Below are 72,089 nucleotides of genomic sequence, written 5' to 3'. Positions count from 1 at the left end.
GATGTTGGTGCATCTGTCCTCCCAGGGGATTTGTAGGATCTTGCGGAGACATCGTTGGTGATATTTCTTCAGCAACTTGAGGTGTCGACTGTACATGGTCCATGTCTCTGAGCCTTACAGGAGGGCAGGTATTACTACAGCCCTGTAGACCATGAGCCTGGTGACAGTTTTGAGGGCCTGGTCTTCAAACACTCTTTTCCTCAAGCGGCCGAAGGCTGCACTTGCGCATGGAGGCCGTGTTGAATCTCGTCGCCGATGCCTGCTCTTGTTGATAGGAGGCTCCCGAGATATGGGAAGTGGTCCATGGTGTCCAGGGCCGCGCCGTGGATCTTGATGACTGGGGGGCAGTGCTGTGCGGTGAGGACAGGCTGGTGGAGGACCTTTGTCTTACGGATGTTTCGCGTAAGGCTCATGCTTTCATACGCCTCAGTAAATACGTCGACTATGTCCTGGAGTTCAGCCTCTGTATGTGCGCGGACGCAGGCCTTGGTGAGGCCTCACCTGGAATATTGTGTACAGTTTTGGTTTCCTAATCTGAGGAAGGACATTCTTGCTATTGAGGGAGTGCAGCGAAGGTTCACAAGACTGATTCCCGGGAGGGCAGGACTGACATGTAAAGAAAGACTGGATCAACTAGACTTTTCTTCACTGGAGTTTAGAAGAATGAGAAGGGATCGCAGAGAAACATATACAGGTCTGATGGGATTGGACAGGTTAGAGGCAGGAAGTATGTTCCCGATGTTGGGGAAGTCCAGAACCAGGGGTCACAGTCTAAGGACAAGGGGTAAGCCATTTAGGACCGAGATGAGGAGAAACTTCTTCACTCAGAGAATTCTGAACCTGTGGAATTTTCTACCACAGAAAGTTGCTGAGGCCAATTCATTAGATATATTCAAAAGGGAGTTAAATGTGGCCATTACGGCTAAAGGTATCAAAGGTATGGAGAGAAAGCAGGAAAGGGGTACTGAGGTGAATGATCAGTCATGATCATATTGAATGGTGGTGCAGGCTCGAAGGGCCGAATGGCCTTCTCCTGCACCTGTTTTCTATGTTCTTATGTTTCTATGTTTCTATGCAAAGCACAGAAAAAAATGGTTGAAGTATCGACTCTGCCTCAGTTAGCATTTCTTTCATTGTGCAAAAGAAGGTGACGGGTTAATTAATGATGCAATCCCGTGAAAGCAACACAAAAGTTGAACAAAAAAACATACGGTGACTGGCAGGTGAGCGCTGCTTCTGACACCCGGTGGGAATGGGCGGGGATTTTAAAGCCCCTTTTATTTTGAAACCTTCATATAGTCAAACATTTCCGATGTGCTGTATCGACCTCGTGGCGCAACGGTAGCGCGTCTGACCCCAGATCACGTCGAGGTCACTGTTCTTCAGGGTAATTCGGGAATTAATATTTTCTTTGCTGTTTGGCAATAACCAGATCCTTGCTCCAAGGTCTGTCTCACTGTTTCCCCGGTGTCAGACAGAGATACGCCTGCTGCCCTCATTTATTTCATGTGACAGGACACAAAAGGTCAAAATAAACCTGCAGTTGGCCACATATAGCCCTAAATAGTCAGGATGGCCGAGCGGTCCAAGGTTCTGTGTTTAGGTCGCAGTCTACTCTGGAGGTGTGGGTTCACATCACACTTCTGACACTTCCTGTTTTTAATCATTAAGTGAAACTCATTGTTTGACACCACGACCAACGCCTTAAAAGTGGGATTTTGCAGTCCACCTGCTCGCTTAACACTTCCGTCTGACCTGGTGCTGAAAGTGGAGATGTTTCCGAAGTGTAGCGGTTAACACGTTCGCCTCACACGCGAAAGCTCACCAGGCGGGATTATTTTCTGTAGCTTTCTCCTCATACATGCTCAGGGGCGAGTTTGTTCTCCTGTGAAATGTCGTAAGATCATAAGCATGTAAGGATTAGGGGCCGGAGTAGGCCATTCGGCCCCTCGAGCCTGGTCCACCATTCAAGAAGATCCTGGCAGTTCTTCGACAGCAAGTTTAAACATCTGGGGCGGAGCCAACAGGCGCCTGGCTGCAATCAACGACAAAAAGGTGCATTTTGCAGAATCCCAGCTAACTCAGTCAGTAGATCATGAGATTCTAAATCTCAGGGTCAGAGATGCGAGCCCCACGTTTGGTGATTATTTTTCATAGAATTATATAATCAGAAGTTTACAGCATGGAAGGAGGCCATTTCGGCCCATCGTGACCGTGCCGGCCAATAACAGGCTCTCCAGCCTAATCCCACTTTCCAGCTCTCGGTCCATAACCCTGCAGGTTACGGCACTTCAGGTGCACATCCAAGCACTTTTTAAATGTGGTGAGCGTTTCTGCCTCTCCCACCCTTTCAGGCAGTGAGTTCCAGACCCCCACAACCCTCTGTGTGAAGAAATTTTCCCTCAAATCCCCCCTACACCTTCTACCAATGACTTAAAATTTATGCCCCATGGTTGTTGACCCCTCTGCTAAGGGAAATGGGCCCATTCTATCCACTATATCAAGGCCCCTCATAATTTTATACACCTCAATGATGCCTCCCATCAGCCCACTTTGTTCCAAGAAAAACAACCCCAGCCTATCCAATCTGTCCTCATAGCTAAGATTCTCCACTCCCGATAACATCCTCGAAATCTCCTCTGTAAGTCTCCAGTGCAATCACAGTCTTCTTCCTGTAAAGTGGTGACGAGAACTGCACGCAGTACTCCAGCTGTGGCCTAACCAGTGTTTTATATTCAAGCATAATCCACCTGCTCTCTTATTCTAGGCCTCGGCTAATAAAGGCCAGCATTCTGTATGTCTTCTTAACCAGCTAATCCACCTTGCCTGCTACCTTAAGGGATCTGTGGACATGCACTCCCAGGTTGCTTTGTTCGTCTACAATTCTCAATGTCCGACCATTTAATGTTTAATCTCTTTCTATTGTGTCTGTAAGCACTCAAGTAATGACTCCATGAGGCAAGGTATTGTACTTGAACTGTGGTGACCTTAGTCCATTTATTGCAGTTCCTGAGTGAGGGTACAGGATGGTGAGCTCCGTTTTATACCTGGTTACCTGTCGTGTACAGGTGACCCCGAGGTCTCCACCAGTTGCACTCTCTGGTGGTACAGGCATAGTGTATACAGTGTGAAGGTACATCCAGTAGTCTTATGTAACTGTACATTGAGTGTACAGGGAGTATACTTATATTATATACACACAACATCACTCTCCCCTTAATCTTGTGCCACTGGCTTTTGCATTGTGTGCTCTGGCCCGAGACCCAAAGCCCTTGCACCTTGTCTATGCTTTGGCTTGGTTCTCTCCCTGTGGACCCCCAAGTCCTTATTACCACGACATTGGGAAATGTTCAGCAGTGGATGGTTGGAGGTTGCAGTGGGGGTTGAGTGGGTTCTGGGTGTGATCCATGTGTGTCCATGGCTACATACATCCATTCAGCCCCCCCATACATAGACCATGTGTGTGGCTCAACACCTGCAAGTGCAGACCTGTACAGACAGAAAGAACAAAAAAACATCGGATTAGTTACATCACTGTTTGGGTTCTACAGTAGTGGAACAAGTACATTTTACAGGTAAGGTACATACGTGGTGTCACAGACTTGCCCCTGGGTTGTGTCGGTGCAGGTGGGTGAGGACACTAGTTCCAGAGTAACCAGACTGTGTCCAGATTGTCTGATGGCGGCGCTGTGTCCCCTGCCAGCTGGGTGGGCTCAGATCGCTCACCTGGCTGAGTCTCAGAGCCTTTGCCGTTGCCTCGTGATGGGCAGAGCCACAGGAGTGTGTGGCCTCCCTGCCCTCCTTTGAAGGCCGCAGTGTCTCCCTGCTGCTCTTCAGTGATAGTGGGAGCCTGGTCATCCCAGGTCCCGTTGGGAGGGCAGGAGGGTGATATCCGCTCGCTCCCAGTACTGGCCCTGGTGGCCAGAGAGGGGGCAGGGTACAGGTCGTGGTGCCTTTGCCGTCCGCTGATCACTGGCCCTGCAGCTCCCTGCGGTATCACATTGGTCCCGGAGGGGCAGGCTACATGATCGCTGGACCTGGGTGCTGACGGGAGGTTGCCCTTGGTTTTGCCGGCATGCTTGTAAATCCCAGCATCGCACGTCATCACTTCGTTGACTCTCACAATACTTTGGTTCTGACCGCAATCGCCTGACTTATCATGATTAGTTACATTTACAAACTTGAAATTGTCAGTTACATCTTTTACATATGTATCACCATCATCGCTGCATAAAGAGTGGAACTGTCCCTTTAATTGTGATGGGTTGCCGGTCTCCTTTAAGAGGGTCTTGCAATCTTTACCCCAATCCTGTTCGCCGCTCGGCATCATGTGTTGCTCCCTTGTGGTCTGGCTGCCGCCATCTTGACTTCAGGCCCTTCACCTCGTGGTTCGGACGCAATCTTCTTTCTCTCCATGAGGTAGGCTGCGGTGATCCTTTTCTCCCCAGGTTCTGCCACGGAAGCCGGGAAGTTACCTTCTGCGTGAATTTTCTTCCTCTGGAGTCCTGCCACTGGAGCCTGGAAGGTGAGGTCGAGTCGTTTGGGCTGGATCATCTCGCCGTTGGGTTGAGCGGTCTGTGTCACCGCCTCACAGTCGAGTTGGGCGGTTGGTTTTTCAGGGTTGTGCTGGATCCAACTTCGGGGTCATGGGGGATGTCGATCGCTGGATGTTGGAGCTTTTCCCAGCTCCAAGTGATCTTTTTCATCCATCTTCTTCCTAATAGCTTTGGACCATCACCAGCAATGATCCACAAAGGTAACCTGTGCATCTCGCCGCCATGGGACACCTGGACATCCACGCTGCCAACGACTGGGATGTATCGTTTGTGTAGGTGAGCAGTTTCACTTCGATCGGGATCATTTTAGGTCGTTCGATTGGATTGTCCCAGAGTTTCTCAAAGGCCGCCTGATTCATCAGTGACTGGCTAGCCCCTATGTCCACCTCCATCGTGACTGGAACATCGTTGATTTCAACTTCCATTTTCAACGGGGAACTCTCGGTGGTGCAGGTAAACACTCCGTACACCTCATCGTCGCTGGACTCCGGATGATCGGCCAACTCTTCATCGACTCGGTGAGTACGATTTCTCTTGCATATTCGCTGGAGGTGGCCCTTCATGTTACAGCCTTTGCAAGTATAGTCTTTATAGCGGCACTGGTAGGCCCTGTGATTTCCTCCACAGCGCCAGCATGGGGTTGGCCGGTTGGCCACATGTGGCGGACTCAGAATTGTGGGACTCGGTGTTCTGTTCTCTCTTCCCTGAGAGAGACTGCTAGCAGCAGCCCTGCCTCTAAAAGGCACCAGTCGGTTCACAGTACTTGCCGGGTTAGAGTCCTGGGGGTGAGACATCCACTTGGAATCGCAGGCCGAGATCATGAACGCCTGGCTCACGTTAATTGCCTTCTGCAGGGTGACCGTGGTGTCCGCAGAGCGCAGCCTGTGGAGAAGGCCCTCGTGACCGATTCCAATAACAAAGATGTCCCTTAGTACTTCGGTGAGGTGATCGCTAAAATCACATGGTGCAGCCAATCGTCTCAGGTCTGCAGCATATTTTGCGATTTCTTGGCCTTCGGATCCACCGGTGGGGAGAGAACCGGTGTCTGGCTGTGAGGATGCTCTCTATAGGTTTGAGCTGTTCCTGTATCAGCGTTACGAGCTCCACATATGTTATTGTCTTCTCTGGGACTAGCAGGTCCCTGACAAGGCCATAGACGGTGGGCCCACAACTACTGAGCAGGATAGCTCTGCACTTATCAGCCAGCGAGGTCGGGTCGTCTCCCCCCACGTCATTCGCAATAAAGAAGTGTTCGAGCCTTTCCACAAAGGTCTCCCAATCTTCCTCATCGGCGAATTGTTCAAACGTGCCAAGGTTAGCCATTGTCACATGGAAATTCGTATTCTCGTCATCAGTTATTGTGTCTGTAAGCACTCTAGTAATGACTCCACGAGGTAAGGTATTGTACTTGAACTGTGGTGACCTTCGTCCACTTATTGCAGCTCCTGAGTGAGGGTACAGTACTGTGAGCTCCCTTTTATACCTGGTTACCTGTTGTGTACAGGTGACCCCGAGGTCTCCACCAGTTGCACCCTCTGGTGGTACAAGCATAGTGCATACAATGTGAAGATACATCCAGTGGTCTTATGTAACTGTACATTGAGTGTATAGGATGTATACTTATTTTATACATACACAATAAAGATCATCGGTTAATTAATGGTGTTTTCCCGTGAAAGCAGGATAAAATTTATCAATGATTTAATTTCTGCATTTAGAAAGACATGGGTTAATCATGGATAGTCAGCATGGGTTTGTTCAGGGAAGGTCTTGTCTGACTCACTTGATTGAATTTTTTGAGGAGGTAACCAAGTGGATCGATGAGGGCAGTGCGTATGATGTAGTGTATAAGGATTTTAGCAAAGCTTTCGCCAAGTTCCCACATGGAAGACTGGTCACGAAAGTAAAAGCCCATGGGACCAGGGCAAAGTGGCAAGTTGGATCCAAAATTGGCTCAGAGGCAGGAAGCAAAGGGTAATGTTTGATGGGAGTGTTTGGGACTGGAAGGATGGTTCCAGTGGGGTTCCACAGGGCTCAGTGCTCGGTCCCTTGCTTTTAGTGGCAACATCAATGATCTAAACTTAAATATAGGAGGTATGATTAAAACGTTTTCAGGTGATTCTAATTTAATCCAGAGAAGTGTGAGGCTGTGCATTTGGGGAGGGCAAACAAGGAAAGAAACACACATTAAATGGTCGGACATTGAGAAGTGTGGAAGAACAAAGGGACCTTGGAGTGCATGTCCACAGATCCCTGAAGGTAGCAGGCCAGTTGGATAAGGTGGGTAAGAAGGCGCACGGAATGCTTACCTTTATTGGCTGAGGCATGGGATAGAAGAGCAGGTTGGTTATGCTTGAAATGTATAAAACACTGGTTCGGCCACAGCTGGAGTATTGCATGTAGTTCTGGTCACCGTATTACAGGAATTATGTGATTGTACGAGAGGGTACAGAGGAGATTTACGAGGATGTTGCCAGGCGTGGAGAATCTTAGCTATGAGGACAGATTGGATCGGCTGGGTTTGTTTTCATTGGAACAGAGGAGGCTGAGGGGAGACAACATTGAGATGTATAAAATTATGAGGGGCCTAGATATAGTGGATAGCAGAAGGGTCAACAACCAGGGGGCATATATTTAAAGTAATTGGTAGAAGGTTTAAAGAGGATTTGAAGGTAAAATTCTTCATGCAGAGGTTTGTGACGGTCAGGAACTCGCTGCCTGAAAGAATGGCGGAGGCAGATACCACATGTAAAAAGTATTTGGATGTGCACCTGAAGTGCCGTAACCTGCAGGGTTATGGACCCAGAGCTGGAAAGTGGGATGAAGCTGGATCGCCTCTTGTTGGCCGGGGCGGAAGTGATGGGCCAAAATGGCCTCCTTCTGTGCTGCAAACTTCTCTCATTCTATAATTCTATGAAAAATGTAAATATCCAATGTTGGTGTCGAAACCACGACCCTGAGATTAAAAATCTTATGTTTCACTGACTGAGCTCGCCAGGCTTCTGCCAAACATACCGTTCTCTCACTGATTGCAGACAGTCGCCTGTTGGCTCTGCCCCAGATGTTTAAACTTGCTGTCGAGGAACTGCCAGGATCTTCTTGAATGGTGGACCAGGCTCGAGGGGCCGAATGGCATACTCCGGCCCCTAATTCTCACATGCTTATCATCTTATGAACTTTTCACAGGAGAACAAACTCGCCCCTGAGCATGTATGAGGAGAAAGCTACAGAAAATATTCCCGCCTGGTGAGCTTTCACGTGTGAGGCGAACGTGTTAACCGCTACACTGCGGAAACATCTCCACTTTCAGCACCAGGTCAGACGGAAATGTTGAGCGAGCAGGTGAACTGCTGAATCCCATTTTTAAGGAGTTGGTCGTGGTGTCAAACAATGAGTTTCGCTTAATGATTAAAAATAATAAATGTCAGAAGTTGGATTCAAACCCACACCTCCAGATAAAACTGCGATCTAATCACAGCACCTCAGACCACTCGGCGGTGTGTGTGACCACCTGCAAGTTGATTTTGAACTTTTGTGTCCTGTCACATGAATTAAATGAGGACAGCAGGCGTATCTCTGCCTGACACCGGGGAAACAGTGAGACAGACCTTGGAGCAAGGGTCTGGTTATTGCCAAACAGCAAAGAAAATATTAATTCTGTAAGAACAGTGACCCCGACGTGATTTGAACACGCAACCTTCTGATCTGGAGTCAGACGCGCTACCGTTGCGCCATGAGGCCTACGCAATGTGTTTGAGATGTTCCTCTATATGAAGCTTTAACAATACAAGGAGCTTTAAAATCCCCGCCCATTCCCACCAGGTGTCAGAAGCAACGCTCACCTGCCAGTCACCGTATGTTTTTTTCTTAAACTTTTGTGTTGCGTTCATGGAAAAGCATCATTAATTAACACCTCACCTTCTTTTGCACAATGAAAGAAATGCTAACTGAGGGACAGTCGATACTTCAATCATTTGTCCTGTGCTTTGGGGAGCGGGCAGGGAAGTGGACCTGAGTCCATGATCACATCGGCCATGATCGTATTAAATGGCGGAGCAGGCTCGAGGGGCGTATGACCGACTCCTGCTCCTATTTGTTTAGTTTTTCTGTTCTTCAGCATGTTAACCCATTTTACACGCTGTATTGCCGATGTCACCAGGAATCTGGGGCAACTTTTGTCAAATTTAACAGCACCGGTTATTCCTTCCGTGCAGAGAAATTAGAATCAGCAGCGAAGATAAAATCCCATGGTGATCATTTTCAGATTCAACGCAGTAGGATTTCAAATAAAGTGAAAGAATTTTACAGTGAAAAGATTTGGAAGTTTTACTTGTATTTGTATCTTTAACTAAACTTTGTGGCATCACGCCTCTGCTGAATAAGAAAGGAGGGTTTGACGTTGACCAGACTGCACTGCCCCTGGTATTTGTGAGCTCATCCTTTATATTCAGTGGTTTCTCGCCCTTTGATGGGCTGCAGTGTAGCGGATATCACGTTGGCCTCACACGCGAAATGTCCCCGGTGGATCCGTTTTCTCTCACTGAAAGTTATCTATTTATTGGTTAAATAAAGAGCAATTCAGGAATAAGGGAGCCTTTCTACCAGGAGAATAAATAGAAAATAAAAACAGCAAATGCTGGAAATCTCAGCAGGTCAGGCAGCATTTTCCAGGAGACTAACTCTCCTCCGATTGTTCCCTTATAGCAAGTTTAAACATAATGTTTCTACCCAGAATCAAACCGGGTACTTTTCACGTATAAAGCAAATGTGATAACCACTGCACGACAGAAACCTCTGGCACAACAGCCCCAACAGAGGGGAGCTGACCAGTGAGCTCCCTCTGCGCTGATCGGGAATGTGTTGGCTCACCTTAAACAACTTCTGTCCCACACTGAAAGTTCTCAATCCTTCTCCTCCGCTGCCCTTTACAGAAATGTCACGGATCACCCAGCCACCGTGTTCACTTCCACATCCTCACAGTGGGGCCACAGAGGCTCCTACCGTCTCCCCGCGATCAGCGAACTCGCCCAGTTTACTAAATTAAACCCCGAACACGTGCCCGGCAAAGGGCAGGAGAAGCCAGATAGTCTGTAAGATCGGTCTATCGCAGAAAGTATTGGTATTCATGGTGATTACAGCAATTATTAATCGTCTCACAGACCTCAATTATTTTTATGCGATGAATTGATCGAGAATTGAAACCAGGTTAGTGCGCCGGATCTTAACCCCTCGACCACCAGGGAACAGTTATGATACATGTAGATATATTTATATATATTTATATATGAACCTGAATATCAACGGCTAGCTACCTAGACCTCATGGCGCAACGGTAGTGCGTCTATCTTTGAGTGAGAGAAGTTGTTCCACAGTGATACCCATTTCATCTTTTGTTCCCTTTAAAACGCTAGAAACTGAGACAGGGGGAATAAATAGAGAAATAAAAGCACAGGGATATAGACAAGAGGAAGAGAGAAGGGGAAAGATACTGTCCCCACCCAGAACTAATGCAGAAACCCCTCTGCTGCGCTCGGGGTGGCCACCCACAGCCTGGATACACTAACGGGAGAACACCAGCGGCAGGTCGGGGCCATAAAAGGAACGGCGAGCGGCCCTGGGAGCAGCTTGGAGGTCCCGGGAGACTACTCCAGGGAGCAGCGCGAGCTGGTGCAGGAGGGCGGCGGCAGCGAAGAGTGATGTCATCAAGGTCCAGGTCAGTGATTGGAGCGTGGGCAGATACAGCAGGAGCGGCGAGATCGGGGCGAAGGAGCGGCGAGAGACTGTAGAGGGATGTGATCAGGGCCCAGCAGAGGCATGAGTTCGGGGCCAGGGGCCCAGGGTTAGCACGGGCCAGCCCACACTGCGATATGTGTGTGCACTGGGTCCGTGCAGCAGAGCTGGTCTCCAGTCGCCTTGGTTAACCCTTGCCACTGGACCAAGACCTCGCTCTGTCAAGCCCGTGTGATGGCTGGGGTGCAACGGCCACCACACGTTAAAAAAATCCACGCACAGGCATCTTCCACCCTTTGGGATGTCGTTCGGGTCATTCATTGAAACACCTGTGAACTCATCCTTTTTCGGCGTGGAAGGAAGTCATCCTCGTTTCGAGGGACCGCCTATGATGATGATGATGATGGATACATTAACGTCCCAACAGCTCATTGACTGCAGGAGTGGGACCGTGCGGCGCTTCAGAAGACATGTCGAAAAGGCAAAGTCACTGATTCCGTCTCATGTGCTCCTCCGATCAAGAATAGCAACACACACTAAAAATGCTTCAATAATTGTTACATCTTATCTCCACATTTGCTAAGCAGGTAGTTTGTTGGTCGAGGGATATGATTTTTGCTTCGCAGTTGTTACTTGAAATTTGCAGAAAGATCCTGATTTCAAATCCCTGACGAACCTTGAGATTGCATTGAAATTTTGCAAAGAAGGACTTGGATTTCTGCAGCGTCTGTCAGTAACTCATGACGCCTCAAAGCGCTGTACAGCCGTTAAGTACCTTTGAAATGTTGCCATGTGAGGAAAGATGTGCCCAAATCACCTCACACGCACCTCAACTCTTTGCAAATGAGTTCATAGAATCAAAGAAGTTTACAGCACGGAAGGAGGCCATTTCGGTCCATCGTGTCCGCGCCGGCCAACTAGAGGCTAACCAGCCTAATCCCACTTTCCAGCTCGAGGTCCATAACCCTGCAGGTTACAGCACTTCAGGTGCACATCCAAGCACTTTTTAAATGTGTTGAGGCTTTCTGCCCCTACCACCCTTTCAGGCAGTGAGTTCCAGACCCCCACAACCCTCTGCGTGAAGAAATATCCCCTCTAAACTTTCGACCAATTACTTTAAATTTATGCCTCCTTGTTGTTGACCCCTCTGCTAAGGGAAATAGGTCCTTTCTATCCACTATATCTCGGACCCTCATCATTTTATACACCTCAATGAGGTCTCCCCTCAGTCTCTGTTCCATGGAAAACAAATCCAGCCTTTCTAATCTGTCCTCATGGATAAGATTCTCTACTCCCGGCAACATCCTCGTAAATCTCCTCTGCACCATCTTCAGTGCAATCATGCCCTTCCTGTAATATGGCGACCAGAACTGCATGCAGTACTCCAGCTGTGACCTAACCTGCCCCACCGACCCCATCTCTTGTATTCGATGCCTCGGTTAATAAAGGCAATCATTCCATATTTCTTCTCAACCACCTTAGCTACCTGGCCTGCTACTTTCAGGGATCTGTGGACATGCACTCCCTGGATTCTGGGGAGGACCCAGCAGATTGGAAAACTGCAAATGTAATGCCCCTATTTAAAAAAGGAGGCAGACAAAAAGCAGGAAACTATAGACCAGTTAGCCGAACATCTGTGGTTGGGCAAATGTTGGAATCCATTATTAAAGAAGCAGTAGCAGGACAGAGAAACATCGAAACATAGAAAATAGATGCAGGAGTAGGCCATTCGGCCCTTCGAGCCTGCAGCACCATTCAATAAGATCATGGATGATCATTCAGCTCAGTACCCATTTCCTGCTTTCTCTCCATACCCCTTGATCCCTTTAGCGATAAGGGCCACATCTAACTCCCTCTTGAATATATCGAACAAACTGGCATCAACAACTCTGCGACAGAGAATTCCACCGGTTAACAACTCTCTGAGCGAAGAAGTTTCTCCTCATCTCACCAGGGCCCTGTACAATTGTAGCAAGACTTCCTTACTCTTGTACTGTGGGCTATATATTAGGTACTATGGGCCGAGTGCCCTGTTTTTTTGCTGATTCGATGGTTGTATAAAAAGTTATTAAAATTTGACAGTTGCTCGGGAAACATATTTGTATTTCCTTCAGTGCACTCCTTACTCTTCAAGGGCTAGATTTTCCCCAAGCAGTTTTGTCGGCGCACTGACCTCAAGCGCACTGACTTTGCGCGCTGGAAACGGCTCGGGGAAAAACTCGCCCCATCCTGGCCGCTGTGTACAGTCCCCGGAGTCCTGGCGTGGTGTCGATGGTGAAGTGGGGGGCGGAGCCAAATGCCTGCGCCGAAAACACTGCCGGCACCTTCGCACATGGGCAGTAGGGAGAGAAAACTTGGCACTCTGCCATTTTTACACGAGGTCTACAGTGCAAATTGTCCATGTTTGGAAACATGAAGGTTCCTGAAACACAGTTTCATTTACCCTGCATTGGTGCAATGAAAGGGCTTTAAAATCCCCGGCCACTCCCACCGTGGGTCAGATAGCATCAGAAGCAGTGCCCACCTGTCACTCACCCTCTCACGCCCGCTTTCATCACCTGCTGCCCGCGGACTGCAGCAAATCCAGTTCATCATCATCATAGGCAGTCCCTCGAAGCGAGGATGACTTGCTTCCACGCCAAAAAAGGATGAGTTCACAGGTGTTTCAATGATGGACCTAATATTCCAGGTCCCGAACTGCATGTTGAAGGGTGGAAGATGCCTGTGCGTGGATTTTTTTAACGTGTGGTGGCTGTTGCTCCCCAGCCATCACACGGGCTTGACAGAGCGAGGTCTTGGTCCAGTGGCAAGTGTTATCCAAGACGACTGAAGACCAGCTCTGCTGCACGGACCCAGTGCACACACATATCGCAGTGTGGGCTGGCCCGTGCTGCCCCTGGGCCCGTGGCCCTGAACTCACGCCGCCCCTGGGCCCCGATCACATCCCTCCACAGTCTCTCGCTGCTCCTGCTGTACCTGCCCACGCTCCAATCACCGACCTGGACTTTGATGACATCACACTTCGCTGCCGTCACCCTCCTGCACCAGCTCACACTGTACCTTGCCGTGGTACACCACCACGCTGCTCCCAGGCCGCCGCTCACCGCTCCTTTTATGACCCCGACCTGCCGCTGGTGTTCTCACGCAGGTCGGGGCCTCCACGCTGCTCCCAGCAAATCCAGTTACACCCCGTGTCACCACACAATTCTCAGCTGTTATTGTAAGCTGACTATATTTAAAGCTATCGCAGAGGCTGCAAGCAGTGTTCCCTGGTAGTCTAGTGGTTAGTATTCAGTGCTCTCACTGCCGTGGTCTGGGTTTGTTTCCTGGTCAGGGAAAGCATTTTTACAGAGCAAATTGACAAAAATAATTCAAATCTGTGAAATACTGAATAATTGTTTCAATCATCATTAATCCACCCACATGTGTCGCACACTGAAGGAAATACAAATATGTTTGCCGAGTGACTGTTGAATTTTAATAACTTTTTATACAACCGTAGAATCAGCAGAAAATCAGGATATTCGGACCATAGCACCTAATATTCCGCCCATAGTGCAAGAGTAAGGAAATCTTGCTCCAATTGTACAGGGCCCTGGTGAGACCACACCTGGAGTACTGCGCACAGTTTTGGTCTACTTATCTGAGGAAGGATATATTTGCCTTGGAGGTGGTACAACGGAGGTTTACCAGATCGATTCCTGGGATGAGAGGACTGTCCTATGGTGAGAGATTGTGTAGAATATGCCGATACTCTCTGGAGTTGAGAAGAATGAGAGGTGATCTCATTGAAACGGACAATATTCTGAAGGGGATTGACAGAGTAAATGTTGAAAAGCCCGGCTAGCTCAGTCGGTAGAGCATGAGACTCTTCATCTCAGGGTCGTGGGTTCGAGCCCCACGTTGGGCGATTACTTTTTCATTAAACTTTTATGTTGCTTTCGCGGGTCAATATCATTAATGAACCCATGATCTTCTTTTGCACAATGATAAAAATGCGAACTGAGGGAGAATTGATAATTTAATCAAATAATGAAAGCAGCGCCTCAGACCGCTCGGCCGTCCTTACTGTTAGATGTTCCAGATGCAAGTTATTACTCTGGAAAGTTTCAGACCGGGCGCTTGTTCAGGGCTGCTGGAAGGCCCAGTGACCGGGATATCCTCTCCCCCGGGGTTTTCCTGAGCCTGTGCTCGGTGTACGGGGAGCTTTGGTCCGGGTCCGAGGTAGCTTGTATCCCAGGGATGGACAATAACCCTCTGAGCTCTGGAAGTGGGGAAGAGCGAATAATTAATGAGTTGTTTGTGGGTTTCAAATGCAGCTTAGATCTGCTGGTGTAAACCGATCGCATTGTTTCACGGAATGAATGAAATGCTGACAGGGACAGTCAAAACTTCAAAAAGTGAACTTTAATAATTCATGAAACTTTAATCCTTGATGAAGTTTTATCCCCGATCTGATTTTACACAATCTGTATTGGAGGAGACTGATTTTAAATGTGCATTGCTCATTCAACAATGTATCCAAAACAGCTTTTATTGCAGACAAGTTTTTGTTTGAGAAATAATGTTTCTGCGCAGGCTTGAACCGGGAACTTTTCACGTGTGAAGGAAATGTGATAACCTCCACACGACAGAAATTGCTGCTGAGCTCAGTGCCCAGAGAGAAGTGTTCAGGAACAAGCTGAAATGCTCAATCCCTCTCTCTGCAAAAAGTTCCTTTCACAAACATTTCTCTGACCAGAACGGCACCAAACAACAATGTCCTCCTTTCAAAGTCATTAAACTCCCCAATTTCCACGTCTGCAATTTTAAGGACAAGGACTGAAAGCGCTTTGCGATCAGAAAATTGCAGGAAACCCTTTGCGGTTAATGACAGGGATTTTGATGGTTGATTTCTGTTCACATCTTGTGTTATGTATTTAACCCTTGACAACCTGTGCACTCCATCATCAGAGGGCCTACCTGTCGGAGTCCCAAGGGATCCCAGTATCCTTTGGGAGCACGGTATGTAAGCAGGCTACCCATGAGGTACCTGCACTCTGGAGTCTTATTAAAGGAGCTAAGGTCACACTGACTCATTATTCACAGTACTCAGTTTCATCCTTTATCATGAGCGTATCAATTGGCGACGAGACAATGAACAACCACGCAAAAATGCAAGGAACAGTTGGTATCCTGGAGAAGTTCTCAGAAGTGGACGATTGTGAAGCCTTTGTGGAGATACTCGACCAATACTTCGTGGCCAACGAGCTGGAAGGGGACGAGAACGCTGCCAAATGAAGGGCGATCCTCCTTACCGTCTGTGGGGCAGCAACCTATGGCCTCATGAAGAATCTTCTAGCTCTGGTGACACCAACAACTAAATCCTATGAAGAATTGTGTACGCTGGTCTGCGAGCATCTAAATCCTAAAGAAAGCGATCTGATGGCGAGGTATCGGTTCTACACGTGCCAACGGTCGGAGGGCCAGGAAGTGGCGAGCTATGTCGCTGAATTAAGGTGCCTCGCAGGACATTGCGAATTTGAGGGATTCCTAGAACAAATGCTGAGAGACATTTTCGTGCTTGGCATTGGCCATGAGATCATTCTTCGCAAACTGTTGACTCTCAGAATCTGAGCAAAGCCATAACGATCGGTCAGGCAATTTCCACCAGTTCCTTTAAACACAATAACGTAATTTATTTCTCGTGGACTGGATGGAGGACCATGGTCCATGTAAAAAATTGTTATCGTTTTCCATGAACTAAATGTTCATAAAAGTATTGGAGTGGGAACTCACTGGATAACAGCACAGCTGGCAATGTTTGCGGAATATATTCGTGCAGCCAAAACGCACAATGACAACCTGGAACTGTGCGGCACTGAATCCTCGGGGAAAACAGTTAAAGGCTTCGTCCCTGGGTGGGCTCAAGCCACCAACTGTTCGGTTAACAGCTGAATGCGCTAACCCATTGCGCCACAGAGACTAACTTAAATGTAAACTGCAAGACATCCCAAACCAGGGTGTCAGTCAGTTAAAGCTTCAGATTGCTCCGACCGGGATGGAACTTGTCCACTCTCAGTTGTAATTTTCCCAAATAAAGGGAGGGACATTCATTGTGGATGCATGGAAGCAGTCTGGTCCCGCACACTGCAGACACTTCCATGTCACCACCAACCAGCTCTCCCACAACCGGTGTGATCTACCTTCCAGCCTTACGGTGCCTTATCTGTGACAAAGTATACTGATTGTCCCAAAGCCAGTCGTTGGCTTTAATTACTTTTCACCTCCTGACTGCAGATATTCCTGTGATTAAACCTGAACAAAAGGATTACAGGGACAGTTGGATTCATAATTTCTTCGCTTGGTGAAATTTCAAAGATTGAAAGTGACGCACATCAACCCCAAACCTCGTCACCTACTCGCTAACCGCTACACGCTGCTCCCGTGAGATGGAAGCCCAGTTGCTGTTTCAAGCTTGAATACAGGTCCAAGCAGAAGTCATTCAAAGAAAGTCTAAGTCCCTGAGGCACCTGATTATTTGCACCGAACTCCTTCGCAAAGAGTTGAGGTTCGTGTGGGGTGATTTGGTTACATCTTTCCCCACACTGCAACACTTCAAACATAACTCAACGACTGTAAAGTGCTTTAAAGCATCATGAGTTCCTGAAAGGTGTTGCAGAAATGCAAGTCCTTCTTTGCAAAAGTTCGATGTAATTTCAAAATTGGCGGCAGAATAGTGGGCTCGGCCGGGATTTCTCGCAAATTTCAATTAACAAGCCAGAAACGAGAATCATACCCCTTGACCAACAAGCTAACTTTTTGACAAACTTGGAGATAAGGTGTAACTTTTATAAAAGCATTTTTTGTGTGTAGCTATTCTTGGCAGAAGGCGCACATGAGATCGATTCAGTGACTTTGCTTTTTCGACCTGTCTTCTGAAGCGCCGCACGGTCCCACTCCGACACTCAATGAGCTGTTGGGACGTTAGTGTATTCAGGCTGTGGGTGGCCACCCCGAGCGCAGAAGAGGGGTTTCTGCATTATTTCCCCTTCTCTCTTCCTCTTGCCTGTATCGTTGAGCTTTGGTTTCTCTATTTATTCCCCTGTCTCAGTTTCTTGTGTTTAAAAGGGAACAAAAGATGAAATGGGTGTCACTGTGGAACAATTTCTCTCGCTCAAAGTTAGATGCACGACCGTCGCGCCATGAGGTCTCGGCAGCTAGCCGTTGATATTCAGGTCCATAAATAAATATATATTTTTATATTTATACAAATTATCGAAGCTGTTCTCTGGTCGAGTGGTTAAGATCTCGAGCATTAAACTTCTTTCCATTCTCAATCAGTTCATCGCAGAAAAATAATTGAGGTGTGTGAGAGGATTAACGATTGCTGTAATCGCCGTTAATAACCCCACTACTATCTGTGACAGAATGAGCTTACACACTCTCCCGCTTCTCCTGCCCTTTGCCGGACAGGTGTTGGGGGTTTAATTTTACAAACTGGGTGAGTTCGCTGATCGCGGGGAGACGGTAGGAGCCTCTGTGGCCCCACTGTGAGGATGTGGAAGTGAACACGGTGGCTGGGTGATCCGTGACATTTCTGTAAAGGCAGCGGAGGAGAAGGATTGAGAACTTTCAGTGTGGGACAGAAGTTGTTTAAGGTGAGCCAGCACATTCCCGATCAGGACAGAGGGAGCTCACTGGTCAGCTCCCCTCTGTTGGGGCTGCTTTGCCAGAGGTTTCCGCAGTGTAGTGGTTATCACGTTTGCTTTATACGTGTAAGGTCCCTGGTTCGATCCCAAGTGGGAGCATTATGTTTAAACTTGCTGTGGATGAACAATGGGAGGCGAGGTTAATCTCCTGGCAAATGCTGCCTGACATGCTGAGATTTCCAGCATTTGCTGTATTTATTGATTAAAGTATCGACTCTCCCTCAGTTAGCATTTCTTTCATTGTGCAAAAGAAGGTGACGGGTTAATTAATGATGCTTTCCCGTGAAAGCAACACAAAAGTTTAACAAATAAACATATGGTGACTGGCAGGTGAGCGCTGCTTCTGACACCCGGCGGGAATGGGCGGGGATTTTAAAGCCCCTTTTATTGCAGAACCTTCATATAGACGAACATCTCAGACTCAGTGTTTCGGCCTCGTGGTGCAGCGGTGGTGTGTCTGCCTGTTGATCAGAAAGTTGCGTGTTTAAATCATGTTGAGGTCCCTGTCCTTTTGGGTAATTCCAGAATTAATATTTTCTTTGCTGTTTCACAATACCCAGACCCTTGCTCCAAGGTCTGTCTCACTGTTTCCCCGGTGTCAGGCAGAGATACGCCTGCTGTCCTCATTTACTTCATGTGACAGGACACAAAAGTTCAAAATCAAACTGCAGGTGGCCACACATAATATTGAGCAGTCAGGATGGCCGAGCGGTCTAAGTTGCTGCATTCAGGTTGCAGTCTGCTTTGAAAGCGTGGGTTCCGTAGTGTGGTGGTCATCACATTCACTTAACACGCAAAAGGTTCCCGTTTAAAACCAGCTGAAAACGTGCTCAATTAAATATGAGAAGCATTGAATAATGTGCATTTCTGGTTCAGTATTAACAAAGCACAATGTCTCCCAGTCCTGCTATATTTACTGAATAGTCTGTGCAGTTCGGTACACATTCAAACTCTACAGTTTCCAGCCCTAACGGTGAAGAAAGCCCCTCTCAAAACTGCACATTCCAGCTGCTTTCAGTTGAGTTGTGAGAGATTATTGACGGATCCTGCAGCTGTGAAAAGGAATGATGTGTTAGAGGGGTCATCAAACGGGGCCATGTGGGTTGAATTAAAGAACAAAAAAGGGGCGATCACACTACTGGGAGTGCACTGTAGACCCCCAGGCAGTTAGAGGGAGATAGAAGAACAAATATATGGGCAGAATGTTGAGAAGTGCAAAACCTATCGAGCTGTAATAGTGGAGGATTTCAACTACCCGAATATTAACTGGGAAAATGATAGTGTGAATGGTACAGATGGTGGAGAATTCCTAAAATGCATTCAGGAGAACTTCTTTATCCAGTATGTAACAAGCCCATCAAGGGAGGGTCGGTTCTGGACTGGGTCTTGTGATCGAAGAGGGGCAGGTAGAAGGGGTATCAGTGGGAGAGCATTTTGGTGCGAGTGATCATACTCAGTAAGGTTTAGGGTAGTTATAGAAAAGGACAAAGGGGACCAGGAATAAAAGTTCTCAATTGGGGTAAAGCCAATTTTGCTGAGCTGAGATGGAATTTTGCCAAAGTGGACTGAGAACGGCTACTTGCTGGTAAATCAGTGTCAGAGCAGTGGGAGGCATTCAAGGAGGAGATCCTGAGGGTACAGAGCAAGTATGTTCCCTTAAAACAAAGGTGGGACGAACAAATCTAGAGCTCCCAGGATGTCAGGGGAAATACTGGGAAAGTTAACGAAAAAAAGGGAAGCTTATGACAGATACGGATAACTCAATACTGCAGAAACTCTAGAGGTGCAGAGGTGCAATTAAAAAATATATCAGGAAAGCAAAGAGAGAGCATGAGAGAATGTTGGCAATTAAATCTGGGAAAACCCAAAGATGTTTTACAAATACATTAAGAGCACGATGATAACAAGATAAAGAGTGGGGCCTATTAGAGTCCATAAAGGGAATCTGTACACGGAGGCGGAAGACTTGGGTAGGATTCTTTATGAATACTTTGCATCTGATTTCACAAAAGAGAGGGGCGATGTGGACTTTGCAATGAGGGTGGAGAAGTGTGAAATATTAGATGAAATAAACAGAGTGAGAGAGGAAGTAGTGGTGGTTTAGCAGCTTCGAAAGTGGATAAATCCCCAGGCCCGGATGAAATGTAATCCAGGCTGATAAGAGCAGCAAAAGAGGAAATAGCAGAGGCTCTGACCACCATTGTCCAATCCTCACTGGCTACAGGTGCGGGGCCAGAGGATTGGAGCACTGCTAACGTTGTACCTTTGTTTAAAAAGGGAGAAAGGGATTGAGTAAATACAGGCTGGCCAGCCGAACCTTTTACAATTATTTGGAAAAATCCTGAGGGACAGGATAAATCTTCATTTGGAAAGAAATGGATTAATCAAGGATAGTCAACATGAATTTGTCAAGGGAAGGTCGTGTCTGAGGAGGTAACCAGGAGGGTTGATGAGGATAGTGGTATGATGTAATGTATATGCACTTTAGCAAAGCTTTTGATAAGGTCACACTTGGCAGACTGCTTACGAATGTAAAAGCCCATGGGATTCAAGGGCAAAGTGGAAGTTGGGTCCAAAATTTGTTCAGAGGCAAGAATCAAAGCGTAATGGTTGATGGGTGATTTTGTGATCCAGTGGGGTTCCGCAGGGCTCAGTGCTGGGTCCCTTGCTTTTTGTGGTATACATCAATGACTTGGACTGAAATGTTGAGGGTATGAGTAAGAAGTTTGCAGATGACACTAAAATAGGCTGAGTGGTTGATAATGAAGAAGAAAGTGGCGGACTACAGGAAGATATCAATGGATGTCTCAAGGCGCTTTGCAGCCAATGAAGTACTTTTTGAAGTGCGGTCACTCTTGTAGTGTGGGAGACACAGCCGCCAATTTGCACACGGCAGGCTCCTATAGGCAGCAGTGTGATGCTGACCAGATCATCTGTCTCTGTGATGTTGATTGAGGGATAAATATTGACCAGGACACGAATCCTGGCCACATTGATCCTCCCAGCACTTCACACTGTTCTCTGAGGGACCAGCGCGATGATACTAAAACAACAAGCGAAGTTGGTAAGCTATCCATGCAGTCCATCGGAATCCAGCCACACCACCTTATACCACGGGTAACATCTCTGCATGGATTCTGGAATCTGGATCAACAAACCATAATCCCATCTTAGAAGGAATTCCGGGAGGTGCTTCAAGCTTTATTACATATATGTTAACATTTTTAAGGTATTTAAACAAATGCCGACGTTTTTGAAATGGGCGTCTGGGTGACGTCATCAAAACCCTGGTCGTCATTTTGGAGCGTGAGCAGCAACATCGGCAGGGCCCAGGTACAGAGGAGTGGGAAGGTCGGGGCGGATGAGCGGTGAGTGTTTGTGGCGAGCTGCGGTGAATGTTTATGGTGGAGGAGCGGCGACAGATCGTGGAGGAGGTGTGACAGATGAGGGGACGGGGCCCAGAAGAGCCGAGGGCCCAGGGGCAGCACGGGCCAGCCCACACTGCGATATGTGTGTGCACTGGGTCCATGCAGCAGAGCTGGTCTCCTGTCATCTTGGTTAACCCTTGCCACTGGACCAAGACCCAGCTCTGTCAAGCCCGTGTGGTGGCTGATGTGCAACAGTCACCCCACGTTAAAAAAATCCACACAAAGGCATCTTCCACTCACTCAATTGGATTCAGGATTGGAACATCGGGTCCTTCATCGAAACACCTGTGAACTCATGGAAGCAAATCGTCCTCGATCGAGGGACCGCCTATGATGATGATGATCAATGTACTGGTCAGGTGGGCAGAACTGTGGTAAATGGAATTCAATCCGGATAAGTGTGAGGTAATACATTTGGGGAGGTTTAACAAGGCAAGGGAATACGCATTAAATGGTACGACACTGAAAAGTGTAGAGGAATAAAGGGACCTTGGAGTGCAGGTCCGCAGATCCCTGAAGGTAGCAGGCCAGGTAGTTAATGTGGTTAAGAAGGCATATGGAATACTTGCCTATATTAGTCAAGGCATGGAATACAAGAGCAAGGAGGTTATGCTTGAACTGTACAAAACACTGGCTACACCACAGCTGGAGAACTGCGTGCAGTTCTAGTCACCACATTACAGGAAAGATGTGATTTCACTGAAAAGGGAGCAGAGGAGATTTTCTAGAATGTTGCCTGGTCTGGAGAATTTTGGTTATGAGGATAGTTTGGAGATGCTGAATCTGTTTTCTTTGCAACAGAGGCTTCTGAGCGGAGACCTGATTGAGGTGTATAAAATTGAGGGGCCTGGATAGAGTGGATAGGAAGGTCCTGTTTCCCTTGGCAGAGGGGTCAACAACCAGGAGGCGTAGAATTAAAGTAATTGGGGGAGGTATGGAGGCGATATGAGGGGACATTTCATCACCCAGAGGGTGGTGGGGGTCTGGAACTCACTGCCTGAAAAGGTGGTAGAGGGAGGGACCCTCACCACATTTAAAAGATACGTGGATGTGCACTTAAAATGCCGCAACCTACAGAGCTCTGGACCGAGAGCTGGAAAGTGGGATTAGGCTGGATAACTCTTGGTCGGCCGGCGGGGACACGATGGGCCGAAATGGCCTCACTCTGTGCTGAAACTTTCTGATTCTGTGATTCTATTAATATAGAATATATACCATTCTCATAATTTTTCCATGGTGGTCGAGTGGTTAAGATCCCGAGCACTAACCCTCTTTCTATTCTCAATCAGTTTATCACATGAAAATAATTGAGGTCTGTGAGAGGATGAATAATTGCATACCTCGGGAGCCTATTATCAGCGAGGGCAGGCATCGACGACGAGGTTCAACACTGCCTCCAGTGCGCCAGTGCAGCCTTCGGCCGCCTGAGGAAGAGAGTGTTCGAAGATCAGGCCCTCAAATCTGCCACTAAGCTCATGGTCTACAGGGCTGTAGTGATACCCGTCCTCCTGTATGGCTCAGAGACGTGGACCTTATACAGTGGGCACCTCAAGTCACTGGAGAAATACCACCAATGATGTTTCTGCAAAATCCAGCAAATCCCCTCGGAGGAAAGATGCACCAACATTCGCGTCCTCAATCAGGACAACATCCCCAGCATCGAAGCACTGACCACACTCGACCAGCTCCGTTGGACGTGCCACATTGTTCGCATGCCTGACACAAGGCTCCAAAAGCAAGCGCTCTACTCGGAACTCCTGCATGGCAAGCGAGCCCCAGGTGAGCAGAGGAAACGTTTCAAAGACCCTCAAAGCCACTTCATAAAATGCAACATCCCCAACAACACCTGGGAGTCCCTGGATAAAGACCACCCTCAGTGGAGGAAGAGCATCTGGAGGGTGCTGAGCACCTCGAGTCTCATCGCCGAGAGTATGCAGAACACATGCACAGGCAGCGGAAGGAGCGTGTGGCAAACCAGTCCCACCCACCCTTTCCTTCAACCACTGTCTGTCCCACCTGTGACAGAGACAGTAATTCCTGTATTGGACGGTTCAGTCACCTGAGAACTCACTTTTAGAGTGGAAGCAAGTCTTCCTCAATTTCGAGGGACTGCCTATGATGATGATGAATTGCTGTAATCACCGTTAATAACCCCGTTACTTTCTGTGACACACTGAGTTTACAGACTCTCTGGCTTCTCCTGCCCTTTGCAGGACACTTGTTCCGGTTGTAATTTTACAAACTGGGTGAGTTCGCTGATCGCGGGGAGACGGCAGGAGTCTCTGTGGCCCATTGTGAGGATGTGGAAGTGAACATGGTGGGTAGTAATTACGTGACATTTCTGTAAAGGACAGCGAAGGAGAAGGATTGAGAGCTTTCAGTGTGGGACAGAAGTTGTTTAAGGTGAGCCAACACATTCCTGATCCTCCTCTCTTCTTCTGAGGCAGTCCCCCGGAGTCGAGGATGACTTGCTTCCACATCAGCATCGGTCCCGATCAGCACCGAGGGAGCTCACTGTTCAGCTCCGCTCTGTTGTGCTTCTTGTAACAGAGGTTTCTGTAGTGTAGTGGTTATCACGTTTGCTTTACATGTGAAAAGTTCCTGGTTCTATCCTGGGCGGGAGCATTATGTTTAAACTTGCTGTGGATGAACAATCGGAGGCGAGTTTCGTCTCCTGGCAAAAAAGCAGATGCTGCCTGTGCGGTACCAGAACTGAACACAGTCCCCCAAGTGAGGTTTATCCAGGGCTTTGTATATCTGCACACAACATCTGTCCCCTTGTGTTCCAGTTATACGAACATAAGAAATAGGAGCAGGAGTGGGCCACACCGTCCCTCGACCCTGCTCCACCATTTAATAAGATCATGGCTGATCTGATCATTTACTCAGCTCCACTTCCCTGCCCGCTCCCATAACCCCTGATCCCCTTATCGTTTAAGAAATTATCGATTTCTGTCTTAAATATATTCAATGTCCCAGCTTCCACAGCTCTCTGAGGCAGTGAATTCCGTAGATTTACAACCCTCTGAGGGAAGAAATTCCTCCCCATCTCAGTTTTAAATGGGCGGCCCCTTATTCTAAGATCGAGTTCTAGTCTCCCCCACCAGTGGAAACATCCCCTCTGCATCCACCTTGTCGAGCCCCCTCATAATCTTATACATTTGGATAAGATCACCACCCATTCTTCTGAATTCCAATGAGTAGAGGCCCAATCTAAACAACCTTGCCTCAGAAGTCAACCCCCTCAACTCCGGAATCGACCAGTGAACCTTCTCTGAACGGTCTCCAGAGCAAGTATATCCTTTCATAAATATGGAAAACAAAACTGCATGCAGTATTCCAGGTGTTGCCTGTATAACTGTAGCAAGATTTCCCTGCTTTTATACTCCATCCCCTTTGCAATAAAGGCCAAGATTCCATTGGCCTTCCTGATCACTTGCTGGTGATCGAGTTCGCGAGATATGAAGGCCAGCTTAACATTAGTCTTATTTGATTATTTTCTGTACCTGCCCATGACATTTACATAACACCATGTTGACTCTGTCAAATCATGTTATAATTTTCGAAGTGCCCTGACACCACTTCCTTAACAATGGATTACAGCATTTTCCCGATGACTGATGTCAGACAAACTGTCCTGTAATTCCCGGTTTTCTCTCTCCCTCCTTTCTTGACTAGCGATGTTACATTTTCTACCTTCCGATCCGCTGGGACTGTTGTAGAATCTGGACATCGTGGTGCAAAGGTTACGGGTCTAACTCCCGATCAGGAGGCTGCGTGTTCAAATCAGTTAATTTAGCTGTTGTTCTTCCGGAATTGATATTGTGTTTGCTGTTTCACAATAACCAGACCCTTGCTCTAAAACCTGTCTCACTGTTTCCCCAGGGGCACGTTCATGTTACAATAAACATTCTGAATCAGATGCCTGAAGTACAGTGTGTAAAATGGGATATGGTTTAACAGTTAACATGCAAAACACAGAACCAATTATTCAATTATTGACTCTCCCTCAGTTAGCATTACTTTCACTGTGCAAAAGAAGCTGATCGGTTAATTAATGAAGTTTGCCCGAGAAAGCGACATAAAATTTAACAATAATGATTCACCCAACGTGGGGCTCAAACCCACAACCTTGAGAATAAAAGCCTCATGCTGTATCTACTGAGCTAGCCAGGATTATGTAAATCACACGTCCCTGTCGGTGATTGCAGCCAGGCGCCTGTTGGTTTCGTCCCATTTCGCGGTGTTTCCCGATCCTGTCTGTCTCTCTGGCTCTGTTCAACCTGTGTGTGGCCACCTCCAGTTTGATTTTGAATGAATACCTGTGTTTGTATATTCAGTAAAAACAGAAAATGCTGGAAACACTCAGCAGGTCGGGCAGTATCTGTGGAGGTGGGGAAGTGGGAATAATCAATGGGTTTGCGGCTTTGATCTGCTGCTGGGAAGTGAGGCAGCGCTGCAGGATGCTTTTTTTCGAGGTGTAAGCAGAGGTTTCCGTCGTGTAATGGTTATCACCTTCGCTGCACATGTGAAATATCCCCGGTTTGAGCACGGACAGAAACATTATTTTGGCAAATATTTTTCTGTGGGATACATTTTAAAAAGTCGCCCCAGGTTCCTTGTATCATGAGCGATGAACATCTTAACTCACTCTCCTAAAATACAGTGTGTGTAAAATCAGACAGGGGATAAAACTTCATCAATGATTAAAGTTCCTTAACTCAGTAAAGTTCAGTTATTGAAGTTTCTTTCGATGCATTGCATAAACATAATTGAGGTGTGTGAGAGAATTAATAATGGGCTTTAATCATTAATGAGCCCATTACTTTATGTTACAGACCCATTACTTCATGTTACAGACCCAGGTTACACACTCTCCTGCTTCGGAAAGAGTTGATTGGGGCACATCTTTCCCCACATTACAAGGCTCCATCGGTACTTCATTGACTTTAAATCACTTGGGGATATCCTGAGTTGTTGAAAGGCCACGTAAAAATGCAAGTCATTCTTTGCAAAAGTTCTAACCGCAAGTTCAAACTTCGCCGGCAAATGGAGGCTCACCCAGAATTTGTTCTGACACCATCACAAAGTCCTTAAAAGTGGGATTCAGCAGTTCAGCTGCTCGCTTTACATTTCCGTCTGACCTGGTGCTGCAAGTGGAGATGTGTCCGCAGTGTAGCGTTTAACACGTTCCCCTCACACGGGAAGGCTCACCGGGTGGAAATATTTTGTTGGAACTTTCTCCTCATGCATGTTCAGGGGAGAGATTGTTCTCCAGTGAAAGGACATAAGATCATAAGAACGTAAGAATTAGGAACAGGAGTCGGCCATTCGGTCCATTTTAAAGTTTTCAAAATGATTCCACATAGGGACCTTTGGTGTGTTTGGGGAACATGATAACCGCTACACTACAGATATATGGTGGTAGATGTTGTCTAAGGAACATAACCAGAGCTCTAACCAACACAGCTGGCCGATACTTCAGGAGCTGGTTTTACGAGAATAGAATGACGGTGCTATATTTAGGAAGGCTGTGAGAGTGGCAGGAATTGATCTCGTGTTTCCCAGACTTTATACACAGGAACATAAGAACAGGAGGAGGCCATTTGGCAGCGAGTGGTTAAGATCCGAATGCGCTGCCTGAAAGGGTGGCAGAGGTAGAATTAATCTTATCTTTCAAAATGGATTTGGATAAGTATCTGAAGGAAAAATATCTCAGGGGTACGGGTAAAGGCCGGAGGAGTGGGACTAGCTGAGAGTCGGCACGGGCTCGACAGGCCGAACGGACTACTTCCGTGCTGCAACCGTTCCATGATTCTATATTATGTTTAAACTTGCTGTGGATGAACAATCGGAGGCGAGCTTAGTCTCCTGGTAAAAACACTGATGCTGTCTGACCAGCTGAGATTTCCAGCAATTCTGTTTTTATTTGTTATTTATGGATTGAGTCGGTACAACTAGAGCTTTTTGATTCAGAAGATTCGGGGGGCACGGAAAGTTGGGAGTTGAACGACTTTGAAAGGAACATTTTTGACTTGACAGAAATGTTTGTGAAATGATTTTTTGACAGAAAGGGATTCAGAATTACATCATCTGGCTTCACACTTCTCTCTGGGCAGGCAGTTAAGCAGGGGTTTCTGTCGTGTAGTCGTTATTATGTTAGTCTCTCACACACAAAAGGTCCCCGGTTCAAGCCCGGGCAGAAACATCATTTTAGAATATATTTGCTGTGAAATAAATTGAACATAAATACCCCAGGTTCCTTGTCTTTTGAGCAATGAACATTTTAAACCAATCTCATAAAGTACAGAGTGTGTTAAGTCAGATAGGGTGTAAAATGTCATCTGTGATTAAAGCTCCTGAAATTATTACAGTTCAGTTTTTGAAATGTCGACTGTAAGTCTACAAAACAATCCGGGTGGGAATATTGGCCCAAAAATTCCGGTTGGAGGCTTCCCACGGGCAATTCCCTTCCGACCGGAGATGTTTTACGAACCTACCTGGTGGTCTAGGAGGCACCGTGGATTCCGCTGGGGTGGCCTTCTCTTCCCGCGCTGCGAAGCACGCTCCCGTCCGGAGGGATCCCACGTGTGACTGCTCAGCCAATCAGGTACGTATTCCACAGCTTTCCCATTAATAGCAATGAGACTCGCGTACCTACGAGTTCTCAGTGCTATTCATGAGAACAAAAAACACACACACACTGAGAAATAATAAAAAACAGACCTCACATAATTAAAATTAATTGAAATTAAAGTAAATAAACGCATTAGAAAAAAACAAGATTGTTCCAATTTTTTTTAAGCTTTGTAATTCGGGTTAAAAATTAACTTACCTTCGTTGGCAGAGTTTTTCACAATACATTGTGTTTATTTTATTTTATTTTATTGTGGTTATGAGTGTTTTTAAACACTTGCGCCTGTAAAATTACGCTATGCGCTTGCTTTTTCAGCTGCAAGGTTTTTGAGGATATTTGCTGGGCAAGTTATGCGTAAATCCCGCAATCCGTAGAAACTTTGTATGGGCCCAGGACGTTGGAATTTCCCTAAACTTACTGTGGATGAAGAATCGGAGGCAAGTTTAGTTTCCTGGCAAATGCTGCCTGAGCTGCTGAGATTTCCAGCATTTGCTGTTTTTATTTGCTATTTATTCTCCTGGCAAAAGGGCTCCCTTATTCCTTAATTGCTCTTTATTTCACTTCAATAAATAGATAACTTTCAGTGAGAGAAAACGGATCCACCGGGGACCTTTCGTGTGTGAGGCCAACGTGATATCCGCCACACTGCAGCCCATCAAAGAGCGAGAAACCACTGATTATAAAGGATGAGCTCACAAATATCAGGGGCAGTGCAGTCTGGTCAACGTCAAACCCTCCTTTCTTATTCAGCAGAGGCATGAACGGGAGTCAGATGCCACAAAGTTTAATTAAAGACACAGTAACAAGTAAAACTTCTAAACCTTTTCACTGCAAAATTCTTTCGCTTTATTTCAAATCGTACTGTGTTGAATCTGAAAATGAGCAACGTGGGATTTTATCTTCACCACTGATTTCCTGCATTGTTTCACATTGCAACATTAAGTTGTGAAAATACTGGCAAAACTGAGCCCCTGATTATTTCACGTCGGGGTCACATTGCTTTTGGATAATTCCAGAATTAATATTTTCTTTGCTGTTTGGCAATAACCAGACGCTTGCTCCAAGGTCTGTCTCACTGTTTCCCCGGTGTCAGGCAGAGATACGCCTGTTGCCCTCATTTATTTCATGTGACAGGACACAAAAGTTCAAAATCAACCTGCAGATGGCCACATGCAGCATTAAATAGTCAGGATGGCCGAGCGGTCTCAGGTGCAGTATTCAAGTTGCAGTTTTTTCTGGAAGTGTGGGTTCAAATCCCATTTCTTCATTATCGTCATTAAGCAAAACCCATTTGCTTGGCACCACGACCAACTTCTTAAAAGTGGGATTCAGCAGTTCACCTGCTCGCTTAACATTTCCATCTGACCTGGTGCTGAAAGTGGAGATGTTTCCGCAGTGTCGCGGTTAACACGCGAAAGTGGTGGGTATATTGAATATTTTCTGGAGCTTTCTCCTCATACATGCTCAGGGACGAGTTTGTTCTCCTGTGGAAAGTCATAAGATCATAAACATGTAAGGATAAGGAGCAGGTAAAAATACATCTCCTCACCCCACATCCCCCGCCCCGGATTTTTCCTTTTACCAATTATCTTATGTCTGTGTCCTCTGGTTACCGACACTCCTGCTCGTGGAAACAGTTTCCCCATAATTCTAAAAACCTCTATTAAATCTCCCCTTAACTGTGATTACTGGGGTTCAATGTGGGGAAGGGTCAGTTCATCCACTTTGCACCGAAGAATGATCGACCAGTGCATGATCTAAAAACATTATGTTCGAGAAGATTTTTTCTGTGAAATAGTCGGTCCTGTTAATTTTAACAAAAGTTGCACCGGGTTCCTGGAGTCATAAGTGATACATCCTTACTGTACAGTATAAATGCACACGAGGCCCATGCGTGCGAGAAGGTCAGTCTGTGCCCTGTCCTTTATTCCTTTGCATTCAAGTGATGAAATTGGGTGGAGCTTCCCCTTTTATACCTGAAGGTCCAGGTTAGCAGTGTCTCCCACAAGTTCACCACCTAGTGGTCATTGCTCTCACAGTGTACAACTTGTCAGTTTATACGTGGGTTACAATGCTGGTTGAATACATGACATCACCTCCTACCCCAAAGTCTTTTTGGGATCACAGGTTGAGTCTTTCTGGTGGTTTACGCTCTCTTGTAGAGCGCCTGAGTTGGGGCTCCGGTTGTTGGGCGCTGGCCTGTGTGTCTGCTGTTTGCGGTGCATCAGGCCTATCAGTGACTGGGCTCTCCTCCCTTTGTTTCTGGTATTCGGTCACCTTTGCTGGAGTGAACTCGATATCGTGTTCTTCCTCTGCTTCTTCTATGGGGTTGCTGAACCTCCTTTTTGTTTGATCCACGTGTTTGCGGCAGATTTGTCCATTGGTAAGTTTAACTACCAGAATCCTATTGCCCTCTTTGGCAATCACAGTGCCTGCGAGCCATTTAGGCCCTGCAGTGTAGTTGTGGACAACAACAGGGTCGTTTACACCAATATATCGAGCCCTCGCATTCCTGCCATGGTAGTTATATTGTGATTGGCGCCTGCTCTCAACAATTTCTTTCATGGTGGAGTGTATAAGGGATAACCCGGTTTTGAGCGTCCTTATCATTAGCAGCCCTGCAGCTGGAACCCCTGTGAGCGATTGTGGTCGGGATCTATTGGCCAACAGGAGGCGTGATAACTGGCTTTGTATGGAACCCCCTTGGATTCTGAGCATCCCCTGTTTGATTATCTGCACTTTTCGTTCTGCCTGGCCGTTTGAGGCTGGCTTGAACGGTGCCTTTCTGACATGGTTAATTCCATTGCCTGCCATGACGTCCTGGAATTCAGTGCTTGTGAAGCACGGGCCATTGTCGCTGACCAAGATGTCCGGTAGACCGTGGGTGGCGAACATTGCCTGTAGACTTTCTACCGTGGCAGAGGATGTGCTTGAATTTAAAATGTCACACTCGATCCATTTGGAGTGAGCGTCTACTACAACCAAAAACATTTTTCCGATGAAAGGACCTGCGTAGTCATCATGGATGCGTGACCAAGGCTTGGCGGGCCATGGCCAAGGGCTAAGGGGGGCTTCCCTGGGCGCAATGCCTAGCTGGGCACACGTGTTGCACCTGCGAACACAAACTTCCAGATCTGCATCTATCCCTGGCCACCAAACATGTGACCTGGCAATTGCCTTCATCATGACAATGCCCGGATGCTCATTGTGGAGTTCTCTGATGAACACCTCTCTGCCCATCTGGGGCATGACTACGCGGTTTCCCCACAGGAGACAATCGGCCTGAATCGAGAGTTCATCCCTGCGCCTGTGAAATGGTTTAAATTCCTCAGGGCATGCCCTGTACGTGGCTGCCCAGTCCCCATTCAGGACACATTTCTTGACTAGAGACAATAGCGGGTCTCTATTTGTCCAGACTTTAATCTGATGGGCTGTCACGGGTGAGCCTTCGTTTGCGAAAGTTTCAACAGCCATGACCATCTCAGCAGCATGCTCGGTAGCCCCCTCAGTGGTGGCTAGTGGGAGCCTCCTGCGTGCATCGGCGCAGTTTTCGGTGCCCGATCTGTGCCGAATTGTATAGTCATCGGCGGCTAACGTGAGTGCCCACCTCTGCATGCGGGCCGATGCGTTTGCATTTATGGCCTTGTTGTCGGCCAAAAGTGACGTTAGGGGTTTGTGATCTGTCTCCAGCTCAAATTTCCTGCCAAACAGGTACTGGTGCATTTTCTTTACCGAATATACATATGCTAGCGCCTCCTTTTCTATCATCCCGTAGCCCCTTTCTGCCTGGGACAGACCTCTGGAGGCATAAGCTACCGGCTGTAACTGACCCTTGGCATTGACATGCTGCAACACACACCCGACACCACAGGACGACGCATCGCACGTTAACACAAGTTTCTTACATGGGTCATATCGCGTTAACAGATTGTTGGAACATAACAAATTGTGTGCTCTATTAAAAGCCCTTTCCTGGCTGTCCCCCCAGACCCATTCGCGACCTTTGCTTAGGAGCACGTGTAGCGGCTCTAGCAGCGTGCTCAATTTGGGAAGAAAGTTACCAAATCGTTCGGGAGCCCCAGGAACAAACGCAGCTCCGTCGTGTTACGGGGTCTGGGTGCTCTCTGGATCGCTTCCGTCTTGGATGCAGTAGGGCCCATCCCGTCTACTCCTACCCTCATCCTCAGGAATTCTACCTCTGGAGCAAGGAAGATGCACTTTGCCTTTTTCAGTCGCAGCCCTACCCGGTCCAGTCTGCGTAGCACCTCCTCCAGGTTGTGGAGGTGTTCTTCAGTCTCGTAACCCGTGATGAGGATGTCGTCCTGAAAAACCACCGTCCCTGGAATCGACTTGAGGAGGCTTTCCATATTTCGTTGGAAGATCGCGGCGGCCGAGCGAATCCCGAACGGACATCTGTTGTACTCAAACAACCCCTTGTGTGTCGTGATGGTGGTCAGCTTCTTCAACTCACTCGCCAGCTCCTGGGTCATGTAAGCCGAGGTCACGTCCAATTTTGAAAAATGTTTGCCACCGGATATCATCGCAAAGAGGTCCTCCGCTCTCGGTAACGGGTACTGGTCTTGGAGTGACACCCGATTGATGGTGGCCTTGTAATCACCATATATCCTGACCGACCCATCCGCCTTGAACACCGGTACAATCGGGCTTGCCCAGTCACTGAATTCGACCGGCAAAATGATGCCTTCCCTCAGCAGGCGGTTCAATTCACCTTCGATCTTTTCCCGCATCACGTACGACACTGCTCTGGCCTTGTGATGTACTGGCCTGGCTTCCGAGTTTATGTGAATCACTACCTTGGCCCCCATGAAAGTGCCAATGCTGGGTTGAATTAATGAGTCAAATTTGTGCAGGAACTGTGAGCATGATACTCGCTCCACAGAGGTAATAGCATTGACATTGCCCCATTTCCAGTTCATGACAGTAAGCCAACTCCTCCCCAGTAGTGCGGGACCGTCCCCCGGGACAACCCAGAGTGGCAACCTGTTCTCCGAATCTTTGTGGTTCACGATTACCGTGGCGCTGCCAAGCACCGGAATGATCTCCTTGGTGTATGACCGTAGCTGTGCGTCAATCGGTGATAATTTTGGCCCTACTGGCCTTGGACGCCCACAACTTTTCAAACTATTTGATACCAATCAGGGACTGGCTAGCCCCCGTGTCTAGCTTCATTGATACTGGGATGCCACTAAGGAGCACTTTCATCATTATTGGTGGCATCCTGGTTTATGAACTGTATACATGCTCCACATGAACTCACTGAACTTCAGCTTCCAGCGATTTCCCCAGCGTTCATTTCTGCAATTTCTGTCGGTATTTTGCTCATCTCTGCAAACTCTGGCTGAGTTTGTGCCTCCATGCCTCCAACATGAGCTGTTGTTGGAAACAAAAGGTCCCTTGCGAGTCAATCATTCCTGACTACCCCTGTGACTGTCCTTGAGTGTGCCATTAACAGGTATTGATGGCCCCATTACTGGCCACATTGTCCCTTGCAATGGTGTGAATCGCCGTTCTGCTTGCCATTATCTCTGTCGAACTCCCCCTCTGGGTTCGACGACATGTTGGGGCATACCCGATTGCCCTTGTCTGCCTGGAGAACTGTGTGTTACTTCAACAAAGTTGATTCTCTGTCCCAACCATTCCTTAACACAGTATCTCTCGTCTATTCTGCTAGTGGCCATGCTCACGTGGTTTAAATCCCAGTTTCTCGTCACCATTGATACATCCTTACTATACAGTATAAATGCACACGAGGCCCATGCTTGAGAGAAGGTTAGTCTGTGGCCTGTCCTTTATTCCTTAGCACTCAAGTGATAAAAGTGGGTGGAGCTTCCCCTTTTATACCTGAAGGTCCAGGTTAGGAGTGTCTCCCACAAGTTCATCACCTAGTGGTCATTGTTCTCACAGTGTACAACTGAGGTCAGATTATATATGGGTTACAATGTTGGTTGAATACATGACAATAAGCACTTAAAATTTTAAACCATTCTCCTAAAATACAGTGTGTAAATGAGTTGGGATAAAAGTTCATCACATGTAAAGAGAAAATTGATGATTGAAGCTAGTAAAAGATCCTCTCGGAATAAGTGATCACAGTATGGTTGAATTTGTAATACAGATTGAGGGTGAGGAAGTAGTGTCTAAACAAAGGGGACTACAGTGGGATGAGGGCAGAGTTGGCTAAAGTAGACTGGAAACACAGATTAAACGGTGGCACAATTGAGGAACAGTGGAGGACTTTTAAGGAGCTCTTTCATAGTGCTCAACAAAAATATATTCCAGTGAAATGGAAGGGCGGTAAGAGAAGAGATAACCAGCCGGGGATAACCAAGGAAATAAAGGAGAGTATCAAATTAAAAACCAATGCGTATAAGGTGGCCAAGGTTAGTGAGAAAATAGAAGATTGGGAAAATTTTAAACGACAGCAAAGAATGACTAAGAAAGCAATGAAGAAAGGAAAATTAGATTACGAAGGTAAACTTGCGCAAATCATAAAAACGGATAGTAAAAGCTTTTACCGATATATAAAACGGAAAAGAGTGACGAAAGTAAATGTTGGTCCCTTAGAAGATGAGAAGGGGGATTTAATAATGGGAAATGTGGAAATGGCTGAGACCTTAAACAATTATTTTGCTTCGGTCTTCACAATGGAAGACACAGAAACCATGCCAGAAATTGCTGGTCACAGGAATGTGGGAAGGGAAGATCTTGAAACAATCACTATCACTAGAGGGGTAGTGCTGGACAGGCTAATGGGACTCAAGGTAGACAAGTCCCCTGGTCCTGATGAAATGCCAGGGTATTAAAAGAGATGGCGAAAGTTATAGCAGATCCATTCGTTACAATCTACCAAAATTTTCTGGACTCTGGAGAGGTACCAGCGGATTGGAAAGCAGCTAATGTAACGCCTCTGTTTAAAAAAGGGGGCAGACAAAAGGCAGGTAACGATAGGCTGGTTAGTTTAACATCTGTAGTAGGGAAAATGCTTGAAACTATCATGAAGGACGAAATAGCGGGACATCTAGATAGGAATAGTGCAATCAAGCAGACGCAGCATGGATTCATGAAGGGGAAATCATGTTTAACTAATTTACTGGAATTCTTTGAGGATATAACGAGCATGGTGGATAGAGGTGTACCGATGGATGTGGTGTATTTAGATTTCCAAAAGGCATTCGATAAGGTGCCACACAAAAGGTTACTGCAGATGATAAAGGTACGCGGAGTCAGTGGAAATGTACTGGCATGGATAGAGAATTGACTGGCTGACAGAAAGCAGAGAGTCGGGATAAATGGGCCCTTTTTGGGTTGGAAATCAGTGGTTAGTGGTATGCCACAGGGATCGGTGCTGGGACCACAACTGTTTACAATATACATAGATGACCTAGGAAGAGGGGACAGAGTGTAGTGCAACAAAATTTGCAGAAGACACAAAGATTAGTGGGAAAGCAGGTTGTGTAGAGGACACAGAGAGGCTGCAAAGAGATTTAGATAGGTTAAATGAATGGGCTAAGGTTTGGCAGATGGAATACAATGTCGCAAAGTGTGAGGTCATCCACCTTAGGAAAAAAAACAGTAAAAGGGAATATTATTTGAATGGGGAGAAATTGCAACATGCTGCGGTGCAGAGGGACCTGGGGGTCCTTGTGCATGAATCCCAAAAAGTTAGTTTGGAGGTGCAACAGGTAATCAGGAAGGCGAATGGAATGTTGGCCTTCATTGCAAGAGACATGGAGTACAAAAGCAGGGAGGTCCTGCTGCAACTGTGTAGGGTATTGGTGATGCCGCACCTGGAGCACTGCGTGCAGTTTTGGTCACCTGACTTAAGGAAGGATATACTAGCTTTGGAGGGGGTACAGAGAACGATTCACTAGGCTGATTCCCGAGATGAGGGGGTTACCTTATGATGATAGATTGAATAGACTGGGTCTTTACTCGTTGGAGTTCAGAAGGATGAGGGGTGATCTTGTAGAAACATTTAAAATATTGAAAGGGATAACATGATAGAGGCGGCGAGATTGTTTCCACTGGTCTGGGAGACTAGAACTAGGGGGCACAGACTCAAAATACGGGGGAGCCAATTTAAAACCGAGTTGAGAAGGAATTCCTTCTCCCAGAGGGTTGTGAATCTGTGAAATTCTCTGCCCAAGGAAGCAGTTGAGGCTAGCGCATTGAATGTATTCAAGTCACAGATAGATAGATTTTTAACCAATAAGGGAATTAAGGGTTATGAGGAGCGGGCGGATAAGTGGAGCTGAGTCCACGGCCAGATCAGCCATGATCTTGTTGAATGGCGGAGCAGGCTCGAGGGGCTAGATGGCCGACTCCTGTTCCTAATACTTATGTTCTTCTGTTCTTATGTACCACTATCCCTCAGTAACCATATTATCATTTATTTAATTCTGCAAAAGAAAGTTATCGGTTAATTGAACGTGATTAAATGAATTCATTTTTTCACATTAGCTGCATGTTGACATTTATATAGGGCTATTAGTTTGAAAACTGTGTTGTAAATATTATCTCCCTGACCAAGAATCGAACCTGTGTTGCGGTGGTACAAGGGGTGGATTTAGTAAATCATTTGAATGTGATCTCAAGTGGCGTGAATTTAAGATCATGTTTATTGTAGTGTATGTAGGCATCTTTCGTAATGACTCCACGAGGCAGGGTATGATACTTAAACTGTGTAGACCTGTAGTCCTTTATTTGAAGCTCCTCGAGTGAGGACACCAAGCTGTGAGCTCCTTTATATACTGGGTTGCAGGTAACCTTTCGGTCTCAAGCAGCAGCATCCTCTGGTGAAGGGAAGATGTGTAGAGTGTAAGAGTACATTCAGTGTTGCATAGCAGTGTTACAGACATCACACAGTAAACAGGCATGCATATACAACACTTACAATCTGTTTCGGTGTGAATCAAGTGAACTGAAAATGACAGTAATGTCATGAACTATAACGATGCAGCAAGAAAACGTTATATCGGTCCCTGGTTGTTGAGTGGTAAGGATTCTATGCTCTCAACGTTAAGTCTAAGGTTCAATTCCCACCCTGGGAAGTTGTACTTTTAATTCAAAACCTGATTAAAAAAAAGAGTTCATTTATTTTACAGATCTATATGCAAATCATGTATAAAAAATAAGAATCATTGACTTGAACATCATTAATTAAGACATAAATTATTTTGTAAATCTTTAACCATTTATTTTGTCATGAGCATGTGAGGAACTTTTATCCTGATCTCATTGGGTTTAATTGTGGTGCAAATGACAAACCGGGGGCTGGGTTATGGAAAGGTGTCCGTAGTGTAGCCGTGATCATATTCACCTCCCAAATGAAATGTCCCCGGTTTGATCCTGGGCGCGTGCTTTATTTTAGAATATATTTTCTGTGAAATACATTGAACAAAAGTAGCCCCAGGTTCCGTGTCTTATGAGCAATGAACATTTTAAACCAATCTCCTAAAATACAGGGTGAGTAAAGTCAGATTTATGGATTGAGTCGGCACAACTAGAGCTTTCTGATTCAGAAGATTCGGGGGGTGCGTTAATTTGGGAGTTTGATAACTTTGAAAGGAACATTTTTGACTTGTGCAGCTTCAGTCAGAGAAATGTTTGTGAAAAGATTTTTTCACAGAAAGGGATTCAGAATTACACCTTCTGGCTTAACACTTCTCTCTGGGCACTAAGTTCAGCAGTGGTTTCTGTAGTGTAGTGGTTATCACGTTCCTCTCACACATGAAAAGTCCCTGGTTTGAGCCCAGGCAGAAACATCATTTTAGAATATATTTGCTGTGAAATAAATTGAAAAAAGTACCCCAGGTTTCTTGTCTTCTGAGCAATGAACATTTTAAACCAATTTCAAAAATTCAGAGTGTGTTAAGTCAGATAGGGTGTAAAATATCATCTATGATGAAAGCTCCTGAAATTATTACAGTTCAGTTATTGAAGTATTGACTGTAAGTCTGCAAAACAATCCGGGTGGGAATATTGGCCCAAAAATTCCAGTTGGAGGCTTCCCGCGGGCAATTCCTTTCCGATCGGTGATGTTTTAATCACCCCACCTCCCACGGAGTTTAATTAATTGCATGTAATTATTTGAAAAAAATTTGAATTAAAAAGTTACTTTCCGAACTCGGGCTCCCTCTGTGAATGCCTAACCACTAAACGAGCAGGATACACATTCAATAATTTAATTCCAGGCTTCATATTTTCTTTGCTGTTTCACAATAACCAGACCTATGCTCCAAAATCTGTCTCACCGTTTCCCCGGTGTCAGTCAGAGAAGCACATGGGACTGAATCAGTGACTTTGCTTTTTCGACCTGTCTTCTGAAGCGCCGCACGGTCCCACTCCGACAGTCAATGAGCTGTTGGGACGTTAGTGTATCCAGGCTGTGGGTGGCCACCCCGAGCGCAGCAGAGGGGTTTCTGTATTAGTTCTGGGTGGGGACAGTATTTCCCCTTCTCTCTTCCTCTTGTCTGTATCCCTCGGCTTTGTTTTCTGTATTTATTCCCCCCGCCTCATTTTATGTGTTTAAAAGGGAACAAAAGATGAAGTGGGCGACACTCTGGAACAATTTCTCTCACTCAAATATATCTATTTAGTGAAGTGAAATAAAGGGCAATTAAAGAATAAGGGAGAAGCCACTGTCGCCCTTTTGACAGGAGAATAAACTCGCCCATGGCTGTTCATCCACAGCAAGTTTAAACATAATCTTTCTGCACGGGATCCTTTCACGTGGAAAGCAAATGTGATAATGGCTCCACTGCGGAAACCGCTCTGACCAGAAGTACAGCAGAGGGCAGCTGACCAGTGAATGCCTTCTGTGCTGATCGGGAATGTGTTGGCTCACCTTAAACAACTTCTGTCCCTCACTGGCAGCTGTCAATCCTTCTCCTCCACTGCCCTTTACACCAACATGTCACTGATCCCCACCCACCACCCCACATCCCCATCGTGTTATCTTCCATGTTAGCACAGTGGGGCCGCGGAGACACCTACTCTCTCCCCGCGGTTAGTGAACTCAGTCAGTCTGTAAAATTAAAGGGGAACAAGTGTCCCGCAAAGGGCAGGGGAAGGAAGAGAGTCTGTAACCTCGGTTTAATTGTTTGTCAAAGGTTACCCGTCCTGTTGTGTATTTCCAGCAGTTTCCTACTTTCACAGGTGGAGATACCGGGGCTGGACCATGCTCCTAAAATACAATGAGGTCGGGATAAAAGTTCCTCACGGACTCAGGGCAAAATAAATGATTGAAGTTCTACAATGGATTAATTAATGATGTTTAAATCAATGAATCTTTTTTCTCCATGATATGCATGTAACTCTTTCTTATAAGGTTTTAATTTTGATGGAAGTGTAATATCCCTGGCCGGAAATTCGGTGGTGAGAGCGCCGAATCCTAATCACTGGACCACCAGGGAACGCTGCATTGCTGCATCGCTGCATCGCAATGCTTGATGTCATTATTGTCCTTTTCAATCCACTTGTTTCACACCGAAACACATTGTAACCGTGATCTGAATTTAACTTCACGTGATTCTTTGAAATCACCTTTAAATGATTGGGTAAAACCACTCCTTATACCACCGAAAAACAGCTTCGATTCCAGGTCAGGGTGGTAACTTTTGGAACAGCTTTTTTCAATTCAAAACCTGATAAAATTGACGACATGCAGCTAATATGAAAAAATAAGAATTTATTTAATCACAGTTAAATAACCGATAACCTTTTTCAGGATGAAATAAATAATAATATAGTTACTGAGGGACAGTAGTATCTTTAATCATTCATTTTCTCTTTACATGTGATGAATTTTTATCCCTATCTCATTTCCATGCTGTATGAGAAATTGTAAGTGTTTATGACTCAGTTGTAAAACCATTGATTGTGTGTGTGTCTATTCTTGATAGGAGGAGCACTTGAGACCGAAGTTCCAGTTCGATATATGTATCAATAGAATCAATTTTCACCAGTTCCTTTAAACACAATAACATAATTTATTTTGATTGGACTGGATGGAGGAACATGATCCATGTAAAAAATTATTTTCGTTTTACTTGAGCTGAATGTTCATAAAATTATTGGAGTGGTAACTCACTGGATAACAGCACAGCTTGCAATGTTTGCGGAATATATTCATGCAGCCAAAATGCACAATGACAACCCGGAACTGTGTGGCACCGAATCCTCGGGGAAAAACATTAAAAGGCTTCGCTCGGAGATGGGTTTGGATTACCCACCTTTCAGTTACCAGCCGAATGCGCTAAACCATTGCGCCACAGATACACACTGCAAGACATGCAAAACCAGGGTGTCAGTCAGTTAAAGCTTCAGATTGCTCCGACCGGGATGGAACTTGTCCACTCTCAGTTGTACTTTTCCCAAGTAAAGGGTGGGACATTCATTGTGGATGTGTGGAAGCAGTCTGGTCCCGCACACTGCAAACACTTCCATGTCACCACCAACCAGCTCTCCCACAACCGGTGTGATCGACCTTCCAGCCTTCTGTTGCCTTGTCTGTGACAAAGTATGTTTCAAAAGTTTTGGCATAGTTGGTTCCATGGTGTAATGGTGAGCCCTCTTGACTTTAAATCTAGTGATCTGAGTTCAAAACTCAGTAAAACCTAAATTCTTGTTGTCCCAGCTGCTGAAAATTTGGGACAAACAAGTGAAAGACACCTGGTGCTGGTGGGCAGTTTTGTTACCTTTTTCATTGATGCTTGATCTGCAAGTCTAGTTGTCAAATTGTGTGCTCAACCGTCAGTTATCTGCTACAAATCAGCGGAGTACAAATCACTTCGTTGTCTAATGCTGCCTTTGCCTGCACAATGTGTGCTGAGATTATCTGTGCAATATGCATTCCGCAGGATGAATAAAAGCAATGCTTTTTGAAATGCAGGCACTGCATGTTTTGCACTCGACAAAACGTTGCATTTTCTTTTTATTAATTTTACATTAATGCATTGCAATGCCAATGCACTTTTTACGTGGCAAGATCGATAATTAGCAGAGCAGAATGAAGAGATCGCAAAGTTTCTGTTTAAAGAATGGACTCAGTCGAGAATATTTTGTGGATTTTATTTTTCTGAGGCTATTTTCCCTGTGCTGGGAACACCCTGCGCAGATATGTGAAAAAGCTGGTTTTGTTAAAACTCCAGAGACCGCATGGAAGTAAGCTGGGACAAAAGAGCTGTCAGTCATCCATTGACAAAAGAGCTGTCGGCCAGGAAGGGGGGCCACTGACAAAGCCACTCTAATTTGTAAAAGCACTTCTCACCTCCATCTCAGAAGGAGACACAGAACAATGAACCCACCAGCCTGGCCAGCCAAGGAGGAGCTGGGTCTTTCCCAACACAAAGGCTCAGAGAGATGCCCAGACTAAGGGCCATCAGCCCAATGCATGGGAGGGATGGCCCATCACTGACTAAGTACCCGTGCTTAGAAACAAAGGGGTTTTAAAGATTGGCGGGAAAAATAGGGGTAGCAAGACTCCCAGAAAGACAGGGTCCTTTCCACTTTATTTTGAGCTTGGAGCTTGGTGTGAAGCTTGGAGCTTGCAGCTTGCAGCTTGTGTCTAGAGAGAGCCCCCTCTCCCTCTCGCTCTCGCTCCACCGATCGATGTACCAGAGGAAGGGGCCGCAGTACTGCAGAAGAAGCCACTGAGACTGAAGACCAGGCAGTGACTTCCCACAGCTGAGCTGAGCAAGGAAACGGGCTGCGGTGGTGGTGAACATGGTCGCGAGTGTCCCAAGCCAGTCACCAGATATCCCAGGCCAGCTGGGTAAGGGCTCAGGGTTTTCTCAGAAGTGGAAGCTTTTCAGGGCTATTCTGGGGAGGGTAATTCATTGGTAGGGATGGGGTTAGAATCCACCAGGGAATTACTGCGTGTTACTAGGTCTCATTTCTGTACTGTATGTATGTTGTTTGTAACCGGGATTTTATTCTCCACAGAGACAGTGATTTTGTTTAGCAGTGCATGTTTTAGCCAGTGAATGTTGGACCAAATAAATATACTACGATTTATCACTGAAGCATCCCTTTCCGTGACTCATTTAATTTACACTCTGAATAATAATTCCCGACCTAGAACTTTTTTAAGGTGGAGGCGATTCAAACCGTCCGTCTGGCAATTGGGTGAGGATCACAAACACTTACAATATTTACCAAACGATATACTTGCTTTGGAGGCAGTTCAGAGAAGGTTCACTGGGTTGACTCCGGAGATGAGGGGTTGACTTATGAGAAAAGGTTGAGTAGGTTGGGCCTCTACTCATTGGAATTCAGAAGAATGAGAGGTGATCTTATCGAAACGTATAAGGTAATGAGGGAACTTGACAGGGTGGATGAAGAGAGAATGGTTCCACTGATAGGGGAGACTAGAACTAGGGGGCATGATCTCAGAATAAGGGGCCGCCCATTTAAATCTGAGATGAGGAGGAATTTCTTCTCTCAGAGGGTTGTAAATCTGTGGAACTCGCTGCCTCAGAGAGCTGAGAAAGCCACGACATTTAATAAATTTAAGATAGAGATAGCTTCTTCACTGATAAGGGAATAAGGCTTATGGGGAACGGGCAGGGAGGTGGACTTGAGTCCATGATCGGATCAGCCATGATCATATTAAATGGCGGAGCAGGCTCGAGGGGCCATATGGCCTACTCCTGCTCCTAGTTCTTAAGTTCTTATGTTCTTAATAGCAGCACACAAAAAAATGCTTTTATAATGGTTGCACCTTATCTCCACCTTTGTCGAACAGTTGGCTCGTTGATCAAGGGCTGTGATTTTCGCTTCGGGATTGTTAATTGAAATTTGCGAGGGTTCTCAGTGGAGCCCTTATATTGCTCGCAAATTTTGAAATTGCCGAGAACTTTTGCAAAGAAGGACTTGCATTTCTGCAGCGCCTTTCAGGAACTCATGATACCCCAAAGTGCTTTACAGCCGTTGAGTTATGTTTGAAGTGTTGTAGTTTGGGGAAAGATGTGCCCAAATCACCCCACACGAACCTCAACTCTTTGCGAAGGAGTTTGGTGCAAATAATCAGGTGCCTCAGGGACTTGGACTTTCTTTGAATGAGTTCTGCTTGTACCTGCATTCAAGCTTGAAACAGCAACTGGGCTTCCATCTCACGGGAGCAGCGTGTAGCGGTTAGTGAGTAGGTGACGAGGTTTGGGGTTGATGTGCATCACTTTCAATCTTTGAAATTTCACCAAGCAAAGAAATGGTGAATTCAACTGTCCCTGTAAGCATTTTGTTCCCGTTTAATCACAGGAATATCCGCAGTCAGGAGCTGAAAAGGAATTAAAACCTAATACCGGCTTCGGGACAATCAGAATACTTCATCACAGACAAGACACCTTTTAAAAAGGGAGGGAGAGAGAAAGCGGGTAATTATAGACTGGTTAGCCTGACATCAGAAGTGGGGAACATGTTGGAATCAATCATTAAGGATGATATAGCAGCGCATTTGGAAAGCAGTGACAGGATCGGACCGAGTCAGCATGGATTTGTGAAAGGGAAATCATGCTTGACGAATCTTCTGGAATTTTTTGAGGATGCAACTCGTCGAGTGGACAATGGAGAACCAGTGGATGTGGTGTATTTGGACTTTCAAAAGGCTTTTAACAAAGTCCCGCACAAGAGATTGGTGTACAAAATTAAAGCACATGGTATTGGGGGTAATGTACTGACGTGGATCGAGAACTGGTTGGCAGACAGGAAGCAGAGAGTCGTGATAAACAGGTCCTTTTTAGAATGGCAGGCAGTTACTAGTGGGGTGCCACAGGGCTCAGTGCTGGGACCCCAGCTCTTTACAATATACATTAACGATTTGGATGAAGGAATAGGGTTTCATATCTCAAAGTTTGCGGATGACACTCAACTGGGTGGCGGTGTGAGCTGTGAGGAGGACGCTAAGAGGCTGCAGGGTAACTTGGACAGATTAGGTGAGTGGGCAAATACATGGCAGATGCAGTATAATGTGAATAAATGCGAGGTTATCCATTTTGGGGGCAAAAACACGAAGGCAGAATATGATCAGAATGGCGGCAGTCTAGAAAAAGGAGATGTGCAACAAGACCTGGGTGTCATGGCTCACCAGTCACTGAAAGTGGGCACGCAGGTACAGCAGGCGGTAAAGAAGGCAAATGGTATGTTGGCCTTCATAGCTAGGGGATTTGAATATACGAGCAGGGAGGTCTTACTGCAGTTGTAAAGGGCCTTAGTGAGGCCTCACCTGGAATATTGTGTTCAGTTTTGGTCTCCTATTCTGAGGAAGGACGTTCTTGCTATTGAGGGAGTGCAGCAAAGGTTCACCAGACTGATTCCAGGGATGGCTTGGCTGTCATAGGAGGAGAGACTACATCAGCTGGGCCTTTATTCAATGGCGTTTAGAAGGATGAGAGGAGATTTCACAGAAACATATACGATTCTGACGGGACTGGACAGGTTAGATGAGGGGAGAATGTTCTCGATGTTGGGGAAGTCCAGAACCAGGGGACATAGTCTTAGGATAAGGGGTAAGCCATTTAGGACTGAGATGAGGAGAAACCTCTTCACTCAGAGAGTTGTTGACCTGTGGAATTCCCTGCCGCAGAGAGTTGTTGATGCCAGTTCATTGGATGTATTCAAGAGGGATTAAGATATGGGCCTTATGGTTCAGGGAATCAAAGGTTATGGAGAGAAAGCAGGAAAGGGGTACTGAAGCAATGATCAGCCATGATCTATTGAATGGCCGAATGGCCTACTTCTGCACCTGTTTGCTATGTTTCTATGTTTCTAAGGCTGGAAGGTAGATCACACCGATTGTGGGAGAGCTGGTTGGCGGTGACATGGAAGTGTCTGCAGTGTGTGGGACCAGACTGCTTCCACACATCCACAATGAATGTCCCTCCCTTTATTTGGGAAAACTACAACTGAGAGTGGACAAGTTCCATCCCGGTCGGAGCAATCTGAAGCTTTAACTGACTGACACCCTGGTTTGGGATATCTTGCAACATATCCATCCATCAGTCTCTATGGCACAATGGGTTAGTACGTTTGGCTATTAACTAAAAGGTTGGTGGTTCGAGCCCACCGAGGAACTATGCTTTTAACTGTTTTTCCCCGAGGATTCGGTGCCGCACAGTTCCAGGTTGTCATTGTGTGTTTTGGCTGCACGAATATATTCTGCAAACATTGCCAGTTGTGCTGTTATCCAGTGAGTTCCCACTCCAATACTTTTATGAACATTCAGCTCAAGTAAAACGATAACAATTTTTTACATGGATCATATTTCTCCATCCAGCCCACGAGAAATAAATTATGTTATTGGGTTTAAAGAAACTGGTGGAAATTGATTCTATTGATCCAGATATAGAACTGGAACTTCGGTCTCAAGTGCTCCTCCTATCAAGAATAGGCACACACACAATCAATGGTTTTACAACTGAGTCATAAACACTTACAATTTTAAACCATTCTCATAAAATACAGTCTGTAAATGAGATCGGGATAAAAGTTCATCACATGTAAAGAAAATGAATATTTGAAGATACCACTGTCCCTCAGTAACTATATTATTATTTATTTTATCTGAAAAAGGTTATCAGTTAATTAACGGTGATTAAATGAATTTTTACTTTTCACGTTCGCTGCATGTCGTCAATTTTATAAGGTTTTGAATTTAAAAACGGTGTTACAAAAGTTACCGTCCTGACCTGGAATCGAAGCTGATTTTCGGTGGTATAAGGAATGGTTTTACCCAATCATTTAAAGGTGATTTCAAAGAATCACGTGGCGTTAAATTCAGATCACGGTTACAATGTGTTTCGGTGTGAAACAAGTGGATTAAAAAGGACAATAATGACATCAAGCATTACGATGCAGCGATGCAGCAATGCAGCGTTCCCTGGTGGTCCAGTGATTAGGATTCGGCGCTCTCACCACCGCGGCCCTGGGTCGATTTCCGGCCAGGGAAATTGCACTTCGAGTCCTTAAAACCTTATAAGAAAGAGTTACATGCATCTCATGTGGAAAAAAAGATTCATTGATTTAAACATAATTAATTAATCCATTGTAGAACTTCAATCGTTTATTTTGCCCTGAGTACGTGAGGAACTTTTATCCCGACCTCATTGTATTTTAGGAGCATGGTCCAGCCCCGGTATCTCCACCTGTGAAAGTAGGAAACTGCTGGAAATACACAACAGGACGGGTAGCCTTTGACAAACAATTAAACCGAGGTTACAGACTCTCTTCCTTCCCCTGCTTTTGCGGGACACTTGTTCCCCTTTCATTTTACAGACCGACTGAGTTCACTAACCGCGGGGAGAGAGTAGGTGCCTCCGCGGCCCCACTGTGCTAACATGGAAGATAACACGATGGGGATGTGGGGTGGTGGGTGGGGATCAGTGACATGTTTGTGTGAAGGGCAGCGGAGGAGAAGGATTGACAGCTGTCAGTGAGGGACAGAAGTTGTTTAAGGTGAGCCAACACATTCCCGATCAGCACAGAGGGATACAGAAAAGAGGAAGAGAGAAGGGGAAATACTGTCCCCACCCAGAACTAATGCAGAAACCCCTCTGCTGCGCTCGGGGTGGCCACCCACAGCCTGGATACACTAACATCCCAACAGCTCATTGACTGTCGGAGTGGGACCGTGCGGCGCTTCAGAAGACAGGTCAAAAAAGCAAAGTGACTGATTCAGTCCCATGTGCTTCTCGAATCAAAAAGGGTTACACACAAAAATTTGCTTTTATAATGGTTACACCTTATCTCCACGTTTGTCAAACAGTCAGCTCCTTGGTCCAGGGTATGATTCTCACTGTGTGGTTGTTAATTGAAATTTGCAAGAGATCATGGGCGATTGTGCGCTTTGGCGCGAATTTTGAAATTGCGTAGAAATTTTGCAAAGAAGGACTTGCATTTCTGCAGTGCCTTTCAGGAACTCATGACGCCCCAAACCGCTTTACAGCCGTTGAGTTCTGTTTGAAGTGTTGTAGTGTGGAGAAAGATGTGCCCAAATCATCCCACACGAACCTCAACTCTTTGCGAAGGAGTTCGGTGCAAATAATCAGGTGCCTCAGGGACTTGGACTTTCTTTGAATGCGTTCTGCTTGTACCTGCATTCAAGCTTGAAACAGCAACTGGGCTTCCATCTCACGGGAGCAGCGTGTAGCGGTTAGCGAGGAGGTAACGAGTTTTGGGGTTGATGTGCGTCGCTTTCAATCTTTGAAATTTCACTGAGCAAAGAAACGGTGAATCCAACTGTCCCTGTAAGCATTTTGTTCCCGTTTAATCACAGGAATATCCGCAGTCAGGAGCTGAAAAGGAATTAAAACCTAATACCGGCTTCGGGACAGTCAGAATACTTCGTCACAGACAAGGCACCGGAAGGCTGGAAGGTAGATCACACCGGTTGCGGGAGAGCTGGTTGGTGGTGACATGGAAGTGTTTGCAGTGTGCGGGACCAGACTGCTTCCACACATCCACAATGAATGTCCCACCCTTTATTTGGGAAAAGTACAACTGAGAGTGGACAAGTTCCATCCCGGTCGGAGCAATCTGAAGCTTTAACTGACTGACACCCTGGTTTGGGATGTCTTGCAACATGCAGTTCCATCAGTCTCTGTGGCGCAACGGGTTAGTGTTCGAGGGTTTGGCTATTAACTGAAAGGTTTGAAGCCTTTAATTTTTTTTCCCCGAGGATTCGGTGCCGCACAGTTCCAGGTTGTCATTGTGCATTTTGGCTGCACGAATATATTCCGCAAACATTGCCAGCTGTGCTGTTATCCACTGAGTTCCCACTCCAATACTTTTATGAGCATTCAGCTCAAGTAAACTGCTAACAATTTTTTACATGGAGAATGTTCCTCAATCCAGTCCACCAGAAATAAATTATGTTATTGTGTTTAAGAAACTGGTGAAAATTGCCTGGGCTATCGTTATGGCTTTGCTCAGATTCTGAGTTTCTACAGTCAACAGTTTGGGAAGGATTGAAGTAAATGAAGTTCTTGGGTTTCAAGAAACTGGTGGAAATTGATTCTGTTGAAACACATATAGAACTGGAACTTCGGTCTCAAGTGCTCCTCCTATCAAGACTAGGCACACACACAATCAATGGTTTTACAACTGAGTCATAAACACTTATAATTTTAAACTTTTCTCATAAAATACAGCGTGTAAATGAGATAGGGATAAAAGTTCATCACATGTAAAGAGAAATTGAATGATTGAAGATACCACTGTCCCTCAGTAACTATATTATTATTTCTTTCATTCTGAAAAATGCTATCGGTTAATTAATGGTGATTAAATGAATTCTTATTTTTTCACATTTGCTGCATGTCGTCAATTTTATAAGGTTTTGAATTTCGAAACGCTGTTACAAAAGTTACCGCCCTGACCTGGAATCGAAGCTGTTTTTCGGTGGTATAAGGAGTGGTTTTACCCAATCATTTAAAGGTGATTTCAAAGAATCACGTGGCGTTAAATTCAGATCACTGTTACAATGTGTTTCGATGTGAAACAAGTGGATTGAAAAGGACAATAATGACACCAAGCATTACGATGCAGCGATGCAGCAATGCAGCGTTCCCTGGTGGTCCAGTGATTAGGATTCGGCGCTCTCACCACCGCGGCCCTGGGTCGATTTCCGGCCAGGGAAATTGCACTTCCATCAAAATTAAAATCTTATAAGAAAGAGTTACATGTATCTCATGTGAAAAAAAAATCATTAATTTATGCATCATTAATTAATCCATTGTAGATCTTCAATCATTTATTTTGCCCTGAGTACGTGAGGAGCTTTTATCCCGACCTCATTGTGTGGAAATGTATTTTTATCTAAGCTGATACCATACGGTATTTGTGTGCCTTTTGATTAAAATGGAGTCCTGGCCCTTCCAGAACTTTCTGCATTTTAGCAGCCAGCTTATTATGAACAGCTAAACCTGCTGTTAGATGGCTGATGGTTATCAGACAGCTAGGAGACAAGTCATGCTGAGACAAGTAACCCCCCATGGTGCTCTCCTATTGTCTACACTACAGGAGTTCCATGTCACCCCACCCTTATCTTCTAGCCATTATCTCTTTCCTTTACCTCATCCATTTGAAGCAAACAGGTAAACTGACCAGGAAATTGGATAATCCTGATACAATACAAGACAGGTGATAGCCCATTACCTATGACTCATGGAGTAATGGCCGTTTGGCTTTCTGATAACCCTGACAAAAGGAAATATCTCGAGACCATTTCAGTACCAGGATATAGTAATTAACTCTTTATCTGTATTCACTGACTGTGAGACAGAGCAATACACAGGGAGAGGCCAGAACTTGGGTTTTACTGTATAAATATCTTGTGAAGCTGTACCATTGCGGAGGTTTCATTTAGCCCTTGACTGAGTGAAACCTACCCCTTGCGAGCAAGTAAATTAAAAGGGAAACTTCCATCGGAGCTGTAAGTGTCGGAGTCATTCTTTTCTGAGGTCGAGATTTCGACAGTTATTGGAGGTTCCACCGAGATGCATACTCTCTGTTCTGTGAGTAAAACGGATACAGGCATAGTGCCTCTCCAGTGAAAGGCTTCGGTGGCCAAACAAGGTGAGCCTTTGCTCACAAGAGGTTTCTTCACTGTTGAATCGCAGATGTAATCTGTTGTCCACAGCTGAGGTACTGCATCTACAAGACTCGGCATTTAAAAGTTAAAGGTATTTTTTTTTTATAACCATTTCTTTCTCAGCTCGCCAGCAGAAGAGAACAGGTTCTGGAAAAAAATCTCGAGACAGCCCGGGGAAGGTTTCAGTAGGTAAGGGAGCGCTAGTCGATCGAAAAGGGTTCCAGGTTCTTATATGATAAGATTTTTATTGTTTTTAATTCGGAAGGGGTTCTTATGTGATAAGACTATTAAAAGAAAAGAAAAAAAGAAAGCGCTAATAATCGATCGAAGGTTCTTATGTGATAAGATTTTTATTGTTTTTAATTCGGAAGGGGTTCTTATGTGATAAGACTATTAAAAAAAAAAAGAGCGCAATCGATCAAAGAGTTTGGGTACGGAACCTTAAGTTTTATCAGCTGTTATTAGGATAAGTTAAGGACTCGGTCTGTAGTGGCGTACAACGCAGACTGAGAATTTGTTTAGAGGTTATGATTTGTGTATTCACGGGAATATTGTTTGTTGTCCTTGTATTACTGTTGTGTGCAATACCTTTGTGAGTCATTGCCATTAGAGAAACGGGAAGAGTCACTAGGGAAAATTGTGATTCGGAAAAAAAAAACACAAGGATTGATTAAGAAAAGAAACAGTAACTGATTGATCAACTACGATTGGTTCGTGCCAACATATCTCACACACCCAGACTGAGCCCGAATTAAGAGCCTTTTCAGGCCACGTAACGGCCAGGAGAAGTGGGCGTAGAGAACTCGGTTGGCCGAAAGGATTGTGAGATCAGAAACTGTGGTAAAATCTTAAATCATCCAGAATGGGGGCTGGAGCAAGTAAACCACCACCAAAAGGGACCCCAGCCCATTTTATGCTCCAGAATTGTGGTCAGTCTTCAATTGACCACCTAAGAGAATGGGTAAAATGGACTAAGGGTGAAAACAGGCCATTTCCACCCGATGGTTCATTCAATTTAGAGAGAATAACCTGTCTAGAAGAATGCCTTATAGACAGAGACCCAGGTAGAAGAGGAAAAAAAAAAAAAAAAAAGTGAATTGGTCAGCGTTTGGAGATTGGAAAAGGGAAGCTGAGGAACGACACGAGAAGAGCCTAAGAGTTAGCAAGCAGTGTACTAGAGGGAGAAAGCAGGGGGATGAACGGGTAGAGCAGGTGAATCGCCCTCGACATAACAAACACCCATCCGTTATGGTTGCTAAAGAGACAAAGGCACACTCACCTAGGGCTCCGGAGGGTTGGGATCCCCGGGGGGTGCTCCAGGCCAAGGAGGAGACGATCCTCGGGCCGGAGTACAGGGAAACGGGGTAACACCCGCTCCCAACAATACAGGTGCGGCTGCAGGAAATTTCAGTCAGTCACAAGGGAATCAATACCGTGACGGCCCTGCAGGGGGCACACGAAGTCATACCCGTGGACCAGAGCCCAGTGCCCTGGAGCCATCATCATCAGTATACCCAGTAAGACTTTTTCCCAGTCCACTCTCGGGGGGGGCTCCGGTCCCTATTTATCGACCATGGTCACCAAGTGAATTAAGAATAATTGTGGAAGGATTGGCAGACCCCAAAACCAATATTGAAAAGGCCATAGACCAGTTAAAAGTAATCATCTTGTGCCACGAACCCAGTATATTAGATGGTCAAATCTTACTGAAAGCATGGTTAAAGGACACAAAATTTGCCGAACTTGAGATAAAATTCAAAGATTTTAAAACCCATCGAGAGGCTCCGGATGCAGATCCCAGCACGAAGCCAGGAGAGGGGTTCTGGGGAAGATGTTGGGAAGCCTTACATTCGGTGTTCCCGAGGAAAACGAATTGGTCCAAAATTATGGAAACTACACAAAGAAAGGAGGAGGATGTTGAGGATTATGTAGAAAGAGTGCGAGAGATCATGAACCAATGTTCAGGCATGAAAATGGAGGAGGTAGAGGCTCCTATGATCAGCGCCGTGGTAAACGGGCTACGGCCCGAACTCAGAGATCCCTTTAAACTAGTTTGTCTCGGATGGCGACAGGAATCGCTATCCAAGGTTGTATCTATGTTAAAGGACATACAAGAGCGAAATAGAGAATCTAAAAGCAAGGTCACCATGTTTGTAGGACAAGCAGCTCCAATGACACCCACCCCGGTGACACCGTCCTACGCCCCACCCCAGGGTAGAGGAAGAGGGCGAGCCAGAGGAGGGTATTACAGGGGAAGAGGGAGAGGAGGTGCAGGGCAGGAACAATATTATACCTGTCACAATTGTGGACAGATTGGACACTGGGCTAGAACTTGCCGGGCAAAACAGCAACAACCAAATCATGATTGGACTCAACAGGCAGGTAATAGAGCACACCCTCCCCCTTCAGAACCCAACCAGTATGCGACCCAAGTCCAGGTACATGCTAGACCTCAGACTAATTTCTCTGTGCAAGATCCATTTGGATCACAGAATCAAAAGCAATTCGGCCAACCACCAAATTGCCCGTATAATGATCAATGACGCCCAATCCCAGACCCGAGTGCTGCGAACAAACAGCTGCCTGTCGTTTCGTTAAATGCCATAGGAGAACCTGAAGTAAAAATACGAATACAAGGAAAGGATGTCCCATTCCTAGTGGATACTGGTGCCACCTATTCGGTCCTTTCAAGGGAGGATACGAGGGGAATTCCCACTTCCACTAATCAAACCTCAGTGATTGGACTATCTGGACACGCACAGCAAATGTTTTTCTCCAACCCTATCAATGTACAAATAGAGGATTACGAAGATAGTCATTCATTCCTACTGTCTAAAGAGGTTCCAGTGAATCTGTGTGGACGTGACCTGTTATGTAAAATGAATGCCACGATCCTCTGTTCCCCAGCTGGTCTGGAGGTTCGAGTCCCCATAGATAAATGTGGCGCATATCCACTACTTCAACCCACAACTCCCATATTGTATGCCTGGGAAAATTTGGACCCCACACTAAGCAAAACCCTATCCTATTTGGTTGGTTCATATTGGTGTGTAACAAGGTTAATCACAGACTACCTCAAATCTCAAACCTTGGGCAAGTGGTACGAAACATTACACTGCACAGCATATTGTGACAAAACGGGATCAGACGCTACAGCACAAATCTTTTATCAACCATTCCTGCACCAGAAACATCAATTGATGATCGGAAAAATCTTTATCGGACCCGAAGGGATAGCGGCAGGGGTTGAATTATCCTCCCACAGTCAGAGCTTGTTTAGGGTTAAAGGGAGCGTTCCACACTGCACCCTTGCGGTTGCAGGCACACATAAACCCCAGGATTTAGGACAGATGGTTAAAAGAATGCAAGGATCCCCAGTACAAGAGGAATGGCACACACGTAATGGAACTTTGGGGCAACATGAAAAGGGGGGAGGCTATTCTGTCAAGTTGAATGGGAAAGTATACTTCGATGCTGTCTTAGAAGAAAGGATGCTCTCAGCCACTAGCTTCCCAGTACGACAAAGCACAGCAGAGCTTCTTGCTAAAGTTCCAGAACAACTATGATCTACACACGCTAATGAAGTAGGGAGGATGCTTACCGCACAACCCTATAAGGTAGCAATCAATTCAACCGCCCCGCTCCCCAAGAAGCCCCAATACCCCTTGTCCCCAGCCGCAGAACAAGGTATTGAGCCAGTCATTAAGTCCCTGCTGGCCCAGGGAGTAATCGTTCCAACTAGAAGTCCATGTAACACACCGATCTTTCCGGTGCAGAAGCCCAATAGTGACAAATGGAGATTTGTCCAAGACCTACGAGCCGTGAATCATTCGGTATTCCCAACTTATCCAGTGGTACCCAACCCGGCAATTATACTTGCCAGTATTCCGGCATCATCAACGTATTACACAGTAGTTGATCTGTGTTCAGCATTTTTCTCAATACCTATTCACCCAGAGTCTCAATTCCTGTTTGCCTTCACGGATAAAGGACGCCAATATACGTGGACAAGACTCCCGCAGGGATTTACCGAGAGCCCTACCATATTCTCACAGTGCCTAAAGAGGGATCTGGAAGATGTAATTTTACCAGCAGGTTCTACACTTGTGCAGTATGTTGACGACTTATTGCTCGCCTCACCCTCCAAATTGGCCTGCGAAACGGACTCCCTTGTGTTATTAAAAGCTCTGGCCTCGAAAGGACACAAGGTGTCAAAGGCAAAGTTACAATTTGTCTCAGAAAAGGTTCGGTATCTAGGGCACGACTTGGTCAGAGATACGAGACAATTGACACAAGACCGAGTAAAAGCAATCTGCTCTGCCCCACTACCAGTAACCAAGAGAGAAATGAAACACCTCCTCAGCATGACAGGATACTGCCGGCAATGGGTTACGAGTTATTCCGAGATTGTTAGACCACTGTTAGACATGTCCATGCCCGCACTACCAGAGAAGTTGATTTGGAATGAGGTATCCCGGAATGCTTTTCAGAACCTTAAACAGTCCCTCACTTCAGCACCCGCCTTGGGATTACCAGATTACACTGAGCTATTCAACTTATTTGTGCATCACAAGTCGGGTTTTGCACAATCTGTTTTGACTCAGTTGCATGGGGACAGGCAGCGACCGGTAGCGTATTTCAGTACCCAACTAGACCCAGTGGCACGCGGACTACCAGGATGTCTTCCTTCGTTGGCAGCAGCTTATTATGCTATGCAACAGGCTCAGACAATAACTCTAAATCATCAGACCATTTTATATATCCCACACTCTGTCGAGATTTTACTTACTAAATGTGCCACCCAACACCTAACCTCCGCAAGAACCACCAAATACGAGGTCGAACTGTTATCAAATCCGAACCTTGTCATCAAAAGATGCACTACCTTAAATCCAGCCACTCTACTCCCCACGGAAGACGACGGCGAACCCCATTCATGTGAAATGGTAACCGAATTAGTGACTAAACCACGTATCAATCTAACAGATGTACCAATGTGTAACCCTGAGCTAGTGTACAATGTTGACGGATCAGCCTTACGAAATGATAGGGGCCAACCTAGAGCGGCTTATGCAATTGTAACTCAGTTTAATGTTGTCGAAACAGCCTCTCTTCCAGACTCCTTTTCAGCCCAACAAGCCGAATTGTTTGCGTTAACTCGAGCCTGTATTCTGGCTGAAGGACACACAGTTAATATCTACACTGACTCCAGGTATGCTTTTGGGGTATCACATGACTATGGACAAATTTGGAAGATTCGCGGGTACCTGACTTCTTCAGGAACCCCTATCAAAAATGCAGAACAAGTGGAAAATCTCCTGCGAGCCATTCAATGCCCCTTAAAACTTGCCATTATCAAATGCCAAGCACATACAGGCCAGTCGAATGAGGTGGCACTTGGGAATGCCAGAGCTGATAATGCAGCTAAGTCAGCAGCTCTGTCGAAAGGGGGGATGCAGGTGTCATTGTTCCCACTAAGGAAAAATAATTGCTCAGACCCGCCACCCACTATTAATGACGTGCTGGCCTTTCAGACACAGGCCAGTACGGAGGAGGTGGTGACCTGGACGAAGGATCAATGTTATAAAAATCCAGAAGGAATATGGGTTCACCATGACGGCCGCGTGGTGGCCCCTAGATCCTTACTTCCATGGATTGCCCGATGTGTTCATACATTCACACATGCAGGCAAAGGGGGATTGGCAGATTATATTTTGGCAACTTGGTATGCACCAGGTATTTCGGCAATTGCAAAACAAATCTGTGAAAATTGTGTTACCTGTCAGACAATGAATCCGGGTAAGACGGAAAAAGTAGAATCTGCCTCCCACCCAAATCCAGTCGGGCCTTTTGTACATTTACAAATGGATTTTATTGAATTACCTGTGTGTATGGGATCCAAGTATGTATTAGTTATTGTAGATGTGTTCTCTAGATGGATTGAAGCCTTTCCATGTAAAAAGGCCGATGCCACTACTGTTGCTAAATGTTTGTTAAAAGAAATTGTACCGCGCTTCGGAATTCCTGCTAAGCTTTCTAGTGATAACGGGTCACATTTCACGGGAACTGTTATAAGAGAAATGTGTAAAGCTTTACAGATTAATCAACGTTTTCATTGCAGTTATCATCCACAATCAGCTGGACTTGTTGAAAGATATAATGGAATGTTTAAAAATAAGCTGGCAAAACTATGCAATGACACTGGACTGAAATGGACAGAACTGCTGCCCTTAGCTTTGATGGTAATGCGATCTGCAACCAACAGAACAACAGGCTTGTCACCACATGAGATAGTTATGGGACGTCCCCAACGACTACCTTTTACAGCACCATTTACTGCAAAACAGATGGACATCCACAAAATGGAGGAAAATATGTTGAATTATTGTATTGCACTAACCAAATGTATTTCCAGCTTTCATTCACAGGTAAAGGAAGCCCAAGTCAAGCCAGCGGAAGGGAAGTGTCATAACCTGGAGCCAGGGGAATTCGTTTACATCAAGATTTTTAAAAGGAAAAGCAGTCTACAGCCAAGATTCGAAGGACCATACCAGGTCCTGCTGGCGACCAATACTGCAATCAAGGTAAAGGAAAGACCAACATGGATCCACGCATCCCATTGCAAACGGGCACCCGACCAGGAGGAAGGGACGAAGGAATCAGAGGAACAGAAAAAGGAAGACTGAATAAAGAACTGTATGGACTATGGGGACTGATGGTGCTGGGCTTGACAGGGTTTTACTTCGCATTATTGATTACACCAGGGGTACAGACCCACCACCGAAGGGAATTGCACGTAAACGTATTTATGGCACTGAGTCATAGGTATGCTCAAGAAGGAAACTTGTCGAGTTGCTGGATATGTTCCCATGTACCTGTCCACTCCAGGGGGGGTATTCCCCTGAGATCTGTCCCCTTTAACGAATCAGAAATGGTAGAATGGTTGACAGTGCAAAACAGGACAAAACTAACTAAGGGGCCAGAAACAAAGGAGCAAACAGAATGGAGGTCGGCAGGGTATAAACTCACAGCCTTCCAGGGATGGTACCAGCCCAATTATGATAATAACCATCAGCCTCCCTTCCTAAGCACTACTCCCAGAATAGGAAATCCTGAAGGTATAATATGCCTAGTGAGTAATGAAACTAAAAGAAATGGAAATGGAGAGACTGTACAAGATCAGAATGGATTGAGTTGTCCTTGTGAAGGACAAAATGGGGGAATGTGGAAATGTATTTTTATCTAAGCTGATACCATACGGTATTTGTGTGCCTTTTGATTAAAATGGAGTCCTGGCCCTTCCAGAACTTTCTGCATTTTAGCAGCCAGCTTATTATGAACAGCTAAACCTGCTGTTAGATGGCTGATGGTTATCAGACAGCTAGGAGACAAGTCATGCTGAGACAAGTAACCCCCCATGGTGCTCTCCTATTGTCTACACTACAGGAGTTCCATGTCACCCCACCCTTATCTTCTAGCCATTATCTCTTTCCTTTACCTCATCCATTTGAAGCAAACAGGTAAACTGACCAGGAAATTGGATAATCCTGATACAATACAAGACAGGTGATAGCCCATTACCTATGACTCATGGAGTAATGGCCGTTTGGCTTTCTGATAACCCTGACAAAAGGAAATATCTTGACACCATTTCAGGACCAGGATATAGTAATTAACTCTTTATCTGTATTCACTGACTGTGAGACAGAGCAATACACAGGGAGAGGCCAGAACTTGGGTTTTACTGTATAAATATCTTGTGAAGCTGTACCATTGCGGAGGTTTCATTTAGCCCTTGACTGAGTGAAACCTACCCCTTGCGAGCAAGTAAATTAAAAGGGAAACTTCCATCGGAGCTGTAAGTGTCGGAGTCATTCTTTTCTGAGGTCGAGATTTCGACAATTGTATTTTAGGAGCATGGTCCAGCCCCGGTATCTCCACCTGTGAAAGTAGGAAACTGCTGGAAATACACAACAGGACGGGTAGCCTTTGACAAACAACTAAACCCAGTTTACAGACTCTCTTCCTTCCCCTGTCCTTTGCGGGACACTTGTTCCCCTTTAATTTTACAGACTGACTGAGTTCACTAACCGCGGGGAGAGAGTAGGTGTCTCCGCGGCCCCACTGTGCTAACATGGAAGATAACACGATGGGGATGTGGGGTGGTGGGTGGGGATCAGTGACACGTTTGTGTAAAGGGCAGCGGAGGAGAAGGATTGACAGCTGTCAGTGAGGGACAGAAGTTGTTTAAGGTGAGCCAACACATTCCCGATCAGCACAGAAGGCATTCACGGTCAGCTGCCCTCTGCTGTACTTCTGGTCAGAGCGGTTTCCGCAGTGGAGCCGTTATCACGTTTGCTTTCCACGTGAAAGGATCCCGTGCAGGAAGATTATGTTTAAACTTGCCGTGGATGAACAGCCATGGGCGAGTTTATTCTCCTGTCAAAAGGGCGACAGTGGCTTCTCCCTTATTCTTTAATTGCTCTTTATTTAACTTCACGAAATAGATATATTTGAGTGAGAGAAATTGTTCCAGAGTGTCGCCCACTTCATCTTTTGTTCCCTTTTAAACACATAAAATGAGGCCGGGGAATAAATACAGAAAACAAAGCAGAGGGATAGAGACAAGAGGAAGAGAGAAGAGGAAATACTGTCCCCACCCAGAACTAATACAGAAACCCCTCTGCTGCGCTCGGGGTGGCCACCCACAGCCTGGATACACTAACGTCCCAACAGCTCATTGACTGTCGGAGTGGGACCGTGCGGCGCTTCAGAAGACAGGTCGAAAAAGCAAAGTCACTGATTCGATCTCATGTGCTCCTTCTGCCAAGATTAGCTACACACAAAAAATGCTTTTATAAAAGTTACACCTGATCTCCAGGTTTGTCAAAAAGTTAACTCGTTGGTCAAGGGGTATGATTCTCGTTTCTGGCTTGTTAATTGAAATTTGCGAGAGATCCCGGCCGAGCCCATTATTCTGCCGCGAATTTTGAAATTATATCGAACTTTTGCAAAGGAGGACTTGCATTTCTGCAGTGCCTTTCAGGAACTCATGTCGCCCCAAAGTGCTTTACAGCCGTTGAGTTATGTTTGAAGTGTTGCAGTGTGGGGAAAGATGTGCCCAAATCACCCCACATGAACCTCAACTCTTTGCGAAGGAGTTCGGTGCAAATAATCAGGTGCCTCAGGGATTTGGACTTTCTTTGAATGAGTTCTGCTTGTACCTGCATTCAAGCTTGAAACAGCAACTGGGCTTCCATCTCACGGGAGCAGCGTGTTGCGGTTAGCGAGTAGGTGACGAGGTTTGGGGTTGATGTGCATCACTTTCAATCTTTGAAATTTCACCAAGCGAAGATATGATGAATCCAACTGTCCCTGTCAGCATTTTGTTCAGGTTTAATCACAGGAATATCTGCAGTCAGGAGCTGAAAAGGAATTAAAACATAAGACCGGCTTCAGGACAATCGGAATACTTCGTCACAGACAAGGCACTGGAAGGCTATAAGGTAGATCACACCGGTTGTGGGAGAGCTGGTTGGCGGTGACATATAACTGTCTGCAGTGTGCGGGATTAGAGTGTTTCCATGCATCCACAATGAATGTCCCTCCATTTATTTGGGAAAAGTACAACTGAGAGTGGACAAGTTCCATCCCGGTCGGAGCAATCTAAAGCTTTAACTGACTGACACCCTGGTTTGGGATGTCTTGCAACATATTCATCAGTCTCTATGGCGCAATGGGTTAGCATGTTTGGCTATTAACTGAAAGGTTGGTGGTTCGAGCCCACCGAAAAACTGTGCTTTTAACTGTTTTTCCCCGAGGATTTGGTGCCGCACAGTTCCAGGTTGTCATTGTGCGTTTTTGCTGCACGAATATATTCCGCAAACATTGCTGCTATCCAGTGAATTCCTACTCCAATACTTTTAGGAACATTCATTTCAATTAATAAAAATTTTTTTACATGGATCATGTTCCTCCATCCAGTCCACCAGAAATAAATTACGTTTTTGGGTTTAAAGGAACTGGTGGAAATTGCCTGGGCTATCGTTATGGCTTTGCTCAGATTCTGAGTTTCAACAGTCAACAGTTTACGAAGGATTACCTCATGGCCAATGCCAAGCACAAAAAGTCTCTCAGCATTCGTTTTGGAATCCGTTAAATTTGCAATGTCCTGCGAGGCGCCTTAATTCGACGACATAGCTCGCCACTTCCTGGCCCTCCGACCGTTGGCACGTGTAGAACCGATACCTCGCCATCAGAACGCTTTCTTTAGGATTTAGATACTCCCGGACCAGCGTACACAATTCTTCATATGATTTAGTTGTTGGTTTCAACAGAGTTAGAAGATTCTTCATGAGGCCATAGATTGTTGCCCCACAGACGGTAAGGAGGATCGCCCTTCTTTTGGCAGTGTTCACGTGCCCTTTCAGCTCGTTGGCCACGAAGTATTGGTCGAGTCTCTCCACGAAGGTTTCGCAATAATCCACTTCTGAGAACTTCTCCAGGATACCAACTGTTCTTTGCATTTTTGCGTGGTTGTTCATTGTCTCGTCGCCAATTGATACACTCATAATAAAGGATGAAACTGAGTATTGTGAACAATGAGTAAGTGTGAACTTAGTTCCTGTAGTAAGACTCCAGAGTGCAGGTACCTCATGGGTGGCCTGCTTATATACCGTGCTCCCAAGGGATGCTGGGATCCCTTGGGACTCCAACAGGTAGGCCCTCTGGTGGTGGTGTGATACAGGTTGCCAAGGGTTAAATACATAACACAAGGTGTGTATGGAAATCAACCATCAAAAGCCCTGTCATTAACCACAGGGGTTTCCTGCAATTTTCTGATCGCAAAGCGCTTTCAGTCCTTGTCCTTAAAATTGCAGACGCGGAAATTGGGGAGTTTAATGACTTTGAAAGGAGAACATTGTTGTTTGGTGCAGTTCAGGTCAGAGAAATGTTTGTGAAAGGAACTTTTTGCAGAGAGAGGATTTGAGCATTTCAGCTTGTTGCTGAACACTCATCTCTGGGTACTGAGCTAAGCAGCAGTTTCTGTCGTGTCGTGGTTATCACATTTGCCTCACATGTGAAAAGTTCCTGGTTCAAGCCTGGGCAGAAACATTATTTTTCAAGCAAAAACTTTTCTGCAATAAAATTGAATAAAAGCTGTTTTAGATACATTGTTGCATGAAGAATGAACATTTAAAACCAGTCTCCTCAAATACAGATTGTGTAAAATCAGATTGGGGATAAAACTTCTTCAAGGATTAAAGTTTCATGAATTATTGAAGTTCAGTTTTTGAAGTTTCAACTATCTCCATTCGCATTTATTTCATTCTGTGAAACAGCACGATCGGTTTATACCAGCAGATCTAAGCTGCATTTGAAACCCGCAAACAACTCATTAATTATTCGCTTTTCCCCAGTTCCAGAGCTCAGAGGGTTATTGTCCATCCCTGGGATGCAAGCTCCCTCAGACCCGGGCCAAAGCTCCCCGTGCACCGAGCACAGGCTCAGGAAAACCCCGGGGGAGAGGGTATCCCGGTCAGTGGGCCTTCCAGCAACAGTGAAAAAGTGCTCGGTCTGAAACGTTCCAGAGTAATAACTTGCAACTTCAGCATCTAACAGTAAGGACGGCCGAGTTATCTCAGGCACTGCTTTCATTATTTGATTAAATTATCAACTCTCCCTCAGTTCGCATTCTTTTCATTGTGCAAAAGAAGATCATGGGTTCATTAATGATGTTTTCCTCTGAAAGCAACATAAAAGTTTAAGGAAAAGTAATCGCCCAATGTTGGGGCTCGATACCACGACCCTGCAAGTAAGAGTCTCATGCTCTACCGACTGGGCTAGCCAGGCTTCGTAACATTTACCCTGTCAATCCCTTTCAGAATATTGTCCGGTTCAATGAGATCACCTCTCATTCTTCGAAACTCCAGAGAGTATCGGCATATTCTACACAATCTCTCACCATAAGATAGTCCTCTCATCCCAGGAATCAATCTGGTGAACCTCTGTTGTACCACCTCCAATGCAAACATATCATTCCTCAGATAAGGAGACCAAAACTATGCGTAGTAATCCAGGTGTGGTCTCACCAGGGCCCTGTACAATTGTAGCAAGACTTCCTTACTCTTGTACTATGGGCTATATATTAGGTACTATGGGCCGAATATCCTGTTTTTCCTCTGATTCTCCCGTTGTATTAAAAGTTATTAAAATTCGGCCGTCGCTCAGCGAACATATTTGTATTTCCTTCAGTGTGCAACACATGTGGGTGGATTAATGATGATTGAAACAATTATTCAGTATTTCACAGACTTGAATTATTTTTGTCAACTTGCTCTGTAAAAATGCTTTCCCTGACCAGGAATCAAACCCAGACCACGGCAGTGAGAGCACCAGACCCTAACCACTAGACTACCAGGGAACACTGCTTGCAGTCTCTGCGATAGCTTTAAATGTAGTCAGCTTACAATCACAGCTGAGAATTGTGCGGTGACACGGCGTGTAACTGGATTTGCTGGGAGCAGCGTGGAGGCCCCGACCTGCGTGAGAACACCAGCGGCAGGTCGGGGCCATAAAAGGAGCGGTGAGCGGCGGCCTGGGAGCAGCGTGGTGGTGTACCACGGCAAGGTACAGCGCGAGCTGGTGCAGGAGGGCGACGGCAGCGAAGTGTGATGTCATCAAAGTCCAGGTCGGTGATTGGATCGTGGGCAGGTACAGCAGGAGCAGTGAGAGACTGTGGAGGGATGTGATCGGGGTCCAGGGGTGGTGTGAGTTCAGGGCCAGGGGCCCAGGGGCAGCACGGGCCAGCCCACACTGCGATATGTGGGCACTGGGTCCATGCAGCAGAGCTGGTCTCCAGTCGTCTTGGATAACACTTGCCACTGGACCAAGACCTCGCTCTGTCAAGCCCGTGTGATGGCTGGGGTGCAACGGTCACCACACGTTAAAAAAATCCACGCACAGGCATCTTCCACCCTTCAACATGCAGTTCGGGACCTGGAATATTAGGTCCATCATTGAAACACCTGTGAACTCATCCTTTTTTGGCGAGGAAGCAAGTTATCCTCGCTTCGAGCGACTGCCTATGATGATGATGAACTGGATTTGCTGCAGTCCGCGAGCAGCAGGTGATGAAAGCGGGCGTGAGAGGGTGAGTGACAGGTGGGCACTGCTTCTGATGCTGTCTGACCCACGCTGGGAGTGGCCGGGGATTTTAAAGCCCTTTCATTGCACCAATGCAGGGTCAATGAAACTGTGTTTCAGGAACCTTCATGTATACAAACATGGGCACTCTGCACTGTAGACCTCGTGGTGCAACGGTAGTGTGTCTGACTCCAGATCAGAAGGCTGCGTGTTTATATCACGTCGGGGTCACTGTACTTTTCCATATTGTTCTTCCGGAATTGAGATTTTCTTTGCTGTGTCACAATTTACTTTCCCACCCATCTTTGTATCATCAGCAAACTTGGCTCCATTACACTGGGTCCCTATATCCCTGGGATAGGGGAGGGAAGACACACCGGAGAAGTGTGAGCTTGTGGACCGGAGAAGTTGCAGCTGCTGGAGCTGTGCGTTTTATCGGGGAGGGACGGGGGGAGAGCCCGCCGAGCGACCGGAGAAGCTGAGAAGCTGCTGTGCTTTTCATTGGGTTTGACACTGTTTAAAAATGGCAGAGTGCCAAGTTTTCTCTCCCTACTGCCCATGTGCGAAGGTGCCGGCAGTGTTTTCGGCGCAGGCATTTGGCTCCGCCCCCCACTTCACCATCGACACCACGCCAGGACTCCGGGGACTGTACACAGCGGCCAGGATGGGGCGAGTTTTTCCCCGAGCCGTTTCCAGCGGCAAAGTCAGTGCGCTTGAGGTCAGTGCGCCGACAAAACTGCTTGGGGAAAATCTAGCCCTTGAAGAGTAAGGAGTACACTGAAGGAAATACAAATATGTTTGCCGAGCAACTGTCAAATTTTAATAACTTTTTATACAACCATCGAATCAGCAAAAAAACAGGGCACTCGCCCCATAGTACCTAATATATAGCCCACAGTACAAGTGTAAGGAAGTCTTGCTACAATTGTACAGGGCCATGGTGAGACCACACCTGGAGTACTGCACACAGTTTTGGTCTCCTTATTTAAGGAAGGAAATCATTGCCTGGGAGGAGGTACAACAGAGGTTCACCAGATTGATTCCTGGGATGAGAGGACTGTCTTAAGTTGAGAGACTGTGTAGAATGGGCCGATACTCTCTGGAGTTTAGAAGAATGAGAGGTGATCTCATTGAAACACACAATATTCTGAAGGGGATTGACAGGGTAGATGCTGAGAGGTTGTTTCCCCCGGGCTGGAGTGTCTAGAACCAGGGGCCACAGTCTCAGGTTAAGGGGTCGGCCATTTAAGACAGAGATGAGGAGGAATTTCTTCACTCAGAGGATTATGAATCTGTGGAATTCTCTGCCCCACAGGCCTGTGGATGCTGAGTCTCTGAATATATTCAAGGCTGCGTTAGATAGATTTTTGGAGTCTCGGGGAATCAAGGGATCGGGAGATTGAGCGGGAAAGTGGAGTTGAGATCGACGATCAGTCATGATCACATTGAATGGTGGAGCAGGCTTGAGGGGCCGTATGGCCTACTACTGCTCCGATTTCTTATGTTGTTACCTGTGCTGGCTCTGTGAAAGAAATTTCCAATTAGTCCCATTCCTCAGCACCCTGCAAATGTTTATTTTTCAACTATATTTCCCTTTGGAAAGTTAATATTAAATCTGCTTCCAAAACCCTGTCAGGCAGAAAAATATTCACATTAATTTTATACAGTCCCATTTTAAACAGGCTTTGCAAGTCATGAATTATTATCCCTTCCCATTTTACACACAGCATTTTAGGACATTGCTTTAAAATGTTTGGTGCCTGTGACACCAGCCATTGTTAGATTTAGTCACACACCATCCGACTTGGAAATATATCGGTCGTTCCTTCATCGTCACTGGGTTAAAAGCCTCGAACTCCCTCTCTAACAGCTCTGTGGGAGCACCTTCACCACACGGACTGCAGCGGTTCAAGATGATGCCTCACCACTATTGTGTTCCCCACACAGATGAGGCTGCACACAGAGAGATTAAAGTAACAGTGACCTCAGTCTTTAATAAGACACTCCAGAGTGAGGAACAGGCCTCAGGGGCCGGCTTATATATAGTGCTCCCAAGGGATGCTGGGATCCCTTGGGACTTCAGGGGATGAGCTCCCTGATGGCGGAGCATGGGAGTGCATGCTTTACAGATACACAACTTCACTCCCCCCAGCAAAGTCAAAGTGAAAACTATTTACAAGGTGAGACGGTCGGGAGCCTTTCTTTCCCTGGTGGACCGCCTCGGTACAAATGTCTGTTCTGGTGTGTTGGCTGTGCCCTCGCTGGACTGGCGTGTTGTTAGCCCTGCAGGACTGCTGGGTGAGCCTGGCCTTGCTGGGCTGTTGGGCGTGATGGGTTTGATTTCCTGGTCCGGCATGGTGTCGTTGATCCTTTGGGTGTGTGTTGTGGGCTCGAAAAAGGTGGTGTCTGCTGTGGGTTGTTCAGGGCAGTCTGTGAACCGCAGCCTCGTTTGTTCCAGGTGCTTCCTGCAAATTTGTCCATTGTCCAGTTTGATTACAAACACCCGATTCCCTTCTTTCGCTATCACCGTGCCTGCGATCCACTTGGGACCATGTCCATAGATTAGCAAATACACAGGGTCATTCAGATCAATTTCCCGTGACACAGTGGCGCGACCATCGTTTACATTTTGCTGCTGCCACCTGCTCTCTACCTGATCATGCAGGTTGGGGTGAACCAGCGAGAGTCTGGTTTTAAGTGTCCTTTTCATGAGTAGCTCAGCCGGGGGCACCCCTGTGAACGAGTGGGGTCTCGTGCGGTAGCTGAGCAGTACTCGGGACTGGCGGGTTTGGAGTGAGCCTTCTGTGACTCGTTTAAGGCTCTGTTTGATGGTTTGCACTGCCCGCTCTGCCTGCGCATTGGAGGCTGGTTTAAACGGGGCCGAGGTGACATGTTTGATCCCGTTGCGGGTCATGAATTATTAAAATTCGACACGGGTGAAACATGGACCGTTGTCAATGACCAGTAGGTCAGGCAGTCCGTGGGTGGCAAACATGGCCCTCAGGCTTTCAATGGTGGCGGTGGCGGTGCTTCCCGACATTATTTCACATTCAATCCATTTTGAAAAAGCATCCACCACCACCAGGAACATTTTACTGAGAAACGGGCCCGCATAGTCGACATGGATCCTCGACCATGGTCTCGAGGGCCAGGACCACAAACTTAGTGGTGCCTCTCTGGGCGCGTTGTTCAACTGAGCACATATGCTGCATTGCCATACACAGGACTCGAAGTCAGAGTCGATACCGGGCCACCACACGTGGGATCTGGCTATCGCTTTCATCATTACTATACCCGGGTGTGTGCTGTGGAGATCCGAGATGAATGTCTCCCTGCCCTTTTTTGGTAGCACTTCGCGGTTACCCAACAACAGGCAATCTGCCTGAATGGACAGCTCGTCCTTTCGCCGATGGAACGGCTTGATTAGCTCTTGCATTTCAACGGGGATGCTGGCCCAGCTCCCATGCGGTACACAGTTTTTTATTAGGAACAGCAGAGAATCTTGGCTGGTCCAAGTCCTAATCTGGTGTGCTGTGACAGGTGATTTATAATTTCCAAACGCTTCCATGACCATCAACACGTCTGCGGGCTACGCCACCATCAACAAGTTTGCAGGTTGCACCATTTCCACCCATGTGGTGGGCAATAGTAGCCGACTGACAGCATCCGCACAGTTCTTGGTGCCTGGCCTGTGGCGGATGGTATAGTTATAGGCTGATAGCGCGAGTGCCCACCTTTGTATGCGGGCTGAGGCATTAGTATTTATCCCTTTGTTTTCAGTGAACAGGGATGTGAGGGGCTTGTGATCGGTTTCCAGCTCAAATTTGAGGCCAAACAGATACGGATGCATTTTCTTTACCACCAACACACACACTAATGCCTCTTTCTCAATCATGCTGTCGGCCCTCTCGGCCTTAGACAAGCTCCTGGAAGCATAGGCGACAGGTTGCAACTTCCCTGCAACATTAGCTTGTTGTAATACACACCCGAATCCGTACGACGACGTGTCACTTGCTAGCGCCAGTCTTTTACACCGGTTATACAATACAAGCAGCTTGTTGGAGCATAAAATGTTTCTGTCTTTCTCAAAAGCAATTACTTGTCTTTTTCCCCATACGCAGTTCTCACCTTTGCGCAATAACACATGTAGGGGCTCTAAAAGGGTGCTTAACCCTGGTAGGAAGTCACCAAAATAGTTGAGGAGGACCAGAAACGGCCGCAGCTCCATGACGTTCTGTGGCCTGGACGCGTTCCTGATAGCCTCTGCCTTGGCGTCTGTGGGCCGAATGCCATCCGCTGCGATCTTTCTCCCCAAATACTCCACTTCTGTTGCCATGAAGACACATTTCAACCTCTTCAGCCACAGCCCTTCGCGATCCAGTCGCTGGAGGACCTCCTCCAGGTTTTGTAGGTGCTCAGCGGTGTCCCGACCCATGACCAATATGTCATCCTGAAAGACCACTGTGCGTGGTACGGACTTGAGTAGGCTCTCCATGTTTCTCTGGAAGATCGCTGCAGCCGACCGAATTCCAAACGGGCATCTGTTGTAGATGAACAGTACCTTGTGCATGTTGATGCAGGTGAGGCCCTTCGAAGACTCCTCCAGCTCCTGCGTCATGTAAACCGAAATCAGGTCGAGCTTGGTGAACGTCTTGACTCCTGCCAGCGTCGCAATTAGGTCGTCTGCCTTCGGTAGTGGGTATTGGTCCTGTAGCGAGAAACAATTAATAGTTACTTTATAATTGCCGCAAATCCTGACTGTGCCATCACTTTTGAATACTGGAACAATCGGGCTGGCCCACTCGCTGAATTCCACTGGGGAGATGATGTCCTCGAGTTGCAGCCTGTCCAGCTCGATTTCCACTCTCTCCCTCATCATGTGAGGTACTGCTCGCGCCTTGTGGTGAATGGGTCGTGCCTCTGGGACCAAGTGGATCCACAACTTCGCCCCGGAAAAGTTTCCAAATCCTGGCTCAAAAAGGGAAGGAAATTTTTTAAGAACCTGGATACATGAGGCCTCATCGACATGTGATAGCGCTCGGATGTCATCCCAGTTCCAGCGGATTTTGCCCAGCCAGCTCCTTCCAAGCACTGTGGGGTCATCGCCCGGGACAATCCAGAGTGGCAGTACATGCACCATGCCCTCGTAGGTGACCTTGGCCATGGCGCTGCCCAGGACAGTGATAAGCTCTTTGGTGTATGTTCTCAGTTTCGTGTGGATGGGGCTCAGGGCTGAACTGAATGCCTGTTGCATCACAGTCTCTCAAACATCTTTTTACTCATGATGGATTGGCTGGCGCCAGTGTCCAGTTCCATGGCTATGGCTGAGCCATTCAATTTTACGTGCAGCATAATAGGTGGACATTTAATCGAAAATGTGTGCACCCCGTGTACTTCAGCATCTGCCTCCTCTCTTGAAGGCTCTAAATTGCTTTGATCCACCATAGACCGATCTTCCTCCGCCACGTGGTGGTTAGCAGGTTTTGCAGAGCTTGCAGCTCGTTTGCAAGCTCATTGGAGGTGCTCCATTGTTCCACAGCACTTGCAAACATACCCTTTGAAGCGTCATGAATAGGCTGAATGGAAGCCTCCACAATGCCAACAAGCTGTGAATTGCCTTGCATTTATTCTTTGTTGGGGACTCTGAGTCATCTGGATCACCTGAGGCCTGCTGGCAGTTACAAACTCGTGGGTTCTGCCCTGTACATTTCTGCTCGCAAACACAGTTCCAGTTAATTTATGAACATTGCTAGCACTTGTGTGCTGAGAGATTTGTTGGGTGTTATCACTGGTGGACATAAACGCCTGTACTGTCGCAATGGCCTTATTGAGGGTTGGTGTCTCTCCAGTCAAAATTTTTCGTAGGAAGGTCTCTTGGCCAATGCCCAGTACAAAAAAGTCTCTGAGCATTTGCTCCGGGCAGCCATCAAACTCACATTGTCCTGCAAGTTGCATTAGCTCGGCGACATAGCTCGCCACTTCCTGACCGTCAGATCGCTGGCACGTGGAGAACCGATACCTCTCCATCAGCACGCTCTCCCTCAGGTTAAGATGCTCCCGAACCACTGTACACAGCTCCTCATATGACTTATCTGTGGATTTCACCGGAGCCAGAAGATTCTTCATGAGGCTGTAGGTCGGTGCCCCACAGACTGTGAGGAGGACTGCTCTCCTTTTTGCAGCGCTTCCTTCTCCATCCAGCTCGTTGGCTACAAAGTACTGGTCTAGCCGTTCGACATAGGTTTCCCAGTCCTCACCCTCCGAGAACTTCTCCAGCATGCCCACAGTTTGCTGCATCTTTGCGTTGGATTCGTGTTCTCGTCGCCAGTTATTGTGTTCCTAACACAGATGAGGCTGCACACAGCGAGGTTAAAGTAACAGTGACCTCAGTCTTTAATAAGACACTCCAGAGTGAGGAACAGGCCTTGGGGGCCGGCTTATATACAGTGCTCCAAAGGGATGCTGGGATCCCTTGGGACTTCAAGGGATGAGCTCCCTAGTGGCGGAACATGAGAGTGCATGCTTTACAGATACACAACAACCGCCAGCTTCTCAAGGGCAATTAAGGTTGGGCAATAAATTCTGGCCTTGCCAGTGACACCCAGATCCTGTGAACTCATATAAAAAAATACCATTTTAGGAGTCTGGTTCAAAATATTCATTGCTGACGACACCAGGAATCTGGGGCAACTTTTGTCAAATTGGGCTCAAAACTGGAGCGGTAATTCCTACCGTGCACAGAAAATAGAATCAGTATTGAAGGTAAAATCACATGGTGCTCATTTTCAGAATCAACGCAGTAAGATTTGAAATAAAGTGAAGGAATTTTATGGTGAAAGGATTTGGAAATTAAATGTGACTTGTACTTCGGTCTTCAATTAAACTTTGTGGCGTCTGTCTGCCATTCATGTCTCTGTTGAATAAGGAAGGAGGGGTTTGACATTGACCAGACTGCACTGCTCCTGATATTTGTGAGCTCATCGGTTATAATGAGATGTTTCTTACCCATTGGTCAGTGCCAACTTTAGCTCAGCTGTTACTTCGTAATACCAACTTTGTGAAAAGTTTGAATTGGTCTTAATGGTGTTTTTGTTGTCATTGCAAACCCCTTCTTTCACACTGAAACAAATCGTAATCGTGTTTTTAAATCAGCAGTGTGAGATTTTTCGAGAGCATCTTTAAATGCTGAACAAAACCATTCCGATCCCTTCAGCTTCCCGGGTTCGATTCCCAGTTAGGGAAGTAATTTTGCAACCACCGTTTTTAATTAAAGTGAAGTAATTTAACTAAATTACACAGATGACCCAAAGCACCTCAGAGTGGTGTCAAAACAAATGAGTTAGTAATTAGAAATAAGAAATGTCAGAAGTTGGACTTGAGTTTCTGGGATGGAGTATAAATAACCCTCTGTGCACTGGAACTGGGAAGGGTGAATAATGAATGAATTGTTTCCGGGTTTGAAATACGGCTTAGATCTGCTGGTGTGAATGTTTAAAATGTATAGAGACATTGAAGTTAAGAACGTGGGAATTGTATAGGGACAGTATAAGCTAACAAAGAATTCATGGAGGAATAGCCATGACATCTCGGACTCGAGACTGCGAAATGTTACAACACTAACACATATTGAAACAAAACCCACAGCTTGCAGAAAAACCTCAAGGTCTTATTAAATCATGTTATTAACCTGAAACATTAACAGAAGGTCTTTGTTTAAAATCAGACCATACTTAGGTCGGCTTATGAGTGGACAAAGGGAAAGAGGGACCAAAAGAGATAGGTTGAACTAGGATGTCACTCTAGCCCTATCTTGTTATCTTTTGCCGAGAATGTATAACTGTTGTCGCTTTACGATGTAACTTCACTTATCCGTAGGGAGTGTGTACGCTCTATCCAGAGGGTATATCTTCTGTCTGATAGGTCTTGCCGGCCGGTAAAAATAAAGACTGCTTTGTTCAAAGCACAAGAGGTATTCGACTCAGTAATTTTACTGAACCAGATTGAGAGAAAAGAATTCACATTTTACACTGGTATTAACCGATAGCATTGTTGAGCAGAATGAAAGAAATGCTAACATGATCACTGAGGGTCAGTCGAAACTTCAACAACTTCATTTTAATAATTTGTGAAACTTTAATCATTGAGGAAGTTTTATTCCCTTTCTGATTTTACACACTCTGTATTTTAGGAGACTGGTTTTAAATGTTCTTCATGGAATCAGAGAAGTTTACAGCACAGAAGGAGGCCATTGTTGCATGAGCAATGAACATTTAAACCCAGTTTTTGTTTAAAAAATAATGTTTCCGCCCGGGATTGAACCGGGGACTTTTCGCATGTGAGGCAAATGTGATAACCGCGACACGACAGAAACTGCTGCCTGGTGCAGTGCCGAGAGAGAAGTGTTCAGCGACAAGCTGAAATGCTGAATCCCTTTTTCTGAAAAAATTCCTTTCACAAACATTTCTCTGACCGAAACGGCACAAAACAAAAATGTTCCTTTCAAATGTGCCAATTATTTTCGTTAAACTTTTATTTTGCTTTCATGGGATAACATAATTAATGATTCGATAATTTTCTTTTGCACAATGAAAGAAATACTAACTGAGGGAAAGTCACTTCGTCAATAATTTGTTCTGTGCTCTGCATGTTTGTAATGTCGCCAAGTTTGCTGATGATACAAAGATAGGTGGGAAAGCAAGTTGTGAGGAGGACGCAAACAATCTGCAAAGCGATATTGATAGGCTCAGTGGGTGGGCAGAAATTTGTCAGATGGAGTATAATGTGGGAAATATGAGGTTATCCACTGTGGTAGCAATAATAAAAAAGCAAATAATTATTTAAATGGGGAGAGATTACGAAATGCTGCGGTGCAGAGGGACCTGGGGGTCCTTGTACATGAAACACAAAAGGTTAGTATGCAGAAACATCCTCTCGTTTCTGCGGACGCAACCGAGACTCCAGGATGGTATGTTGCCTCCCTGGTGCAAGGGTCAAGGATGTCTCGGAGCGGGTGCAGGACATTCTGAAATGGGAGGGAGAACAGCCAGTTGTCGTGGTGCACATTGGTACCAACGACATAGGTAAAAAAAGGGATGAGGTCCTACGAAAAGAATTTAAGGAGCTAGGAGCTAAATTAAAAAGTAGGACCTCAAAAGTAGTAATCTCAGGATTGCTACCAGTGCCACGTGCTAGTCAGAGTAGGAATCGCAGGATAGCGCAGATGAATACATGGCTTGAGCAGTGGTGCAGCAGGGAGGGATTCAAATTCTTGGGGCATTGGAACCGGTTCTGGGG

At 46.1% G+C, this 72,089-nt stretch overlaps 3 non-coding genes across 3 annotated transcripts; 2 read left to right on the top strand and 1 right to left on the bottom strand.

Annotated features, from left to right (window-relative positions):
- Nucleotides 1-8,225: 8,225 nt before the first annotated feature.
- On the bottom strand, nucleotides 8,226-8,297 carry trnaw-cca (transfer RNA tryptophan (anticodon CCA)). Its single transcript has one exon. It is a non-coding gene; the product is annotated as a tRNA-Trp (tRNA).
- Nucleotides 8,298-14,123: 5,826 nt separating this feature from the next.
- trnak-cuu (transfer RNA lysine (anticodon CUU)) lies at nucleotides 14,124-14,196 on the top strand. The gene has a single exon. It is a non-coding gene; the product is annotated as a tRNA-Lys (tRNA).
- A 23,558-nt stretch (nucleotides 14,197-37,754) lies between these two features.
- On the top strand, nucleotides 37,755-37,827 carry trnav-cac (transfer RNA valine (anticodon CAC)). Its single transcript has one exon. It is a non-coding gene; the product is annotated as a tRNA-Val (tRNA).
- Nucleotides 37,828-72,089: the final 34,262 nt, after the last annotated feature.

This window comes from Pristiophorus japonicus, chromosome 20 (assembly GCF_044704955.1).
Source record: "Pristiophorus japonicus isolate sPriJap1 chromosome 20, sPriJap1.hap1, whole genome shotgun sequence".
In the NCBI taxonomy this organism is placed as follows: Eukaryota; Metazoa; Chordata; class Chondrichthyes; family Pristiophoridae; genus Pristiophorus; species Pristiophorus japonicus.
The sequence above is the reverse complement of the archived record's forward strand: the minus strand, read 5'-3'. Positions and strand labels throughout refer to the sequence as shown.